The sequence below is a fragment of the Dipodomys ordii genome, unplaced genomic scaffold (assembly GCF_000151885.1).
Source record: "Dipodomys ordii isolate 6190 unplaced genomic scaffold, Dord_2.0 Scaffold122, whole genome shotgun sequence".
Classification (NCBI taxonomy): domain Eukaryota; kingdom Metazoa; phylum Chordata; class Mammalia; order Rodentia; family Heteromyidae; genus Dipodomys; species Dipodomys ordii.
The window spans coordinates 3,624,740-3,696,828 of NW_012267338.1; the positions used below are offsets into that span (position 1 = coordinate 3,624,740).

General features: G+C 36.3%; 1 protein-coding gene across 1 annotated transcript; it reads left to right on the forward strand.

The window, feature by feature from the left end:
- Positions 1-2,138: 2,138 nt before the first annotated feature.
- Mmrn1 (multimerin 1) lies at positions 2,139-41,570 on the forward strand. Its single transcript, XM_013029706.1, has 8 exons — positions 2,139-2,769; positions 11,391-11,507; positions 14,099-14,205; positions 22,056-22,154; positions 24,801-24,974; positions 27,757-29,733; positions 38,308-38,460; positions 39,484-41,570. The coding sequence occupies exons 1-8, from the start codon at positions 2,174-2,176 to the stop codon at positions 39,903-39,905; spliced, it is 3,645 nt and encodes a 1,214-aa protein (XP_012885160.1). The 5' UTR covers positions 2,139-2,173; the 3' UTR covers positions 39,906-41,570.
- The last annotated feature ends 30,519 nt before the right edge of the window (positions 41,571-72,089 follow it).

Genomic DNA, 72,089 nt, shown 5'->3' on the forward strand with positions numbered 1-72,089 from the left:
CACTGGAACTCTAAACCTGCTTTCTATGCGAGAGCTTTTTCAGATTCCAGCTTCTCCTCCGCCATCTTGAAAATTCTCCAGGCTCTCTTCTTTAAATGTTGGCCATGGTGCTTGAACACAGGGCCTGGGTGTTGTCTCTGAGCTTTTCTGCTCAAGGCAAATGTTCCCTCCCACTTTGAGCCACAACTCTATTTCTTGGGCACTTCTTTTTACTCTGCATTAAGGTAGCATCATTGTATGTTTAGCTTAAATCACTCTGCATCATCTACTCTCTAATAGGTCAAGAACATATTCCTAGAAATGAATGGCAAGAGGTAGCGCTGCGGCTGAAATCAGTAGAGGGCTAGCCTTGAGTGAAAAAGCTCAGGGACAGTGCCCAGACCCTGAGTTCAAGCCTTATGACTGACAAAATAAATAAATAAATAAATAAGTAACATTAGAAAAAGAAGAAATGAATGGCAAAGATTGAGGGAGAAAAATGTAGTAAGATATACAAATGGCATTAGTAAATCATAGATAAACATGTTTCAAATCCTGACAATCTGAGTTCAGAATTAGGGATGAGAGGACTTTTCTACAGTAATATGTAATGAGACAGGTAGGAAGAAGGTTTGAGCCAAGTATCTGGCAGAGAAGCTGGCAGAAAAATTAATTACACATAGACTTTAACTTCAAATAACATGTAATAGACCATGCACAAATTGACATCTGAGAATATTCTTGATTTCCTTTAGAATCAGTGCCTAAGTGTGAATACTCCATACACCTGGGGATTTGAGTAATTACTGAAAGAATGAACACATGAATGAATGTAGCATACAATAAATTGATACGTATCTGTCCAAAATGTCTGGTAGGGAATTTTGCAAATTAAAGAGGTTAATTAAAGGTTAAAAATCAAAGATTTGCTGGGGCAGTGACACCAAATCATGCATCCTGTGAAGAATCTCCATCAGAAAAAACAACCCTAGAAAGTGAATTAATGAAATTTACTCTCAGTTACCTGCAATTAATAGGATGTTCTACTACAGTAAAGGTATAAAATATCATTTACAATCATTTTTATGTATTTTCATGTGACTTTCTCGTTTATTCATCTATTTGTTGGAGGAAAAATGACTAATATTCATCCATAGAAAATTTAGAGTTGAAAACTAGGGAAGGTGAAATTCTATTCTATTTGTTGGTATCACTGATGGAAGTTCTAAGGCAGATTTTTAAAATTTTAACTTTGGTTGTACCAAGGAGTTGTAATTCAACATGCCAGTTTATGAGTACAACGCATCTTGATCACTGTTATCCCTTCTACCATTCTCCTTTCATCTCTCCCCACCCCATCCACCCCTTCATGTTGCTTGGTGCCATCTTCATTTATGTATATTGAATATTATGTATTCACCCAACCTTCCTTTCTCCATCATTGCATACATTGAAGTGAGTTTCTTATATGTCTCCATAGTTTAATAAATTATCAATTTCTTGTTATTTCTTATCATCATTGAGGTCAATCTTAAGAAGAAATGACATAACTGAAACGTGCTTATACAAATAGTGGTAGAGGGTAGACAGAGGATATATAGGTAGATGGATAGATGATAGATAGAGATAACTCTATATATCGTGATCGATCAAATTTCTATTTATTCATTTGCACATGACTATACCTGTGATCAAAATACAGTTGTGAGGATGTGGTCCAATGCAAAAGAAGTCCAACAGATAGATGTTCCCCTGTCTTATTTAGTACACCTAAACGTTTGCATTCCTCTGTACAAATACAATTCCACACTCCTCGCTGTCAAAGGGAAGTGTCTCTTCAAAGTCTGTGAACCATGGCCTAGGAGCATACTTAGGAACGGAAAGTGTCTTCCTGGTTTTCTCCTGTTTTTTCCTGATGATAATTGTGTGTTTTCCCTTTCGCCCCTAGCTTGCTTCATCAGAGGCCCTTCACCACATCCACAGGTCCATCCTAGGTAAGGCCATAGGCCACAAAGAACTACAGAAACAGGAAACTGAACTTCCTGAGTCCATTAGCAAACACAGAAACCTGTTTCCTCTGCACATCTCAAATTGGCAAAGCTCTGTCTGCACATTCAGTATCTAAGTAGCTTTCCGACAGAGAGAACTTTGTCTTCCATTTCCCCATGAACAGTTTTTGCTTGCAACTACTGAGATGAAGGGAGCCAACTTATTTGTCCTGCTGTCTAGTTTATGGAGTGCAGGTATTGGACTTAATACCACTATGTATTCTTGGGCCACACCTGAAGATAAAAACTCTCAAGAGAATATGACCTCTGCTCCGGTTCCTCTAACTGAAATGCAGAGTCTCCAGATGCTTTCTACCCTTCAGAACGCCCTGGCTGAGGGAACCAAAGCTCCTGAGGCTCAGACTTCTGAACAGAGTATTCTACAATCAACACTGCTACAATCAGCACCGCCTCCCTCCGAGGCAAGCACTCCTGAGGACGTGAGAAATCCAGTGCTCACCCCCACCGAGAACACAGAAGGGGTAAAGTTGCAAAGCCTTGCTCTCCCTACCCAATCTGGAATCCAGCTCGGCCCAGGAGCAGAGAGCTTGGCCCTTTCCAATGCCACACTGAGATTTCTGCAGAGCTTTGCCAGAAAGCCAGATCCACCGGCCAGCTCTCCCAAATCAGAAGAAGGGGTGGGAAATCGGTCTCCAAGAGAAACGTACCTTAGCCGAGGTGACAGCAATGGCAACCAAAGACCCGGCCATCAAAAATCAAGTTTTGAAACGACTAGAGGAAAGTAAGGCGTGTTCTTATTCTTTTCTCTCTCTACTTTGAGGGCTTTCTTCCCTGTTTGTGTCTCTGAATAGCAAGGTCTTTTGGCTTCAGGTGACAATCATACCTGTAAACGACCTTCTCAGCCCGATTATCATTCTGATTCTTCTGTATTTACAGCAACGCAGACTCATTTCCATGAAGTAAAATGATGTAATTGCATATTGTTACAAATTTCCAGTGATAGCAGATTTGGGGGTTTGCATTAGGTTACAGAAAATATTGAATCAAATCAAGTGTCAAATATGGTGGTCAATATGTGAATAGAAAGAATGCTCCCTCCAAATATATCATTTCTCAATTGAAAAGTTTAGTTTTCAATTCCTCTTCTATTACTCCTTATAATAATTCTTAATAAACACAAGTCTATGATAGGCTCTTTGCTATAAGCTTTTTCTAGCATGATTTTTGTCTCATCTTGTATTTTCTACCATTTTTCTAGATCGGAAATAGTTAGTTACAACAAAATTGTGATTTCCTGTCTGCCAGAGTGAGTGTTCACCAACTATCAAGCCCCTTTACCAGACAAAATAGGTAGTTTAGTTAGATAGCTAGATGATAGATAGATGGTACAGATAGAAAGATAGAGAGATAGCTAGATAGCTAGAAAGAGAGATGGATAGATAGAGAGATGGATAGATAGATAGATAGATAGATAGATAGATAGATAGATAGATAGATAGATAGATAGATAGATAGATAGATTATTGATAGTCAAAGGTTCATGAGGAGGGCCTAAAAGGGAAATAAAAGTTGATTATGCTGACTATGACTATTACTTTCAGAATTTCATTTGTTATATTCTTTTGAAACTTATGTGCAAAGAAGTGTCTTCAATAATTTATGACTTCTGAGTTAATGTCATCCCCAGTTAAGTTCTAGTTATCTCTTATTAGGCTATTTTTTGAATTAAAAATTTAAATATTTCATTTAAAATTATAAAACCAAGTAATTATATTAATTCTTCTGTCAATCAAAATGTAATTTCTCTGTGTGAATATTGAGTAGGTTTTTGAGATAAAGAATCTGAATATATGCTGTTTTGAATTAAAATCATGCGCTGTTTGGAAGTTACTATTGGGCCTAATGACATTCAAAGTGAATTATTCTCACATGTCATAAAATCCCAAATAGAAACACGTGCTTTTGCAAATATATGCACCTATTCAATTATAGCCAGTGAGGACAAGAACTACACACGGATTTTCCATCTCTCAGTTTTTCCCTCATTAGTCATTTACTTTATTTCATTACTTTGCTATCTCTACTTATGGTCCTAACAGATAATACAGTATAATATGATATAAATGTGTGTACATAACACTTAATATAAATATATGTTATAAACACTCATATGTGTATGTATATTATATAATATACTTTATATATAAAATTATATTATTGCACCAGCATGTTGTATATATAATTATATAAATTGTATTTACATAATGTTGTATATATAATTATATAAATGTATACAAATAAATATAAAATATATCCAATCATATATAATTATAATAAAGCAATACAATATATAAATACAATAATATAAAGCATACTGTATATGTGTGTATATAATACAAATATGTTAAGTGATAGGATTTAATAAATGCTTACGCATCTCAGGTATTTGGTTCTCCTATACCTTTTACTGTTCCAATGATAAAATTTCTTTAAGGATGAAATGCTAAATGATCACAGAAACAAGTAAATGAAGGATAATACAAGCCTCCCACCCCAGCTGGCTTGCTTCATGATTTGCACAGTGGTAAAGCCTGACACCTACTGGTTTCAAAACAGTTTACAGTTTTCCAAATGTCAGCAGCCGACGTTGAATGGGGTGACACTGATGAAGACGCATTGTATTCATAAACTGCTTTGTCAAATAGCAACTCTTTTGTATAACTACTTAAAGATAGGCAATCAAATTAGGTAAAATACAAAATAAAATATGAAAAAAGGATATATAAAAGTTAGGCCTTAAAATCCTTATATATATATATAAACGTTATACATGTATATTATTGAATTCAGTGTTACCAGCTCTAAGAGGTACTCCCTTTGACTTTAAAAACTGGAAAATAGCTTGGGTCCAAAAATAAAGTCTGCAGGTATTGCATGAAGTGGAAATACCTCAGGCTCATTCTCTAGAACCTGATGCTGAGAATATTGTTTATGGACAAGAAGTTGTGACTCAAAGTACTATACAGGCATTGATGACTGAAAATTCAATTCTATGGTCCATACTTTGCTTACTCCAGAAAGAAAATTAATAGTGCTTACTAGGACACTAATTGTTAAAAAGGTAATATGTATAAGAACGTGTGTCTTGTGAAAGCCTAAGTTAACCATAAAATTGAAGTATCAAAAATTCTACATGATTTGAGTTTTTTATGTTATTCCTCTTTGAAAATTTGTTTAGATATCTATTCACTAACATGAACCTTTCAGAAAGCTAGTATTTTGCCTAAGACTGAATGCTTTAGAATTTAGGAATTAGTCAAATAATTTACCATTAGTGGATGAAAATACATTCAATGAAAATGAAATACCCAATAAATAATAATGATTATCATTACTATTATTACTCTAACAGACTCTCCATTCTCCATATGTCTCAGGCTAGCCTCATCTCTTCCTCCTCCTCCATAATGCTGATATTATAGGCATAAGCCTCTGTGCATAGAAAAACAGTATTTTTTTCCTCTGAATACTTACAGAAATAAGTATTTAAGGGGCTGGGAAGTTGGCTCAGTGGTAGAGCGCTTGCCTCCCATGCATGAGACCCTGGGTTCGATTCCTCAGCAACATAAACAGAGAAAAGCCAGAAGTGGCATCATGGTTCAAGTGGTAGGGCACTAGCCTTGAGCTGAAGAGCTGAGGGATATTGCCCAGGCCCAGAGTTCAGGTCCCACAACCAACAAAATGAAAAAATAAAGAATTAAGTATTTAAATGAACTTGTCTTTTGGATTGTTAGCAAAACTAAGTATAAAAAGTTTAGTGTTTTACTTAAATGTGATTTACATACCAAGAATCTTTTCTATTTGCTTATTTCCACTATTTTCATCCATATTGTGTATATTTCCCTTGTTTTACTAACTCATTTATGGTCTAGGGAACTACATGTAAATTTATAAAATCAAATTAATGACTATGAAGAACCTCTGTTCTAGTTTGATTAAAAATAAAATCCAAATAAAACATTCTGAAGCACTTTGGAAACTTCTTTTTCATAACTTCTTCAGTCTATAGAGACACTTTGAATATTATATTTCCCCTGAGAGCCAAGTTTCATTATCTGAACTGAACATAAATGATGATGATAGCCTTCTGTATTGATTTTCTGAAAATTATTATTGATTTAAAACATAAAAGCAATTATGGTTAAGAGGAATTTATCAGGTCATTACAGCAAAAAAAAAGGAGGTATGTCTGTTTGGATATGAGGCAAAAAGAATTAGATACATATGTGTACACATACACACATATACTTCCTACATAATAATCTCACAGCTCATTATTTCCAGCAGTATCAGTAAGTGTTTGACATAGATTAACTTATTTAGTCTCACGAACAACTTAGATAAATAATATCTTTGTATCAACTGAATGGATGAGGAAGCATAAGAGACAGCAAGGAAATAGCTTAGAGGTGGAGGAATCGAGATCTCAAAGCAGACAGCCCATGTCTAGTCTCCAGCTTTGTTGGAAGTCTCATGTCCACAGCTATGAAATGATTCTACTCAAGGAAAACGTTTTCCTCATTATTTGCTTTTTGCTTATGCAAATGATCCCACTCACTACCCCTCCTTCTGCTTTATTCTACGTCAGAAAAATCATCTGAGGAATGAGCTGTCTTCTGTATTTGCTTCCATGTGTGACATAAGAGCAGGACATCTTGTCCAGCAAAGAGTCCTGCATGATCAAATCATTAGGAAAAAGTACATATTTGTGACTGAATATTTTAACAGAAATGTCTCCTTCTCTAGCTCTTCCTTTCTCTTCTTTTTCCTATTGCAGCTCTTTTTATTTGTTGGTCCCTCTGTCCGCCCTTTCTTTCTTTTACTTTTTCTTCCTGGTTTTATTCTTCAGCATTCTCTGATTTTAACAAAAGTTATATTGAAATATTATTCCTGGTTTTTCATGACATTTTGGTCATTTGTATATGCATGTATGTATTTATTTTGTTGTGAAAGAATACAAATAACATAAAATCTATCATTGTAACTATCTTTAAGTGTGCAATTCTATTAATTCATCTTGTCTTCAGCCATCACCAACTTCAATTTCTATAACTCACATTTTTCAAACTCAAACTCTATACCATTAAATAATAACTGTACCTTTCTCTTGCCTCTCAGCCTCTGACAACCATAGTCTACTTCGTGTCTCTATGAATTTGACTATTCAAGGTATATATATAAGTGGAATGTATATAGCATTTGTATAGAATATTGATGTTTGTGTTGTTGTGTTGTTTTGTTTTTTGCTGATCCTGGAGCTTGAACTTAGGGGCTGGGTGCTGTGCCTGAATTCCTTTTTGCTCAAGACTAGTGCTCTACCACTTGAGCCACAGCACCACTGTGATTAGTTGGAAATAAGAGTCTCATAAACTTTGCTGCCCGGGTTGGCTTCAAACCATGATCCTTAGATCTCAGCCTCCCAAGTAGCTAGGATTGGAGTTGTGAGTCTGGCATCTAGAATATTTGTAACTAATTTATTATATTATGTATAGAATCTTCAAGATTCATTCATGTTGTAACGTATCAGAAGTTTTGTCCTTTATAAAGTTGAATAATATTTGATTTTTTGTGCATCTGTAATATAATGTTATATATTACATACTACAGGTAATACATATTGTCCATGTTTTTCGCTTACCTATCAATTTATATTTGATTCATTTCTGCCTTGGCTATTGTGATTCATGATACTCTTAAATTAGGTTAAGGTGCTAAGGAGAACATTTCCCCTGACTGGTATAGACTGCCTACAATCAGTTCTTTTTTGACTAACTTAAAGATCTATCTTCAGGGACTTAGTGGGAACTATTGAATCAAATGATGCTTTATTTTTAAGTGTTTTTTTCCTAATGATCGACATCAACAAAAATAGATGTATGACTATGAAATGACTTTCATTTTCATTCTCAAACTTCATTTTATTAATTTATACAAAAATAAAAGAGAGGGAATTTTGTTGTATATGTCAGGTTGTTAGGGACTTGAAAATGAAATAAGCAGGCTGAATTTGAACAAATAATAAACTAAAAATTGGACTACATTTTACATACTTAGGATTTGCTTATCCTAAATATCACCACGGAATTGGTGATTTATTACTATGTATGGACTTGAGGGTTTAAACGTACAGTGCTGTACAAAATTGTTATTTTATAATTTTGCTCTTAGAAAGTATTAGCGGACAAAATCAGCTCAAGTATTTGTATGTAATAATAACCTTATAATTAAGAAAAGAGGTTTTTCAATAAATAAATTAGTACTAGTATGAATGAGTTTTTCTCCTATGTATAGTTAATGTTTATCTTAGCAGTACTAAGAACTGAACTAAGTACTAAGTACTGAACTCAGGAACTCACAATTACTAGGCAGATACTCTATTACTTGAGCCACACTCCTACATTTGATTTTCATCTCTAAATCCTTATTTAATTTTTCCCTGAGGTATTGACAAGTTATGAATACATCTATATGTTTTTCCATTTGTAATTTACAGTCATCTTTAAGTACCAAGTAAACAAATGTTCATTTTATCTTACACTTTTCATGGGACAGAGCCATGGATGGATATTAGTAGGTGAATTTTAGTGGATGATATTAATGGGTACTTAGTAGTGGGAGGTGGTTATCCTATTCGTGTGATAAAACTGTTCCTTTGAGAGTGCTAATTTTCAGAAATAATTTTTTTCTTGCTCTCCTTAGAATTTGAGTTTATCTGAACTCTTATTAAGATGAATAAGGTAGAAATGGAAGATTTTAAGATTTATTCAATCTCCCCAAACATAAAACCTCCAACATCTGAGAGGCAATTGTATTACCGAGGCTTGGTTTATGGTAAAGACTTTTGGTGATGTCTCGTGATCAGTGAGAATCCTGAAGACTTGGCTCAGTTCTCCTAGTGTGTCAATTCAGGCCACAGGTTCTCAATATGAAAGCATAGTGAACATAGTTTATTAACCTGAGTTGTATGGACTAGTATAACGGAACAATGCTATGTTCCTCTTTATTAAGGAAAGCAGTGGGGACAGGTGTTATTTAAAGGTAGCCTGGTTGCTTTCATCCATTTTCACTCAGATCCAGAAAAGAATAAATAAATATGACTTGGACATGGTTTTGCCAATTAATGAAACATTTTCTTGATTTTCTTTTCCATGAGCAACCTAACCATTGAGTTTCTACAATGTCTGAAGTATAGTAGATCATTTACGATGCTTCTTCTTAGTCCATTCTATTCAAGCCTGAGAGTTTCATAAGGAAGGGTTAGAATCCTTTTTGACCTTCCGTTTTATATATTCAACAAGCTAGACTTTCACTTCCATCCGAAGATATCTGCTTTTTCCTAGACTAAACCTTTTATCTAGTGACTTGGAAAATCCAAAGAATCAATAAGAGCCTTTTTTGCAGTACATGTTGCTGCACAAAAGCAACAGAATTATTACCCTTAAAGCGAATTCCAAACGCAGTGGACTGGGAGGAGGGTTATGACCCCATGAAAAGCTAAACGCTTCAAAGTCACTGCTTCATCTAGCATCATCAGTTTGGGAAGGTACAAAGGATTTCTAGGTTGGAACAAAATGCTTGTCAAGGATTTGCCTTTTAACTGTCCGTCACCATTTTTCCATGCATAACTTTATATTGTTAATCCTACATTTCCAGATAATTTGGTTTTAAAATCTCATTGATGTTTTTCATGATGTCTCTTAGGTGTTCATTTCATCAGTAGCAACACTTAATTATGAGTCACACTAGGGGCTCTTTAGTTGTGGCTGTTTCTCTGAATTTGCATGGACTAAAGATCGTTGGGCCATGAGCTATCTATTCATCTCATACTTTGATTCCTCCATGATTTTGGCCATGAGATCCTTTTTACAGATTTAGGATTTTCAAAGGTCTGAGCAGGTGATGCTACCATTTCTTCTCACCAAGAAAATATATGTTGCTTTCTCAAATCCCCTAGACTATAAAGATGGGGATCGTACTACTTTTTTTTTCTGCCCGACCTTGTCCCCTCTACAATCACTTGGCAAGTGTTCATGTTCATGTGGCCACTAACATCTGGTGAAGTTAGTCATTTTCAGTGATTAGAACCATCACTGGATTTGCATAGAAACCTTGTCCCTTTTCCATAGACAGGGATATTTCATAGACTGCTATGTCACCAGGCACAGCTTTCTGAGGTTCACTAGTAAAAAATAAAATAACAGAATAAATTGGCTTAAAATACCAAGGTATGGGTGGCTTTTTAAGATACCTTAATTTGTAGATGAATGACATACTTACATTTGATTTTCCCATCACTTAGCACAGCTTGTTGGATTTTTCTCTTGTCTTGCAATAAAGCTTAATGTTTTATATATTAAAACTGATATTGCTTTCTGTTAGATGTTTTCTCAAATATATTATACTTGTTACCTTTTGCAATTGCAAATATTATCATTAATAAATTTTTTGACATATATAAATGTAATTGATAACAATCTTGTAGTCAATAAATTTAATTTTCTATCAATAATAAAGTAGTTCATGTTAACTTAAGTATATAGCTAAATTCTTACAATGATTTGCATCAAGAATAGTGTTGTTTTATTTATTTTCAATCATATTATCTGTTGTTGCTGTTGCAAAATGGAGTTTTTTCTCTATTTTGACCCTTATACTGTTATTATCATCATTTATTATTTATATTTTCTAATCATTTTTCAAATTGTACCTTATTGTACATTATCCAAAGTAATTCACATATAGTTGCATCTCTGATCTCAGCATTTTGTTAATGCTTACCATAAGAGCAACATTAGATTTTGACTTAAACAGCTAAATTTTGATGGATCTTCTGGATTACCTTTGATTTTTTAAAACTAACTATCTATCTGTCATCTATTCAGTGCCTGTACTAGGGCTTGAACTCAGGTCCTGTTGCTTAGTTTCTTCAGCTCACGGCTGATACTCTATCACTTGAGCCATACTTCCACTTTCAGCTTTCTGATGGTTAATTAGTGATAGGAGTCTCAGAGACTTTCCTGCTCAGGCTTGGGTTGAAACCTCAGATCTCAATGTCCTGAGTAACTAGTTATTGGCATGAGCCACCGGGGTCTGGTTAAATCTCTTTTAATTTTGTTCTTATGGTGTTTCTTTTCTTGTTCTGAGTATAGCAGCGAGTGTTGTTTGCTCTTGCTTTATATGTAGACCTTTAACGCTCGGCCTAAATCTTTCAGGGCATCTAATCTATGATATTGGCAGAAGTAGATATAGATTTAGATATAGATATAATCTCTGAAAATAATTTTGATGCAAAGAATACTGCTGACAGTTACCTTTTCCTCACAATAATGGTTTCTCCCCTAGGAACTGGTGTGCTTACGTACATACCAGGTTATCCCCCACAGTGATTCTGGACAACCAGGTGAATTACATTCCAAGTGGGAGAGAAGCCTGTGGCTGGATCAACGGCTGTCCTCAGAGGTATGTAATATTTATTGAAATAGCCACTTACAGGTGTACCCATTGCAACAATGAGATGTACAAGTCGTTATGTCGAAAACGAACTTTACAACTTTTGTGCGGGGGGGGGTGGAGGATTGGGTGGGGAGGTTGGGGGAGGATGGGAAGGAATGGGAAGGGGAAACAGAGGAGGAGGCTACAATGCTTGATAAGAAATGTACTCATTATCTTGCCCATGTAATTGTAACTCCTCTGTACAGTATTTTCACAATTAAGAAAAAGAAAGAAAATAGCCACTTTTTGCACTAGGATCATTTAGGTCTGAAAATACACAAAGTTGGCCATTCTAGACACATATGTATGGTAGGGTTGGGAAAGGGACCACACATTACACATACAGCCTTCAGGAAGGCAAAGTATAAATACTGATAATACTTGTTTCGCATCATTGTGTTTTAAGTAGCATGGAATAGTGCACTCATAGCTTGGTGTCTGGTGCATTAACTCGTGCTGTTACTTTTACTCTGTGTCCTGGCCACAGTGCTATCATTAAAATCCTTATGAAATACAATTTTAAAGATTTACTGATATTTTGCATTCCATGCTGGGCCAGAAAGGAGTCCATATGTAACTTGGTTTATAATATTCTAGATCTGTGAGGACTTTAATCGCAACGGTACTCAGCAATCAGCTAAATGGGCCTTTTCCTTTCATGTGGATTGTTTTAAGTCAGTATCCTTGTCCTAAAATGAAGCCTGAGCTCTTGATAAATCCTCTGAATTCATGTAGTCACAGTAGCTCTCAGCTGGTGATGTTTCTGAAGAGCCAGCAATAAAAACTAAAATTGCTCTTCGAGCCAAGACGGCCACTAATGTTATGCAAATTGTCATACGAATAACTCAGGGAATGAATCTGACACGCCAGCAATCTGGAACAATGCACAGTAAGGATACATAAAATCAAGGTGTTCTTAGTCCCTTGAGGGATAGCTCAAGTTCATGGTCCAGAGAACTAAGTACATCTTAGGGATTTAGGGAATCCCAGCTCCAGTTCTGTGTTCAGCAATTACACCCTTAGTGACAATTTTCATGTTGACAGATGGCAAAAATAACACACTGTTAATTCTTTAATAGTGAAACTGTTCCACAAAAGCCACTTTCATGCTGTCCTTGAGTTCAAGGTGAACTCTTCTTTATGTTCTTACTAAACAAGCCAGAAATATTGATCTTGAGTCTTTTGTTTTTTAAATATACTTTTGAATGGATCTCTCCCTTTATTCAGGGCTCAAACAATATTTGTCTTCTGTTTTTCTTATTACATCTGAGCTATGTATAATGGATATTCAGTTTGACAAAAACAGGTCCACTTACCCCAATAGTGATTCAAGTAAGTGTTGAAGCTGAACCCACAAACACTAAATAAAATTATTTTCTTGATTTTTCTATGAATTTTAACTATTGGACTTGAGAATTAAGTAGCTTAGCTTTTAGAAATGGAAAAGGTCTGAGAGTTCATGTGACCATTGAGGAATCACTTCTGAGGCACTATGAGTTAAGTCTCAGCAGAAAGTCATAAGAAAGTCTCTTGTGCTTCACTCTGTTATGCATTTCCTCCACAGATTCAAGCATGAACCAGGTAGATAAGTAAGCTCTAGGATTGTGAGACGCAACCACAAGACTGGTTAAAATTCTGGCTTTATTGCTTTTTGGGCATAGAGCTGTGAATATGCCATTTCATCTCTCTTTCCTTCAGCTTTTTTGTTGGCAAATTGGATAATAATCGTTTTGTTATAGAAAGAACACAAGATTAAGCAAGATAACACATGCTTGTTTCATAAACCCACTTGAGAAATGTCATTCAGAACTTGAAGCCATATTATAAAAATAGTTTGTACAAGTTGCTTTTAGAGCTTACATTTCTCTATACATAATTTTTACACCAGTCACTAATTATACTGATTATTATGTTTAGATGTTATAATTTATTTATCTCACATGATTTTTTTATCTTGTCTGATTTTATTTTCATTTATCTTGTATGATTTCATCTCAGAAACAGCTTTTTCTCACATTCTATCTTCTTTCTCTCTCTTGACACATTATTTAACAAAGAATATTATAGAGTATAACCTTAAAATTTTGGACATGAGTTGATTGTGGTTAGCCTAAGTTTAGCTAGATTACCAGTATTTATTTCAAGTTGTTCGCGATTGAGCTGGAGGAAATAAAGATGTTTTTAACTATAACTAGGAAATAGGAATTGAAATTATTAAATAATCCCACTGTAACTCTTTTAAAGTGGAATTAAAATAAGTTCTAACACTGGTTTAGCTATAGTATCTTTAGAAAATGTAAAAACAGGTATCCACTTACCTAGGGTCACTAGGTAATGCCAAATCAGTAATATTTTGAGTATGTACAAAGAAGTCTAGGTTTGGAAATTTTGAATATAATATTGATGATCAGCATTAAGATCATAATCATACCAGTAAACATTTACTAAATGCTCACTATATTTGAGGCATGATTCCAAATTCTTAACATGTATAATTGCAACTGATTACTTAATATAAAGCACATAATCCATTTTCTCCCATATGTTTTTCTCTCTAGATCTCAGAAGGTACTCAATCCTGTATACAGAATGCAACATAAAATTGTCACCTCATTAGAATGGAGGTGCTGTCCAGGATACAGTGGACCAAAATGTCAGTCAAAAGGTATGTTCAAAGCCTGAATTTGTAATAAAATTGACAGAGAAGCAACTGATTCTCCTTAAGAAAACAATTACATTTTCTCCTTTTGGTAAATTAACATATAGTTAAACTATTGTGACTGTTACTCTTTGTGTGTGTGTGTGTGTGTGTGTGTGTGTGTGTGTGTGTCTGTCTGTCTGTCTGTCTATGTCCTGGGACTGGGGTTGAATTCTGGGCCTGGGTACTGTCACCTGGCTTTTATAATCAAGGTTGGAGCTCTATCACTTGAACCACAACTCCACTTTCATCTTTTTGGTGGTTAATTGGAGATAAGAGTCTCATGGAGTTCCCTGCTCAGGATAGCTTCGAACTACAATACTTAGATCTCAGCCTTCTGAGTAGTTAGGATTACAGAGATGAGTCACTGGTACCCAGCAAGTCTGATACATTTTTAAAAACACTTCATATGTTAGATATCCACTCTAGCTCCCTAAAAATCTCATAAGTTGTCCTTTAACTTCTCTCCGGGTCCGGTCGTGGGGTCTGAACTCTGGGCCTGGGTGCTGTCCCTCAGTTCTTCAGCTCAAGGCTAGCGCTCTACCATTTGAGCCACAGCGCCATTTCTGGCTTTTTCCTTTTTGCTTATGTGGTACTGAGGAATCGAACCCAGGGCCTCATGCATGCAAGGCAAGCGCTCTACCAGTGAGCCACCTTCCCAGCCCCACTTCTCCCCCATTTTAAGGCTGATGTTGTATGATGAGTAAAAATAATCTTACCATCTTACTTGTACTTAACTAAATGCTACAGAGACCTGACTGATTAAAAGATCAGGAATACTAGTTTCCTCTTTCCATAAATCGCTATTAGAAGTGACCCTAGGTAAACATAAGAATGTCTTCTAGTTTTGTGCCAGCTAAATTATTTGAAAGAAATTCTATATTAAACAATATCTCAAGTAGGTCATGAGTAAGACTTTAAAAACCCTAAAGAAGATAATAACTGAAATTTTAAGGATTTTCTGGTGGCATTCTGATCAAACAGATGGCACCCTGCTGTGGCCTACCATCCATGTGGCTATTACTTTGCTTTGGGCTTTACACAAGTTTCCTTTGAAAAATAAGATATGGCATCAGCATACATATTTTAGGTGAATGAACATTATAGGGAAGGCCATTAGCAGTGTTGAAGAATTCAATCAAGAGAGTAAGAGACTGATTAAAAATTAATGTAAGTGTGGAGAAACCATTATCATTCTCATTAAGAAAAAGAAAATCATAATATGAAAGCTCTAACACTCTTGCGGTTTAGTTATGGATATTATACATGGTTTTGCTAGCCTGTGCGCTAAGCATCTGTAAGAAAATTTCTCTTGGTGGAATTTGTTCTGGGTCTGACTTGAATTTCAGAGGTGATATAAAAAAATGGAATGTACTTTCACAGTATAGCACAAATATATATTGCCCTAGGATAAGTTAAAATAAACCTTTAAAGAAAACATGATCCATACTGAAAATATTTGGAAATGAGGAATTATTACATGTTCTTCAAAAGATCCAAGATAGCCCTATTTGCAAAACACTTCTAATTATTATGCATCACATGAATGTAGTCACAGTGTTGAAACATATTTGTTCCTTGTCTATATATTACCTTTCTACAAGGTACTTTGCAAACAAATACTTGACTTCTGAAGAAAAAATAGTGGAATTAATATTCTCCAAATACTCTCCTTCATGCAATAAAAAAAAAAAAAGTAAGCCAGGTGCCGGTGGCTCGCTCATGCCTGTAATCCTAGCTACTCAGAAGAATGTGATCCGAGCACTGTGGTTCAAAGCCAGGCTAGGCAAAAAAGTCCCCAAGAGACTCTTTTTTTTTTGGGGGGGGGTCTGGTCATGGGGCCTGAACTCTGGGCCTGGGCGCTGTCCCTCAGCTCTTCAGCTCAAGGCTAGCGCTGTACCACTTGAGCCACAGCACCACTTCGGCTTTTATCTTTTTGCTTATGTGGTGCTGAGGAATCGAACACAGGGCCTCAGGCATGTAAGGCAAGTGCTCTACCACTGAACTACCTTCCCAGCCCCCCAAGAGACTCTTATCACCAATTAACCACTCAAAAACTGGAGGTGGAGCTTTGGCTCAAAGTAATAGAGTGCTAGCCTTGAGGAGAAAAGCTCAGGGACAGAGCTCAGGCCCTGAGTTCAAGCCCCACAATGGATAGAAATTTTTTTAAAAAGCTGTGGAGTTTAGAAATACAATTCCAAATAGCATCACTCTATCTATAAACTATAATATGTAAACTATATATTGTATATAATATAGAACATATTTTTAAGTAATGTTTAAAAATTATTTGTAACCAGCCCTTGTTTTAAGGAGTTCATCAGAAAACAGACTTTGTGTAGAAAGGGTTGAATATATATGTATGTATGTGCTTATCTATTTATAGATGTACTCATGTGCAGATAGATAGATAGATAGATAGATAGATAGATAGATAGATAGATAGATAGATAGATCAGGGAGTAGCATCTCTGGGTCAAAGATTGTCCTGGGCTCCAGCTGCTAAATCCTGCTGTGGCCTTTTTTATACTGGACAACCCATTTTTAGTCACTACAGTGGACTACATGTATGCATGATGAAGAAAAGCTGTAGAACTCCATCATCAAAAACATCACCAAAGACAAAATTGAGTTAGAACTGTATCGCATACAATCGTTCCCTTCCTAAAAATATTATCAAGTGTTTATTTACACTGATTTTGAGTGACTTATCCCTAGTGTTTGATGTTTTCTAATCAAAAGCAATCTATGGGTATCATGAATACTACTAGATTAAGGAATCACCATCTTGATTCACATTTATGAGCATGTCCCAGGACGGTTCAGATCATGAGCTTGGGTCCCAGTTGGACAAGGAGACATACTCCACACTGAAATAACTACCAATTACTCTGTTGGGAAAGCTCTCATTTCTATTGAAATCTACACTGGGAATGTGGCCATGGTGGTGGATGGAGCTTACTGTGTCATGTGATCACATAAACCAATCCTAAAACAGCTTTGATTCCTGAAGGAGGCCACAGCCCTCTCCATCATTCTCTCCCCCTTCCTCTTACTTTTATGCAGGTCCATAAGAACTGGTGAGTTTTGTATTGCTTTGTTCCTGGGTCATCTTCATTGTCTCTATCCTGGGTTTTTTTGTTGTTTTTACACACTCTCTCCTTCTGATATCTCTCCAAATACCTGTGAAGCCCTCTACTCTTGCTATCACACTTTATAAATTGCCACCAGTCTTTTTATTCTTATCTAGTAAATTGTCTCTTACAAGAATAAACAGCGTGTGACAACTCTGCAATGCTGTCTCCTATCACAGACTGCCCCAGAGATGGCAAGAATGATCTGGGGGGTGGGGGCTGATGGCACCATAAATGTCTACCATACTCCTAAAGGATTAAAGTAACCTGAAATACCATGTCAGTTATTTCAGGGCTAGTCCCTCAAATCGTTGGAGATTTCACTTACAGAAAACTTACAAAGTACCACATACGCTTCCCAATTGCCTTCATCCCCAATAAGATACTTCCTCACAAACAAAGCAGAATATAAAATGCTGACATCTTTTTAACTTACATTGCCTTATGGTAATCTGCTTAAATATTCAAGAAACAGTACATCATGGTAAAATGAAATGGCCAGCAATTGGACTCTCTCTCTCTCTTTTCTTTTTAAATGCATTTTTTTCATTTTTTTTCCTTTCTGTTTCTGCAGATCTATTTTCTAAGTGTGATGAAGGGACTTTTGGTCATTAAAATCCATAAGGTATCACTTTTTGGTGTTTTATTCTGCAGTAAACTGATAGACCATAGACACACTTTAGCTACGACTCAGGTAATTATAGAAGTTGGTGTCTATAGTGGTTAATTACCATACTAAAATATTTGTTATGTTATCAAAAGGACACCAATATTTTAAAATTCTATGTGAATAGAACTTTATTGAAAAAAAGTAAAGGAGCATGAAGTCCAAAATCAAAGTAGTAGTTCTGGCATATTGTACATTGTAATCTTTTTGAGAATCACAGTGCTTTTGCCCTCAGGAAGTGACTTTATTTTGTTATATGTTATTCTAAGCATTTTCTGAAATACCAGTAGTAGTATACTTTAAAAATCTATTTCTTAGAATTTGCAATCATGTGCCTTTCCAGCAGATGTCTCTAAAATATTCTGAAGTGGAACAGGAAAATGATGGCTTGCTGTCAGGTCACAAAGGAAAGAGAAATTAATATTCAACTAGTGTCAAATTAGAGAAGATGAAGAGAAATTTCTTGCCAATATGTTAAAAAATATAGTCTGCTTCATTCAAATTTTCTATACAAGTAAAATACAATATTACAAGTAAAATCTAATAAGAATATTTTGAAATATGTCACAGATATGACGAATACTGAAAAAGACATGAGCATACACAGATTTTGCACTAATCCCGCCGTATGTTATAAATATATGACACATTTCTCCCTGTTTTGAAAATGCTGTAAAATAATTCAAGCAACTATTCGAAGATTTTTAATATAAGCCCTCTGCAATGAGATTATTACAAAACAAATTCCAAACAAGAGGAGCAGAAAAATATAGTTTTTAAAAGGAAAAAAAGTGTATATTTCTTACATTTTTGAAAAGCTATCTTCCCAGTAGTGTCCAACGTTTTTAAATAAATTACTTTATTTTTTAAGTTTCAATTTTATTGTAAAGATGATGTATGGAGGGATCACAGTTACATAAATCAGGTAATGAGTACATTCCCCTTCAAACAGTGTTACCCTCTCCCTCACTCTCTCCCACTATTTCCCCTCCTAACTCCCCTCTCCCCCAGGTTGTAAAGTTCATTTAAATGCTTTTAAAAATAAGTTAAAGAGCATGTCTCCTGATGAGAATCTTGCTTGGTGAGACTAGGATGCATTTAATGAACGGACAGAGTCCTTCTATCTTTGTTCTGCATCAAACCTCAACAGAACTAGTAAATCGTGAAATGTATCCTGAGCATTCATCAAGCCAGTAAGTATTCACTGGATATTGCAAGATCAGCTGGAAATCTGTCTTGTCAAGCCACACAGGAAGGCTTTCTGGCAGCTGAGGGCAAGAGAGAGAAACATCCTCATTACTGAGCTGCCATTAATGACTTCCTCCATATGGCTCAAAGGCCTGGAAGGGTTTTGTGGACCGTGGGGGGTGGGGAGGAGACATACAAATAAAACCTGTCTAATTAAAGAAGGGGAAAAAAAGCACCTAATAAGGAAGTTGTTCCCATTACTGACTTCTTTGCCTTGCCCCTCTAGTTCTTGATCCATGAAAGTCAGAGTTTTCATTGCAGGAGGAGAAAAAAGAGAGCGAAACTAGTAGTTATGTTAGAAGGTAAGACAAAGGAGTCACACTTAAAAACTATTGCATTAAAAAATATCTGAAGGACACAAAGATCTTTAAAAGTTTGTTGATGTAAAGAAATGCTCCCCTTCTCTTTACTTATCACTTTATAGAAATAAACAGGAAAAGGGAGCAAAAATCTGTACCTTACGGAACAAAGCCTGGGTCCATGCTTGGAAGAAAGGAAGCTAGACCACTTGCAAACGGAGATAGTGTGTCAGTTCTTGGCGGTAGAGAACACATCTCGGGGACAGAAAGATTGCTAAAGGAAAAGAAAAATGAAACATTGATCAGCCAGGCTCTTTATCACAGAACGGTCACTGACTACCCTGTCAGAGATGCTATCAGCTCCCCCAGCCTCTGGTTAAACCCCAGGCAATAAATTGGGATGAATGCATGAACTGAACTCCAGATGACAAGCAGAGCTAAGAAAAGAGAACGTGAACTATTGAATTTGTAAAGATGGGCAATTCAAGTTTTAAACATCTTGGGCCGGGACACTTGATAACTTCGGGTAATATTTTTTATCCTCTTCAATTTTCTTTTTTTCCATTTTTTAAATTGAATTTGTTGTAAAGGTGATGTACAGAGGGATTATATTTGCATAAGTAAGGCAATGAGTATATTAGTTGTAGAACATTGTGACTCCCTCCCTCATTTTTCTCCCACTTTCTTCCCCCCCCCACTGCCCTGCCCCCTCCAAGTTATAGAGTTCATTTCTAAACTAGCATCTTGTGGGTATCACTGTTGCATTGGTTCAACCTTTGTCCATTGTTTTTTGTTTTTTTTTTTAACATTTTGTTTTTTACCTTCCCTTACCCAAATCAGGTAAATATATATACAAGATACAAGGTACCAGAATCAAACAGCTAGAACAGTCTTTATTGTACCATTTAAGGAGGAACTATGATAGAAAATTGCAATTATTTAATAGATTTATATGGATTCATTTGAATGTAAGCTATAAGAACCCTATAGCTAAGATTTAGTAAAAATATTCATACTTTTTCCTACCATCCCTAGCTCCCAAATGCTTGTTCATCTTCCCAATCTGTACATTGTGTTCTTCTACTACATAATTCAACAATTCAACAGAATGTTCTATAATACAATGGAGGAAAAGAAAGTAAAAAAGGGTCAAAAGAAAGCCATAGTCTGAATGGAAATTCATTAATGTAGCTCAATTCCTTGAAGAAAAGCAATGCAAAATTCAATCTAACAATAGAGACTAACACAAATTAGTGCCAAACCTATTATATATTTGAAGGGGTTTTGTTCTCACAATCACACGTGGCTCAGGAGCAGGGGGGCAGAGTTTCATTGGTATACATGGGAAGTAGCCTCACCAGACACCACGCACTAGTTTGTACATGTCTAATCTGCAGGCTTTAATAAACAAATTTGTTCACTCAAAGCCTGTCAATTACAGGCTTACAATACTTGACATGTTCCCTATCTTTAAGAAACCTTTCTTAAAATTGGTTTTCCCATAGAGACATGAAGGTATTACTAGATTTAGCTGGGAGCCAGGTGCTCACACCTGTAATCCAGTCAGGAAACTGAGACCTGAGGATTGAGATTTGAAGTCAATGGGATGTTTATCTCCAATTAATCAGCAAGTGAAGATGAGACTCAAATGGTAGAGCACCAATCTTGAGTGATAAAACTAAGGGACATCACATTGGCCTTGTGTTTGAGCCCCAGTACTGTCATACAAAATACACATGTACACACACACACACACACACACACATATATATATCTCACACATATATGGATATGTATGTGTGTGTTTAGAGTATTAGATTCATTGAGCTCCTGAAGAGTAGATTCAAGAATTCCATTTTTCTGAAATTTCACTGACTTTATGGTTTCATTTCCTAGAGAGGAACCTTTAGTCTAGGAACAGCCTATGTAAGTAACACTATTAATTAAATACCAGTTTTGTCTTCAAGGTGGAACATGGTGTTTTCCCCATACGTCCAGTAGACACCCAGTAGAAATTCCATTATTAAGCAAGCAGTGTGTATTCTCAGTTCCTCTATTGCCTTGAACACGGTGAATTTTAAAAGCCACTCAATTATGCAGGCAGTTTACATACACGGGTTACTCAGCCTGTTCCTCCCCTTATCCCTCCTCCTCCTCCAAGAAGAAAAAGAAAGAAAGAAAGGAAAACAACAATCCTACCATCCATTTTCACCTAAAGGAATTCTGAATAATTTAATTTTTTTCCAGGCAGAATTATAGTCCTGTATTTCCAAAGGCAGTGTGGTAGCCCCTTGCTCTCTGCTTGGGGGCGGGGCGCTCAGGGGCAATCATCCTACCATCACGCTTCAGTACACAGGAAAATGAATGTCAACCACATTATTGCTCAGGACTGGGGGAGAAAAATGATTCCAATGGTTCCAATGCTTACCACTCTCTCTCCCTCTTTTTTTCCCCCCTGCTTACCTCTAGCCCAGGAGCAGCAGCAACTGATACACAGCAGCCAGGCTGAAAGCCACACTGCTCTTGACAGAGGGAAAGCTGAGAAGCTAGAGCAGCTGCAAGACTGTGGTGAGCCATTGTAATTACTATCATCTCTAACCCAATTATTGTCAACACCGTGCGTTGTTAACTTCCAAATAAGCAATCTTTCTGCTGTCAAATGTGTGCTGGGGACACATTCATGTGTCAATCCTTTTCTATCAGTGCTGGTTATTGGGTAAAAACAAAACCAGCTACCAGGGTGTAAGAACCACATGTACTATGTGCAGTGTGAAAAAACAAGGAATATAAGTAAGTTGCCAAAATAAAAGCAAACTTCTGCCTTCTAAGCAGTGCAGTAGGAGAAGAATCATGTTAAGTGAGCTAAGTCCCTTTTTTATTGGCTGATAAAGATCCTCTTTTTTTTTTTGTTTTTTTTGTTTTTGTTTTTTTGTCAGTTGTGGGGCTTGAACTCTGGGCCTGGACACTGTCTCTAAGCTCTTCAGCTCAAGGCAAGCACTCCCTAAAAGGTGTTGATTATTGACTGAGGAAAATGACTATATCTAAGAGTCCACAGGTGAAGACCCTGATCAAGGATTGATTAGGAAATCCAGGTGCTGATGACTCCCACCTATAATTGTAGCTACTCAGGAGGCTGAGATACAAAGAGTGAGGTTCAAAGCCAGACTGGGCAGGAGAGTTTGTGAGATTCCTATCTCCAGTTAATCACCAGAAGGCTAAAAGCTATGACTCAAGTGTTAGAACAATCCACCTTGAACAAAATAGCTAAGAATCTGAGTTCAAGTTTGAATCCTAGGACAATGGGTGGATAGATAGGTAGATAGATAGTTGATAGGCATTAGATATAGATGATAGATAAATAGACTAGATGTTGTCACGTACTTTTTTTCACACCCTGCTAGTAACAATGATTTGTCATTTCTTTTAGACTTAACTTTAGCCTGTAGAAACATAAAGTAAGTTATTGCCAACATCTATTCACAGTGTTTGACATAGATCTAGGCAAGCAAGACAAGGCTCTCAAATTAAGAAAAGTCACTTAGTGGGAAATCTTTTAAAATGCAGGTGGCTACGCCTTAGAAATTCCCCTTTAATTCTTTATTTAAGGGATTGGGCCTTAGCATCTTTACTATCTTCAAATCTTGAATTATTAATGTGTTATGTTCAAGGAGACAGTGACATTGCTATATAAAATGATTCAATCTAAATTCTGTCTATTTAGTTCTCATTAAAGAAATTCCCCAGTAAACACTACACTCACCACACAGGAAAAACTATGTCCCTGTGTGCAGCAGCACCTACCGAAACCTGGCTCATTGGCTTTAGAAGCAGTTCCGCCATTAACTCTGTAGCTTCAGGCGAGTTAGGCTGGTTCTCCAATCTTCAGTGTTTCTATCTATCTATAATGTGACCATAACTCCCAGAGATTAAAAAAAAACAAAACTCACAGTGCTGGAGAAAGTTACAACATTTTAGAAGTCAAAGATATTATAATATTGTTTACAAATATCTGTCTTTATGTATTCAGTTTTTGTTTTTTTCCATTTGTGGGGCCTGAACTCTGGGCCTGGGCGCTGTCCCTCAGCTCTTCAGCCCAAGGCTAGCACTCTACCACTTGAGCCACAGCGCCACTTCTGTTTTTTTTTTCTGCTTATGTGGTGCTGAGGAATCGAACCCAGGGCCTCATGCATGCAAGGCAAGCACTTTACCACTGAGCCACCTTCCCAGCTCCACAAATATCTGTCTTTAAAAAGCCTTAATCATTGAGGTTGTCATTTAGTAAATTAATGCATCTATATTCTCAATTATATTAGTACAAATGTGGTTTATTTACATTTTCTTTAAATCTATCATATAAGTGAGTGTTTCTAAAGCCTATATCTCCTTCCTCTTTCTCTCCTTTCTTTCTTTCTTTCTTTCTTTCTTTCTTTCTTTCTTTCTTTCTTTCTTTCTTTCTTTCTTTCCTTCTTTCCTTTTCCTTTTTTTTTTCTCCTTTGCTTCCCTTTCCTTCTGTTCCTTCTTTTTGTTTTTGGCAATACTATGATTTGAACTTAGGGCTTTGTGCTTTCTAGACAGATATTCTATCAGTATTCTTTTTGCTCTTGTTATTTTTGAGAGAGTGATACATTTTTTTTTTTTGCCTAGGCTGTCCATAACCACAGTCATCCTATTTATTCTTCCTGCCATAGCTAGAATGTCAGGCTCACACCATCAAAATGAGCATTTTTATGGTAAAAAGGTTTTGCAAACCGTTTTCACTCCCAGACTGGGCTGATCTAAGCCTACCACATAGCTGAAATGAGAGATGCATATCACTGGGTCCCAGCTATTGGTTAAGATGGGAAGTCATGTCTGTAATCCTAGCTAACCAGAAAGCTGAGATCTGAGGACTAAGGTTTGAAGCCAGCCCAAACAGACAAATATGAGAAACTCTGATCTCCAATTAACCAGCAAAAATCCAGAAGTGGAGATGTGACTCAAATGTTAGAGTGCCAGCCTTGAGCAGAAAAGCCAAGCCAAGAGTGCAAGGCCCTGAATTCAAGCCCCAATGCTAGTGTGTTTGTGCAAGTGTGCACAGGTTCACACACACCGAGCCTCAAACATTGATCCTCCTAATTAATCACAGCCTCCCAAGTAGCTAGGATTACTGCATGAACCATTGGCAGTTGACTAGCATACATTTTAATGTTGCCAATCTTCTCTTTCTACATCCAGCTGTGATGCAAAAATTGACTGACCAGATGACCCAGGAGGCTATGAAACTGACTCTTCTACAGAAGAAAGTAGACAATATCTCTTTGACTATAGATGGTGTAAACCGCATGTACTCCTCCTTGGAAGAGAAAATCAGTGAAGATAAAGGGAAGGAATTTCAATCTTTTCTAAAAGGTAAGACTGAAACAAAATAAATTACTCATTTGTGTTGATTTTTTTATGCACAGGACTTGGTAGATCCATTTGAGATTGGCATCAATTCCAGGGATAATTTTTAGAAAAATAAATTATGAGAGAAAGATGAGATGTTAATGGAGCAAATGGGTTTTAGGTAAAGCCTGGCTGTTCAGGGGAGTTTGTTTTCTTACTAGGATTATCCTTATTCATTTGGCTTATTGCATGTTCCCAAGTCTCAGGATTGCTGGTTTCTTTAACATCACTTTATTTGTTTAAAAAAATGGCTCACGATCCTGTTGTACTTCTATCTACTAGTGATGTTTTCTCTTAGCATTATATGTTTCACAATTAAAATGATAGAGATTTGCCATAATATCTGCCAGTACAGAAACTTCTGTAGTTCAACAGAAGCCATTATTTTTTTAATCATCTAAATAATTAATGTTTGTCAACTACTAAAAGATCAAGCCTGTCCTCCATATCTGGTACAGCCACGTTTACCAATTACAAGTGATGGACAATTCTCCTCTGAAATAATAACATTAGAAAGAAGTTAAATAGAAGCAGCATATAACTGACTATGATCACCTGAGTGAAATTTGTTCATCAGTTTGGTTATCATGACCAAAGAGAAGTAGGGATGTAAACTGTATTTTATGACCTGCAAACCTACTAAAAATATCTGGCATTAACAAAGTAAAAAGCAGAATAAAGCAACACAAAAAAGAACCCAATAACAAACACAGTCACAACAGCAACCAAAACAATGAAACTTCCCTTTCAGTAGGAAGGATTAATTGTATCATAAGCACAATCATTAATTATGAGAACAAGAGGGCATGCAGTTAATAGATATTCCTAAAGGAAAATAATTAATTTAATAAGCCCATCCTAAAGATGTTGCTTTCCTTGGCTCACAAAACCACAGCTTCCTCCATGTTTACTTGCTTCCTCTATTAGAAGCCATTGTTAGAAATTCAGTGTTTCAGCTCCTCACAAGTCGTTTGAACATCGGTGACAGGGCCTATGCATACAACTGCATTATAAGCATGCAATTGTGTCTAATAGCAAATATGTCTAAGTTAACAAATGCAACATTATCTTTTTAGGAAAGCAGAGGTGTTGTAGTTTCCTGTAAAAGAATTAAGAAAAAAATTGCAACAATCTACACACACACAGATACTCCCAGAAGATATTTTGGCATATTTTTGCAGTCATATGCAAATGTAGTAGCAAATTGTATACATTCATACCAAAAGTTTTAGCTAATAAATGGTTTGATATCCTTTCAGACTCTGCTGTGATTTTGACCTTTCTCCATCTATAATTTTTACAAATACTTTAAAAGAATACAGCTGAAGTACCTATGTTTTTCATTTTCATTTTTTTCTAATTACCTGGATGAAGATTTGGTGCTGAATCTGATCTGTGCTGAAAGAAAAAAGACAGTGGCGTGTATATTCACTTTTTTGTCCTATATTTCTTTCTTTCTTTTTCTTTTCTTGTCAGTCGTGGGGCTTGAACTCTGGGCCTGGGCCCTGTCCCTCAGCTCTTCAGCTCAAGGCTAGAGCTCTACCACCTGAGCCACAGTGCCACTTCCTGTTCTCTGAATGGTTTATTGGATAATAAGAGTCTCACTGACTTTCTTACCTGGGCTGGCTTTGAACCTTGATCCTTAGATCTCAGCCTCCTGAGTAGCTAGGATTACAGGTGTGAGCCACCCGTGCCTGACTCTCTTATTTTTCTTGAATAGTTATATAATAGCCTTAACACATGTGGCAATACCTTATTCTACAAACCATCCTTTTGAAAATCCTTTCTATTGTGTTGTTGATAAGTTACATTATGGTCATTGGCTTTATAAAAGTTTAAAGTTACCTTTCACTTTTGATGATTCCTAATTACTAACAAATATGCTTTTCTTAGGTGCTATTATTTTGGTCTTGTTACTGTAAGGAACAATGTTTTTATTTTTATTTCTTTTTACATTTTTAAATATTGGTTTCTTAGTTAAATCATTGGCAATAATCCAGTACTGTTTTCCTCTTCTTTCTTTTTCTTTTAAAGTATGGAATCAGTCCATGTTTTCTTATGTTGAAAACACAAATAGGAGTTTCTCTCTGTTAAAATTAGTGCACATTAGTGTAATCAAGCATATTGTAAATTCCTATTCTAATTGAGATTGACTTGTTCTGTGATTCTCCAACTTCTTATTTCATTATTTATTATAAACTATTAGTTAAATATCATGAATATTTATATTTTTCTCCCACTCAAGAAGAAGTCTGTATATCAGCTTTTGTGAGCTTCAAGCAAAATTTTATGAGCTCTGAGCTTAATTACTAGAAATCTAATAAAATGGTCATGGGCCAACAATTGGTGTTATTTACTAAGGCAAAATGCTCAAAGTCATTTATTTTAATTGAATACAAGATCTAGAATTTTTGCATAGAAGGATCTAATTCTGAGGTCAGAATTCTTCCTGCCTTTTGTCCATAGAATATTAGATGTATAGTTTCAGTGTTTTCTTTTTTCTCATTGATTTCTCCACTCAGATATATCTGTTCAGAAGATGATTACCTTCTAGTAAGTATACCATCAATAAATACACTGGAAGATTATTTTTCTTAGTACATTACTAGTTGTTTAGTCTCTAGCTTTTTAAAAAATATTCTTAGAGATATCTAAGTTTTTTATACTTTAAAAATATTTTATTATACTTAATACATATTTTATACTTAAAACACATTGTATTAGTACTTATTATCTCTTTCTTTAGGTCTAAAATCCAAAAGCATCAATGATCTAATAAAGGACATAGTACGTGAACAGTTCAAAGTCTTTAAAAATGACATGCAAGAGACTGTTGCTCAGCTTTTTAAGACTGTATCAAGCCTTTCAGAGGATCTGGAAAACACCAGACACATCATTCAACAAGTGAATGAATCTGTGGTCTCACTGGCCCTCCAGCAAAAGTCGGTTTTAATGCAAGACAATAGGCCCACTTGGACTGACATAGTCGATCTAAAGAACCGCATGGTAGATGTAAGGCAAGAAATGACTTTTACATGTGAGAAGCCTATTAAAGAACTAGAAGCAAAGCAGACTCATTTAGAAGAGGCCTTGATGCAGGAACACTCCAGGAGCGTTCTGTATTATGAATCACTCAAAAAGACCCTTTCTAAAATGAAAGAAGCCCACGAGCACTCCTTAGAAGGCTCCGAACAGAAGAACGTGGCTGTGGCCCAATCTGTGAGCCATAATGTCACCGCACACATGACTGTTTTACATGAGAAGATAAACAAGCAAGCTTTGATGATGTTACAAATGTCTGATGATTTGCACATCCAAGAGAGCAAGATTAACAACCTCACCATCAGTTTAGAGCTGGAGAAAATCTCTATGAAGGGTGCCTGTGAAGAAATGTTGTCTACATGTAGAAATGATTTTAAGCTTCAACTCAGAGACACAGAAGAGAATTTGCAAGTGTTAAACCAAACGTTAGCTGAGATAGTCTTCCCAATGGACAGCAAGATGGAAGAAATGAATGAGCAGCTGCACGATTTGATGCATGACATGGAGATGCTGCAACCTTTGCTTGAGCAGGAAGCGTCACTCAGAGAGACAGCCACCCCTGAGCAACCAAAGGAAGCAGTGGCCACAAGGAAGAAGGTAGAATATCTGATTCAAGCTGTCAACAGTCTAAATTCTTTCCTCAAAGAGCTTACTAAAAGACACAACGTACTTCGAAGTGAAGTACAGACTCGTGGTGATTCCTTTGAAAGACGGCTGGGTGAGTTTGCCCTGGAGATGGAAGATGGCCTCAATAAGACGATGATGATTATCAATAATGCCGTTGATTCTGTTCAAGATAACTACGTGCGCAAAGAGTCTTTACGCACAGAGTATGATCTGCAAGTCCACCACATGTGTAACGAAAACATGGAAACCATTTTGACATGTATTTCTCAGTTCCAGCGCTTGAATGACTCTATCCAGATTTTGATCAATGATGATCAGAGGTACAGTGTTGTTCTACAAGTTGCTAAGGTCCTCGCAGATATTGCTAAAGACAAGGAACACAATCAGTCCAGCTTTCAAAAGATTTATCACATGTTCGATGAATTCATCTCCCAAGTGAAAAACTACCAGCAGAACATGACTCGTTTGGAAGAAAACATAATCTCAGCTACTAATAGTTCTAAAAAATGCGAAACTCGGCTGCAAAGCATGGAATCTAAAGTGACACAGACACTCGTACCTTATTACATTTCACTTAAAAAAAGTAGTAGTATGGCTACAAATGAGAGAGATCAAGCTCTTCAACTGCAGGTATTGAATTCCAGGTTTAAGGCACTAGAAGCTAAATCCATTCGTCTTTCAATGGGTTTCTCTTTGCTTAACAAAACTGTCCAGGAGTTTTTAACTGTGTGCCGTAATGCTTCTGTAGATGTATCTGAACTCAACGCTACCCTTCCTAAGTGGATCAAAGGCTTTGTGCCAGGGAGCCAGCTTTCTCAGAAAGGGCTCACAGAATTTGTGGATTCAATCATTGAAATAAAAACTCAAGCTGCCCTATCAAACTTAACTGGGTACATTGATCGATTGTTGTCGGAGGGTCTGGCAAATGTTGTCAAGTCTCAGAAGCAAGTAAAATTGCAGAAGAAACCTAATATGTTTAAGAAACCAACAGTGAATCTGACAACCATTGTAATAGGGCGGACTCAAAGAAATACAGACAGCCTCATATATCCTGGTAAGCTATGCCTGAATAATAGTGTTTAACCTCTCTTTTTTGTTTCAGGAACATTTAGCAATGAGAATGAAAGGTGTTTCTGACACCTAAATAGTAAAAAAAATGCATATTTCCCTGATATAGCATTGCAATCTGATTCTATGCAGTTTAGTCATCAGTATACAAAAAATACACTGTAATCTTATTGTACATATTTTTTTCACTATGTCTGACCAAATCATTAAAAATAATATTTTTTCCCTAAAGAGGATATTTCTCCATGGACACACAGTAGTAAAAAGTTCCTCTTTCACTGAAATGCAGTCTTACTTTATTCCTTTGATGTGATGGAATCGCAGGTGACTTGCTGAGGTATCTTCCTAAAAGAGACACCAGCTGCTCAGAGCCAGGTCACGTGACCCTGGAAGGAGAGGGAAAGTCAACTTCCGAATGTGGGCAGTTGGGGAGAGGACGGTGCTGCTTGCACAGATCTGTCAGCTCCCAGGGAGCAGCAGTGCACATCCTGGAGAAGGGAACATGGAGTGTGGTGCACATGAACAATTTCATTGTCTGTATGAAGGCTGAGGTTTTTTAAAAAATGTTTCTGCTGGGTGCTGGTGGCTCACACCTGTCATCCTAGCTACTCAGGGAGGCTGAGATCTCAGGATCACAGTTCAAAGCCAGTTCGGGCAGGAAAATCTGTGAAACTCTTATCTCCAATAAACCACCAAAAAACTGGAAGTGGCGCTGTAGCTCAAGTGGTAGAGCACTAGCTGAGGGACAGCACCCAGGCCCAGAGTTCAAGTACCATTACCAACCAAAACATAAAATGTTTCTCATATAAGTAATATCTAATGACCTCATACTGAACCTATCACTGCTTGCTCTTATTGTGTGTCTCTCCTATGACTCTGCTGGTAACTTAAGTTCCCATGTGGATGATTATTTTTTTAATTACATTTCCTTCTAGTTAGAAAAGGGTACTTATTGTCCTAACATAAAATGACTCATATTTAAACTCCAAATGTCTTCAAAATATTAAAATTACAGACTGATCCAAGGATGCATTCTCCTGACTGTTGAGTATATTTTTGTATCACTCCCACAAATTAATCTGATTTAGAAAGATTAATCCTTGCTCCCAGAAGAACATGGGCTGAACTCTTTAGACTAGTGTATTTGCCAGGGGATTGTAGTCTATTAGTACTTTAGTACAAAGTACTTTGTACTTTAGTGTTCTTTCAAGAAGAGTTTTAGGGAAAGTAATGAGTTTATATTTCCATGTTGCAATATGTACCAACCTGGTTCGTCTTTGTGTAATTTCTGTAATATTAACTTCCATAAAACTCTGTGGTACATATGGTCATATACCAGGCTGTACCATTTCTTTGGTTTAAAACCAAAACCAGTCTGTGTCCATGCAGTAAGTATAAAACTTATCTCAAAATTAATTGAAGTAAAAAAAATTCATACATCACCAGAACTTGCAAACTTTGAGAGTATATAAAATAAGTGTTAGGATTTCATATAAATTATGCTTGGATAAATAGTGATTGACATAGTATTAGATTTCATGGCTAATAGTAAATAAAATCAGTTTTGTTTCTCATTTTTCAATGAAGCCATGAAAAAATTGCTTCTTTTTCCATTATTCACTCGAGTAGATTTTTTTTTTTGATTGGTCATGGGGCTTGAACTCTGGGCCTGGGTGCTGTCCCTGAGCAATTCAGCTTAAGGCAAGCACTCTACCACTTGAGCCACAGTGCCACTTCCAGTCTTGTGGTGGTTAGTTGGAGATAAGAGTATTACAGACTTTCCTGTCTAGGCTGGCTTTGAACCTCGATCCTCAGATCTCACCCTTCTGAGTAGCTTGGATTACAGGTGTGAGCCACTGGTGCCTGGCTTGAGTAGAATTTTTATAGACTTGTAGGTCAAAATTAATTATGAATTAAAGTTTCTCTTGTTTATCTCAAAAAAGAGATGAGTAATGATGTCAGGACAATAAAGATGTATTGGCCTACTTCTATGTGCAAGGTTAAAATTTGCTTTGTACTGGACCAGCAGCTGACAGGCAGGCATGTAGGTTTGTGTACCTTTGAACTGGCCTGCTTCTATGGGCTGTCATCTAAGTCACATCACATTCTCTAGACAGCTGAGTAAGTACGGTCTGTGCAAGGTAATGAAACCAGACAGCCAAGCCTTAGTTCTTCTGTAAGAATAAAATGATTAAAAATATATTCTGCTGGGTGCCGGTGGGTAACTCATACCTGTAATCCTAGCTACTCAGGAAGCTGAGGATTGTGGTTCGGCACTAGTCCTGGCAGGGAAGCCCATGAGACTTTTACCTCTAATTAACCACCAGAAAAACCAGAAGTACAGCTGTGGCTCAAAGTGGTAGAGTGCTTCCCTTGAGCAAAAGAACTGAGGGACAGCACCCAGGCCCTGAGTTCATGACCCACGATTAAGGAAAATAAGGTATGTCCTTTGATGCCGTTTATACCAGAGATGAGATACACTGATACACTGGCTAAATTTGGCTATATCCATTGACCTTTATGGGAGACAGAGCAGAACCACATTGTCCCCCAAATTCATGACAACCAGAAGACAATTGATTATCATATGACTCTCATAATTATAGTCAGATTATAGCTATTATTATTAACCAAAAAATAGGAGGAATTGAGTGTGGCACATACAATCTTCATAGTGTCTCCACATGAAAAAGTAGTGTTCTTCAAATGTTTGTTGAATGAGCAATAGTAAATAACATTTTCATATTGAAAAGAGAACTTGCTGTCATTGTGATTTTTGCATATGAGTATACTTGTAACTTAGGTGCCCATTTGTATGATTTTAAAACTTTCATTACTTTCTAATTAGGAAATGGTGCTTATTCTCCTAACAGAAAATGACTCATATTTAAACTATGAATGTTTTAGTCATACTAAAAGTAAAGGCTAATACAGGGATATGTTCTCTTGACTATTGCCCATACTTTTTGTATGATTTTCACAAATTAATCTGACCTAGTGGGATTTATCCTTATTCCCAAAACAATATAGATTGGACTCTTTAGACTGGTGTATTTCCCAGAGAAATGCATCCTCTTAGTACCAGATGTTCTTATAATGGCAAGTTTAGAAAAAAGAAAGATGAGGTCCTGTTCCATATTACAATAGATATTATCCTTGGTTTTCATGTGCCCTCACCAACATTAACATTACTGTTTGCTTTTATTCAGTTACAATACACCACACACACACACACACACACACACACACACACTAATGAGTGCATTATTTCTTATGAGAGAGGCCCATAAAGATCTCATTTCCACCTGGCCATTCAGGTACCCTGCTTAGTATGATACAAAAATCTTCCAAACCTCTGATATTCAGTATGGATCCTATTTTTTGCATAGGGCCTGGGCCCAATGAATGGCTTTTAAAGTCAGGCGTGGACGGAAGTCAAGTTCTGATAAGCCAACCAAGGGCAAAACCTTGCAACATTGTTCTAAACAACAATGGTCCTTGGCCTGCTCTGTTGGCTTTTCTGAGCATGATCTCAAGGATATTCTTCGTGTTGGGGTGGATGAGAGGCCTGTCTACCAGGAATGGCTTCCCCAATTTGTGTCAATAAGACATATCTGTGTTGAAGAGAATATGAAATGAGCACTGCTTTTTTTTTCATGGTTTCCTGGGAGAAGAAAAGACTCTCTTATCTTTTTGGATGATTCTCTTCATATAGACAGATGATGACAGATGAAGAGAGTAAGCAGACAAGATTGACAAACCTTTTCTTCACCTTTCCTACAATGAGAATTGCCAGGGTATCTGAAGTGAATAGGCAGAAGCCTACACAGTAGATGTCTTCCCTTTGGGCTGCCATTAATCATGAAGTCAGATAAAATAGCAAGTTCCTTTACACAGGAACTGCCTCCAAGGTTTTCCCTTGAGAAGTTCTTTCAGCCAAGATTTAATGTCGATGTCAATGACTTGAAACAAAATTTGATGGTTAAGTACTCTAAATCCATCGAATAAATGTTTTCCTCTTGGTTGTTAATTATATCCACATTGCTGAATATATTTCTTTTTAGTACTGATTAATGGCCCATTGTATCCATATACCACAGTTTGCTTATCTGTTTACTAACTGGAGGATATTTTGGTTGTTTCTAGTTTGGTGTGATTATGGACAAAGCTGGCATAAGCATTCACATATAGGAATTTGTAAGAGCATGTCTTTTTATTTCTCTTGGCTTCATAAATAGGAGTAACATAACTTGCTTATAAGGTAAATCTAGCTCAGAGTTTACAAGGAAGAGCCAACAACTTGGCATTCCCATGAAAAATGAAGCAGAATTTGTTTAAGTGTTTATTGTCAATAGCTCTTATCGTACCATTTGAATCAATATGTAGTTGCATCTCATTGCAACTATTTTGCATTTTCTTAGTGCATAAATGTTTTGAGTGATACTTCATTGCATTTTCCTGACAGTGCTTTTCATTCTCCCTTTGATTGAGGATTATGACTCTGTAGGAAAGAGAAGGCAAAAACTGTTGATAGTATCAAATAAAAAATTTTTAATTTTCCAGTCCGTGGCTTAAGATAGCTAAATAATAATCTCATGGCAAAGGTCAGAGTCTGCCTTCTGGGAGAGGGCTAATATGTGTGGTAAAGATTGCTGAAGTGATTAAATGTGCTTCAACGTGGCATTTGAAGGGTTGAGAAGAAAAGGTCCTGGGAAATATTAACAAGAATGACAGATGTGACAGGAAAAGAACAAATAGAAAAAAAAACATTCCTTTTAAAGAAAAGCAATAAAGATGATCAGAGACAATATTTCCAGACATCCATTTAGATGCCAGTGGGCCAATATGAGAAATTAAAATGTAAAACTTGAATATTTTATATAAACATAAATATTGGCATGTCTGGGAGTGGCTTGGAAGCAGACGATGAAATATTTTGAGAGGAATGGAAGGTTAGACCTTAGTTGATAGAAATAATTGTGATAAATAGGGAGGCAGAAAAAGCATTGAAAGCTGAGACTATATCCATAAACATGAGAAGGCAAGTATTTTAGAGCACATGGGAATCAAGGTAAAATAGAAAGAAGAGTACAAATGTTACAGGAGTGTATTACATAGGAACTCAATTAAAATTTTCTTCTGTGTATTAAAAACTCACCCAGAACCAAAAAGACAAATCCCTTTCCTAATCTATTAGAAATCCATTATACCATAGGCAAGGTTCAGAGTTATCTGCCTTTTGCAATGGTATATCTCTTCTATTTTTAGATACTTAGTACATATTGATTGCTTTCTCAAAATAACATTGCAATGATATCTTTCAATGAAGGAAATAATAAAAATTAAAATACCAGCAAGATGATATTGTTAAAATATTGCCTACCAGAGTAGCCTATTGTGAAAGTAAAAATTACACACATCTTACATTACATTATATAAAAAATGAATTAAACTAAGAACAAAGTAGAAAACCACCACAGAGTGTTGGTTCATTTATTTGTGAAATTATTCCTGAGAAAGTTTTGGAAATGATGGAGTGGAAAGTCTGAATTCAACACAGCCACACCCCCATGGAGCTCTTAGTATAATAAAGGCAAATGTTAGCAAAGGAAGGGTGCTTTTGAAAACATAAGGAGCTCTCACCAGTTCAAATTTAACATGAACACTGATGGCATTTGATAGTAGGATTAAGAGAAATGTGTAACCGGCATACATATTAGGATCCAGAAAGCAAAAGCCAGAACTAATTGAGATTTATGAAATATTCCATGACAATGGAAAAAGGAATTTTAGTCATGCTGAGGGCAGGGAAATTAATATCAAAAGATTAGTCATGCTACTTGCACAAGATAGTAGAACATTGAGTTGGTAGAACTGTCCACCTAATTGCACAGATCTCTGTCAAAGAAAATTAATGGACTGTTATGGATTTAAGGGGTTATCGAAATCCAAGGTAGGGAAGAGATTGTGACAGGTTTGCTTCAAATAATCCCATGCCTTTAGAAACATATGCGGACCGTGTAGCTTCATATTCTGTGTAAAGTTTGAGAGACTCCAAAGAAGGGTCCAATTGAATAAGAATGTGCTTATCTATTCACAGAAACAATTAGCACTTTCTTTATACCACATACCTTGCCAGTCAGTAGTAATGTAAAGTATAAGAAATAAATGTGGAGTATGAGCTTCAACAAAGCCCACACTCTATAGAATGTTGGGAAGACACACACGCTAGTGCAATCTTGTGACTTATCAGCTCAATGACAGAACTTTTTTGGAGCATTTGGCAATAACCAAAGGAATTAAAGTAATTAACTCTAGCCTCCCAGATGAGGGAGGATGCCAAGTGGTAATGTTTTATTGGAGTTTGATATCTGTTATTAATTTAGGAACAAATAATGTATTGAGCACTGTTATGAGCAGATATTGATAAGATCAACGGATTGATTTTAATGTATGTAATTAATAAAATAAAAAAGTGAGTCAGGACATATATAAAAGCAGACTGATAACTGTATAACAAATTGTAACAACTTCAGTTGGCAAATTGATACCAACCAAGCTTTCTTGTCCAGTCTAAGGGTCTGTACTTGACAGCTACCTAAGAAGTATTTGTAGAAATAAATGACTTGGATGAAAACATGCAATGTAAACTTGGTCGTGCTATCAGAGCTGGAAGAGATGGCTAAAGGATTTCACAGAAAATAAAAGTGATGAAGGATTTCTATAGACAGACATGGCAACTCTGCTACAATGAGATGCATTTAATTATTATCAATACTATGCATAGATATGTTTTAATTGGGATACATTTAATTAGTGTCAACAATTTAGATATATGTCTTAATTAATTTGATTTAAATTGAATGCCATTAAGGTGGACTTTTGGAGTCCTTCAACATCAACATGTAGATGACTGTTCAAACAAAGTAGGATATAAACTCAAAACTAGAAAATGAGCACCTAGTATTTAGGTTACATTAGCAGATGGTATAAAATGTTACCTGCAACTGCTTCCCAAAACAGGAGGTTGACATAATATCCCCAGTACTGAGTGGCCTACATGATCAAAATGCAAAATTTTGATCACCAGAGATATTTGAATAGCAAGAAAGGCTCTTGTCTACAATTTTCTTACTTAGTAACAAAAATGAATATGTTTAAAAAAAATCTTCAGTGAGCTATTCTGTTTTTTGTTCAGTGAAGGGCCTATTTATACTTTTTTGTTTTTTGTGGTACTGGGATTTGAACTCAGGGTCTTCATACTTTTAGTTTATTTAAAATTCATATAAGGTTACACTACCTTTGCAGAGCTGAGCTCAGACTTAAAATCTTATCTCCAACTACAGTGTTGCTGGGATTATAGATATGTACTATCATACAGGACCATTTTCCTTTATGGATTTATCAGAGCTTAAAGATATTTTTTGTTTGGATATGTCCATTAAAACTGGTTTCTCTTCATTTGTTACTGAACTTTTGATTCGGCTGCTTTCATTTCAAATAAGGTTTGATTTTTGGCTGATCAAATGTGAATTTGTTTTTCTCTCACAGAATCTAATTTTGATTTGCTTTGCAAAATTTAAAGTTTTACAAAGGTTTTCCATTTTACTTGATTATAATACAAAGACTATTTTCAGTCCATATGGAGTTTATGTTTTTATATTTTATGGACATTAACACTAGATAGAGGTTGAAAGGACTTTTTTCATCACCTCTGATGATCATATATCAGTTCAAAATTACATGTTCCTGTCTTTGGATAATTACATTCCACTCTACAGTTGACCAAAATCTAACATATTCATATACATAAATGCTGTGGATCACCACAGAGTTATCTCACAGAATTGAGATTGCTCACAGGAGCAATGTTCAGAACTAAGATATTTATAAGAGGTCCCATGAATATATCCCTCAGCAGGGAACTTGAACCCATGAATTCATTCTCCTTTTTTTAAAAAAAGAAATTTCTATTTTAAATCTACACATGGCTATATAAAGGAATTACAATTTAACATGTTCATTTATGCATATGGTGCATCTTAATTAGAACCCCTGTCTCCATCTTTTCCCCTCTTTTTCTCACCAACCTCATCTCGCATCAATCACATAATCTCCCGCATCCTTTTTACACGTAGGTACATCGAGTATCATGACTCTCTTCATTCAGTGTTCCCTTTTCTTTTCATTGTCCCTTTCCCACTAGCCCCTTCTCATTCAGGTAATGACTCTGCTTCCAGGTACTCATTCTGTTAACCTCTGTTAATTATTCCAAAGTTTTACACATGACGTTCCACCCCTTCATGAATTATACTTTAGGCAAGGTGCTGGTCTATATATGTATGTGACATTGTGTATGCTTACTTGAGGGTTGGAAAACATGTCTTCATCTTTCTAGGTTTGATGACTTCACTCAGCATGGTATCTTGAATTCCATCCATTTTAGGGATCCATTGTTCTTACTTCACAGTCAGCGTCTTACCTATTCTGCTGCAAACAGTGGTTTGGGATGATCAGGAGAATGGGTCAGTTTAGCCTCTTTCTTGTGATTCTCTTGCAGTAGCACAAGAATCTTCGGGCTGTAGCAGGTTCCCGTGCCTCAATGGGGGCACCTGCATAAATGGGGTGTCGAGCTTCACCTGTGCCTGCCGACATCCGTTCACAGGAGACAACTGCACAGTCAAGCTGGAGGACAAAAACGCGCTAGCCCCAGGTAAAAGATGACGATGCTTGGGTTTGCTCAGTAGCCTCTACAGAACATTGTTCTGAAAATCCTTGTGTATGAACACTTAAGCCTCTTTAATCTGAACCCACATGATAATGAACTCATTTTAAATTCTGAAAGGTGTTGAAGAACAAACCTGATTTACAAGTGGAAATACTTTTTGGTCAAGGAAATTTATCATTGTGGGCACTTGTTGACAATATTTTCATGTGCATAGAGCAGTGAAAATTTATCGAAAGTCCCATCAACCCTCACATTTTACGCAAAGAAAATAGAGACTGGCAAGATATGGCATTTAAGTGAAAAAATTTTTAAATGCTTGATGATGTTATTTTAGTTAAACAAAGTCCTTAGAAGATGCTCAGATACATTGAGAAGAAAAGATACCTTTTCTCTCTCTGCCTTATGTCACGGTCATTGTTTTAAATTGCTTTGCATGTGCTTTATGAATGCGGTCTTCCTGAATTTTATATGAGAAAATAAGCACGGCATTTGAAACACATATCATTTTTGATGACAGCCCAAACCATAGTTCAAATCAGACTTAACCTCAATTTGCTGCATAGTGAGGAGAAAAGTATTTCAGTCTGTTTTAAAATCTCAGTTTTTAAATGTATTGGCATTAATTGTAGCTTCTGTTTCTTCAAAAGGGTTATAAAACAAGTTGGCACACTGTAATAACCATTCAGGGATTTACATTCCTTCATTTCTAGAAAGACCAAAACAACATGCAAATGCATCTCTGAGATATTCTGTGAGGGATTTATCAAGCCTTATTTCATTCTATCCTTATGGAAAGGGAGAAACAGAGACTTCAAGAGACTTCAGTGGTTTAGCAAATTTCAGCCAAGATGGCAGGCAGGGAGGTAGGCATCTAGACACACACAGTTTCAGAGGACATGTTAGCTTTTACCAAACATTGTTGCAATGGAGAAAGAAGGATAACAATGGGAAGAAAAACAAAACCAGATTCAAGACATGAAAATTAACTCAATATTTTTCTTTTAACAGATTTCTCCAAAGGATCTTATAGATATGCACCAATGGTGGCATTTTTTGCATCTCTTACATATGAGATAACCACACCTGGCCCTATCCTGTTTAATGAACTGGATGTCAACTATGGAGCTTCCTATAACCCAAGAACTGGGAAATTTACAATTCCTTTTCTTGGAGTGTATGTTTTCAAATATACAGTTGAGTCATCTAGTGCTCATATCTCTGGATTTTTAGTAGTTGATGGAGTAGACAAGCTCACATTTGAATCTAAAAATATTAACAGTGAGATATACTGTGATAGAGTTTTGACTGGGGATGCATTATTAGAATTAAATTATGGACAGGAAGTTTGGTTGCGTCTTGTAAAAGGAACAATTCCGGCCAAATTTCCCCCAGTTACTACATTTAGTGGTTATTTGTTGTATCGTACTTAGTGTTAAAGACAGACTACTACCTTTACCGAGAACTAGCCTGTCTTCATTTATTTTCGCATGCACAGGTGTTCTGTTTGAAGTTTTCTACACTAAATGAAAAACTAGCTTTCAAAAAGATCTGAATACAGCTTTATGCTTATTTCATAAAAATACTTGGGTAGGCTGTATATGAAAGTTGTTCCTAAAGAAAGCTACAGGCACAGAAAACCAACCATGTTTGTTAACATTAATATTCCTATCTTTATTCTTCATTTTTATCTCATTTCAGTAGACAGTAGTATTTTACAATTTCAGCCACATTATGTTGTTGGCCACAGTAGTCTTTCTAATGAAATATTTAACTTACGTTAAAATCTATAGTTATAAATGGATAGCAAATATTTCCTAGAATAACACACTCATTAAAACGTTAAAGACAAAATGGTAGTTTTTGTGCTTTTATTTTTACGGATGAGTTTTACGCAATACATTTTCATTTTTAATAAAAAATAAAAAGGTGAAGTAGAAATGTGAAATATGCATAAGTTATCCTCTTTTGTAATTAGAGGATGAAGTAACAGATGACATATAGTTTGATGTTTATTCCTAATTCTTCTAAGCTTACATATAGATAACCAGAATGTCAGCTGTGGAACTTCATATAACCCAAGGAATGGAGAATTTTTAATTTCATAGCTTGATGCATGTTTTCAAATATACCATTGGGTCATTTAGTGCTCTTGTGTACTTTAAAAAAATAAACCTATGTACAATAAGAATTCTATTTCAGTACATGCAAATCTACCCCTTTTCTTATAAAGGGTGACTAAGAATTATGGAGTATTGCTATTCCCTGGTTCCCTGTCAAACAACTTACACATCATATCTCATGGGCTCTTCACAGTAACTCATGTAACACGAGTTTCATTGTCATTAATTTTGTAATTGACAAAATAAAGGCATGGCCAAGTTAGGGAGCGGATGGATGTCCACAGTCCTTAAAGACTTAGGTCTTCTTTGAATCAGGCCTTGTCTTGTCCAAAACTGCCATCCATCCTTCTTCTCTATCTATTGCTTCCCACGGAAGGACCAAAATTTCTTTAGCAATCCCTTATTTTTCAACATGTAGACTGCTTCCAATTTTTATTATAAAATATCATTGTAGTAAATATTTTTATAAAAGTATTCCTTTCATTTTGACTAAGGGTTTCTGAAGTATAGATTAGTAGTAGGATTAATAGTAGAAATAGTAGTAGAAAAATAATAATAAATGAGATTTGGTACCATCAATGTTTTGCATGTATTAAATGACTTAATGCTCATGGTAGTCCTATGTTATATATTGACCTATGAAATACACTGTAAGGTGTATATTATTACCCTCTTTCTGTCTGCTCATGAGAAGTAGAGTCTAAGGCAATTTACCAATATTATAGCAAATGGAGAATATCTAGAACAAGATAAACATCATCTTCAATTTCAGTAAAATATTCTACCAACCTGTTCTCTGATTGACATGAAATTAAAAATATTAAAAATGTTTTCTCATTGACATGAAAAAGAATATTTTCTGTATCACACACATTCTTTACAAGAACTCTCCAATTCCCCAGAAAAGGTATTCTCCTTTTTTTCTTCTTTTCTTCCCCCCTCCCTTTCCTGAGACTTGAACTCAGGGCCTAGGTGGTAAAGTCTCTGAGCCTCTTTGTGTTCAAGGCTAGCCTGTTGCCACTTGAGTCACAGAGCCACTTCTGAGTAGTTTATTGGAGAGTAGCTTTTTTTTTCTGAGTAGTTTATTGAAGATAAGAGTCTCTCAGACTTTTCTGCTGCAGCTGGCTTCAAACTGTGATCTTCAGATCCTCAGATCCTGAGTAGCTAGGATTACAGGTGTCAGACATTGGCGTCAAGCTGCATTCCCCAGTTTTAAAGATGAAAATCATTATTTCTGTATTAACGAGACTTGGGGTTCTTTTTGTTCAAATTTACCATAGCATAAAAACAATATACCATGACTAGAAGTTGTACATGAATGTTTATAGTATTAGTTCATAGTGTTAGCCAAAATCTGGGAACCCTTACCAAGCCAACAACGAATAGGCAGTTAGCCACCTTGCATATCACCTACCAAATAGGAAAAAAGAATGACTGCACTACAGCACCTAAAGTCTCACAACAATTACGCAAGAAAACCCTAGCTAAATCTAGAGACAAGACATCCAATGATTTCCTCCTGCTACACCTTGTCATCTGTAAATGCATCATTTGCAAAATAAATGTAAAGCTTTGATGCGTTCTTCAGTACTTGCCTCAAAACTTACAATAATTAAAATGTTTTTCATGTCTTATTTCCTCACATAGTCATATATTAACACAGTATTTTTCTTTGCAGATATACCGTTTTTGTGTGTGTGTGTGTGTGTGTTTGGTGAGCTGCTTTACTTTAATAGGATCTGAAGGAAGTAAACAATAGCATTCATCATTGGCATGGCCAATATAATTCATTGACTTTAAAATTAGATAATTAGCATCTAGCGTTAAATGATGTTTCTGTGTTTGAGATTTTAATTATTAATATTACTTTTTATGTATTTATAGAACATATTATTAAATAGCAAAATAGCCAAGAGGCAATGTAGCGGCTTTAAGTTGCTATGAACTTGTGTGACTCTATTTTACAAATGGAAAAATATAATTTAAGATAATTTAGTAGTACATTGCTAGTTGTCATTATCCAACTTATTTGTGTGGAAGAAATACAGCGCTGGGCTATTTCTTGGTTTCTTCTATAATGATAGTTGACTGCTATCTTGGCCATTACTGTATAGATTGGGTTTCAGAGATCATCTTTCTCAGAAGACGGCCCGGCAAGCTCCTGAAGTGTGTCAAGAACCTATTACCTAACTACTGAAAACAATTTCTGTCAATTCATTAATTAGTAGATACTATTCCTGTAGTAAAGTGCACATGACATGTAATGTAAAGCTCCATCTCAAGTATGTCAGTTCAAACACATGTTGAAATTAAAGTGCATAATTTAACATGATAGTTCCACTATCTCAGGAAGTTTACTAGGGGATGAGATTTGCTTTTAACAGCTATCTTCTCTTTTTCTCTACCCTTCACCAAAATGTCAACATATTTTGTGTCATTCCAGGAGTTGAGCCTTTACTTTCTAAACCAATTTTTCCTAAATTTGTTTGTTCTTATATTATTTTGCCAGCCAAAACTCTTACGTTAAAAGAATGAACTAATTGTCTTTAGGCAATAAGAAATGTAAATCATTCTGTTTTTTGGTTGGTTTACCTGTTTTAGTCCTCTCAGAGAATATTGTATTGTTATTTACTTCAATATATAAATTACTAACCCGTTAGTCTAGTTTGCTGAAGTTCAGTTAAATTATCTATATCTATGTAGCTCCATATACACATAGATATATTTAATTATCATGGATGTTTATACAATGTATGAGGCATATTTACATATTATAAATATTTCAAACGCATAAGCTAGAAATAATCACCTATATGTTATTTGCCTGTTTATGAACTTTTTATATACATAAAAAGATTTTATCATACACTTTTCATTCAGTCTGAAGGAAAAAACAGACAAGTTGGGACCCTTTGGATAGTTGACTGGGATTATCTTTTCACATTGGAAAAATGAGTGAGTTGTGGTATTAGTCTTCATCAAAGGGCAATTTGAAAGGTAGCAAAATTGTCATCATTCATCAGAAGTATTTGCCATCATCTATTATTACTGGGTTCACCTGGGACACATGTAAGCCAAACACCAGCCTGGCCTTGCTGGTGTTGCTGTCCTCTTTTGCAGGCTGAGATGTTTGCTGCCCTAGTGCTCAAGGACCAGGCTTCTTCAGGCTGGGGACCCTTATTAAACAGGCTCCCTCGAGTGCCCTTGCCACAGCTCAGTGAGAATTCTCAGTGAGCTCCACCTCAAACTGTCTTACAGGAAAACAACAACAACAAAATTGTATTTCTCATCCTAATCGAACAATCCATAAAACTCTGGGAAAAGGTCCAGTTTTTGCAGTGTTTCTTACTGACGCATGAATTGCTTCCTGAACTGTCAAAACCTAATAGTCCAGTAGCCCAGGCTTGCCTTGTCTGCTAAATGCTAAGATTATAAGACTGGGCCATCAAACACCAGTCAGAAAGCCCAGGTGTGAACACAGACATTTTCCAGACACCAGTCCTCTTAGTTCAGGCCACCGTAATAAAATTATCGCTGATTGCATGACTCCCAACCAGAGACATGTTTTCCCCTTTGGAGAGATGTAAAGTTCAGGAGGAAGTTGCCAGCAGGTGTCGCAGCGGGAAGAGATTACTTCCTGGCTTGTGGAAAGCTTTGATAAGCGGAGGTGAAGGGCTCTTCCTCTTCTAAGTGATTACCAGCCCAGTATCTGGGCTCAGATCTCATCTAAACCTAGCCCTTACCCTAAGGCCTGACTTCCAAATCCCATCACATTAGGGGTTAGACAATTGGAAGTCTCAAGGGAACACACATTTGCACAAGTATTGCACACAGTGATACTTAGAATGATGTTTACAAATCTTATTTTCTTAAGTTTTAAAGTATTAGTCATATGCTCTGGGTGTAGTTTCCTATTAATTGGATTCATACTAATTCTTATATCCAGTTCACTAAGGCAAACACTGACAGTGCCACAGGAAATACTTTGGGAATTGGTGGTTGTTTAATGTGTTATTTGGAAGAGAGACAATCACAAAGCACTGCAAGATCCTGGCTCTTCTTTAGTGTCCCTTTGGTCTTGATGATGTAGAACTCACAGAGAAACAAGAAATTATTGCTGTCTATTCACTCCAGTTGCTATTTTTAAAATCAGTAAGCTTTTTTTTTCCTTGTAAAAAAGTTATCTATTGTCTTTTGGCCTTTGTGAAATTGTTATTCTCTGAGGAACTTTATAGTAGCATTTCAAGCCAGGGAAGATGCAAAAATGTTGTAGGTATTGAAAATAAATTCCAGATGCTTATGTATTCTCATTTTCTTCCTCTTCTTTCTTCAAATTTGGCCATTTTCCTAATAAGAGAAAAACTTAGTATCCCTATAAATACTCTTTTAATGGAAACCTAAGTTAATTTCCTAGAATAATGAGATGACTAGTGTGTTTGTTCAGCATACTTTGTTAAGCCACTTGAGACAACCCGCCTGAATGTTAAAAGAAAAAGCACAAATGGGTCAAGTGTTCTTGATTTTAATAAATGGAGCCCAAACCCCAGGAATGGAATTGCTGGCATAGCTATTAAATAACTGTTGGAAGTTTGCAAATGCACTTAAACCTTTTCTGTGTGTTCTGAGCACCTAAAGGTAAAATGAAAAGATGCTATGTGAATTTTTAAATATTTCTTAGAGTTGTGCTTTTAAAACAAAACTGCATTAAACTTAGTGTGTCCTGAATACAAAGCATGATTTTTATAACTATTGATCAGCAACTATTCTGCAGCAATGGGTGCTTTGCTCTCTTCTCCAAACCCAGCTCTTTAAAAGACAAGAGAATACCGATGTTCACCTACAGTGAAATGTATTGATTGCAGCCTACGTTTGTTTCACAAAATGCGAGAACACGCATAAGACAATATTTAAGTAGACAAATGTAAAGAGGGGAGGGGGAAGGGAGCTGCCAAAACCTCAGAGCAGATCCTAGAGACATACTCTTACCTTCCTTCTAATATCGTTCTTAATACTCTCCGGGCCAGGTTATAGTGATCATTTTTCATTTGGTGAACATTTAGTGAAAGCTTCTAATCACAGCACACACCTTCTTTTGCTTTCTAACTCCTCCAGTGGAAAAGGAAAAAAAGAAATAAAGGCATTTGTTTCTTCCTTGTTTCCATTTTTACTATCCTGTGTTCCTCGACAACTCCAGACATTTATTATTAATGCTTCTCAAATTGTTATCATGTATCTGACAAATGAGACAGTTCTAGGCCCAGTCAGGTGACCACTGCAGTACCTGAGAACCAGCCAAAACCTCACTGCCTCTCCTTGCCAGGCCCGTTGGCCAGAACTTGTACTCATTTCCTGTTGCATCCATGACTTTTCCACGAAGGCAAGCCCTAAAGCAGGTATCACCTTGTCATTACCCAGCAGCCCAGTGCTCTACATGATCCCTTCAATGTCAGCAGAAGACTGTTTCTGCACATGAAAAAGAAAAACTTTGGTCTTTACCTGAACAATCCTGTTTCTCTTTTTCTATCTCCCTCTTCTTTTCTCTTTCCCCTTCCCTTTTTTCCCCCTTTCTCTTCCTCCTTATCTTCTTCCTCATCTCCTTTTCTGTTTATTTTTTTGTTTTAGGTTTATCTCTGTGTTTTTCTTCCTTCACTTTCATACTCTTGGTTTTGCCCCCCTCTTTCTCTTTCCTGTTCTCCTTCCCTTACACATGATTTCATAAGTCATCAGCTACATAATCAATGTGCAGATTGTTTAAACTGGCTCTTCTTTCTCCTCTTTATGTTGGCTGTCCATCAGGCCTGATAATATTCCAAGATTCATTCTAGAAATTACTGTAGTAATTGTGAGATTTGTTTTAGTATAGCTCTGAATCATATTTTCTTTCTGAAAGTACTACTGTGAATGGGCTCTTTCCATAGAAATCTGTAGCCACAAAAACAATTAAATGGCCAATAAGGTAGCTTATTTCAGCTAAAAAAACACACCAGCATTTTAAAGTGTGGTTTTTGAATGAATTCTAGCAAAATATTTGTCCTTTGCCAAGAAAAGTGTAGTGACCAATACAGATGGAATCCATGCACAGATGACTACTTTTGTAACCAGGAAATGTGAAATCAAATTGCGTACAGTCATGTCCAAAGAAATCTATAGAATACATTAATGACTCTACCAAAAAAATGATTTGGTCAAAATAATTCCTTCCTAACTGTCAGAAGCCTTTTACATGTGTAGAATTCACTCTATTGAAAATCAGTCCATTTCAGCTGATGGAGATTAAGCATGATGAATTCGAGATTGTCTCAGAAGAAATCACGTGTGCTGACAGAACATCTGTTCCAGCCTCCCTCTTGTTATTTTATTGCAAATTTACAACCTATTGCAATTAAAATAACATGATTAAAATTATAGACATTTGAATAAAGAGTAATTTACAGACCTCCCTAAATAATCAACCTATTTTGCAAATGACTGAAATTTTGAAAAGCAAGATTTCTGAGTCCTATATATGGCTTTTCATTACAAGGAAATGAAAAGGAAATGTAACAATGAAAATGCAATATTACTACACTTAGGCATAGTGGCAACAGAAAAAGGACCTGAATCATATGTTATTCAGCAACCACAATGCGCACTTACAAGTGACAATTATTAGATGTATTCCACTAGACTTGACATTATTTTTTAATTTAATGTTACAGTTATTTACAAGTTCAACATAGACCTTTATTTGGTGTTTTTTAATATTGAATGCTTGACTGAAAAAGACAAATGTATAAATGAAATATGCATGTATATGTTTTAGATTTACACAACTATGTCATACTATCAGAAGAGGGGGGAAACTACTTAAATAAATATGCCATAAATTGCCAGATATATTGCTATCTATCTAAATAGTATTTATATACGATAGATAATTGCTTCAACCTAACACCCCTAATAAGATCAATGAAGATCTGTATTTGAATCTTCTCACAAAATGAGGGTTATTTTTCCAGAGCATTATACCAACCATTGGCTCAGGGACCCTGATAAAGTATGCTGTTTGCAATCACATTGTTAGAGCTGCTTATTGTATGTTGTATTTGACATGCTTGATCATAAGTCCTCATATTCTTAAAGAGCATATATTATTGTCTTAAGTAGGGTCTAGTGTTTTCTTGTAATACACACACACACATATATCATTTTACCATTCATAATATTGCTTAACACTTTTCCATTTGCTATAAAGACCCATTAGATTATTTAATTCTTGAATAGATGTGGCTGTGGAATTCTTAAATCAAATTTATGTTTTTTTTCCCTTTCCCAAGACTATCATTCAAAAGTAAAGTTTCAGTTGACTTTGTTATATTGGTGATATATGAGTTTATTTTTCATCTCTCAAAAAAGCAGTTTAAAAATTGATTAACTGAGTGTCATTTGTAAAATAAAATTATGAGCATCCATCCATCATTAGAATGGTGCTTTATAGCTCTTGCTTGCCTATGAATTATGTTTATTCCACAGCCATAGCGATACATTGATTCTTACATGTAGTTTTACAACAGGAGACTAACCTCACTGGAATTCATGTTGAAATAGTTTGGTGTTTTACTTCTTTTACTTACAAAAGTAACATCTAAGAATAGCATCTTCTTAAACTATTGCATACATATTGACAATCCGATAGGCATTATTACCCTTATTTACTGAGAGATATGAAGGTTAAATAATCAGCTCATTGAATTTAATGTCAGAGGAAGATTAGGCAGCATATATGATGTCAAAATCCACTCTGACCATATCACAGTAACATGTAACTCTCTAAAATCATTGTAATGGATTCTAATTCTGTGATTCATTATTATGAAGTTGATGTTATGTAGTAAATCAGATATTTTGAGTAGTTCTTCAGGTCAACGTGTGGACTTGATATAAGAGGATATCTAAATGAGAGTGAATGTTTACATGGGCCCACTGCATTGCCAAAGAAGTAGAATATGTAAGCACACTCGCAGAATTGCTAACAAGTATTGGCAAAATGTGGAAGAATGCAACTCACCATTTTGCTGAGGGCAGAAGAGAGAGAGCATCCCATAGTCACCGCTCACCTAGAAGATGTGATGGAGCTGACATCAGCAATCTTTTGAAATGATTCCTCAACACTGGCTCATATTTGTGAGTTCCAAACAGTATTAGCAACATCCTAATTACTTTCCAGTTATCTCAGTGTTGTCCTTCCTCTTTCTTCATGATAACATTGAGGGAGGAAAAGACACCAAGTTGGCCAGGCACTGGCTGGTGCCTCATGCCTGTAATCCCAGCTCCTCAGCAGGTTGAGATCTAAGGATTGTGGTTTGAAGCCAGCCGGTACAAAAAAGTTTGTGAGACTCTGATCTCCAAGAAAGTACTCAGAAAAAGTCAGAAGTGGTGCTGTGGCTCAAATAGTAGAGCATTAGCTTTGAGCACAAACAGGCTCAGGGACAATGCCTAGGCCCTGAGTTTAAGCCCCAGAACTGGCAAAAAAAAAAAAAAAGACATTGACCTGAATTTAAATTTTTTTGGGTCTTGTGTTTGTTTGTTGATTTATTTGTCATACCAATCCCTACTGTCGTTTGATTTGGTCACCTTACACAATGTTATTGGAGTTTTTTTTTTTTTTTTTGGTTGGTAGTATGTCTTGAACTCTGGGCCTGGGCACTGCCCCTCAGCTCTTCAGCTCAAGGCTCTATCACTTGAGCTACAGTGCCACTTCCGGTTTTCTGGTGGTTAATTGAAGATAAGAGTCTCACAGACTTTCCTGCCCAGGCTGGCTTTAAACTGCAATCCTCAGATCTCAGCCTCCTGAGTAGCTAGGATTACAGGTGTGAGTCACATGTGCCAGACTACTTTCCAATTTTTAAATATCACAGACAGGCATATAAACTTTTAAAAGATAAGTAAATGATTCTAGAATGCATATTTATGTACTTATTTCTTGATATTTCAGCCATTGGCAATACAGTATTCAGTTGCTACTATGAATGATGAGAACCATTTAAATTTCTGACCAAAGTCCCACCGACATGCTCTCTCCTCCCACAGCCAGGCAAACTTAGCCAGTGTAGCTAGATGATTTGTTTGATCAAATTAATACTTCATGTTTATATTACAATAATTATGCAAATGTTAATCACAGATGACTTTTCTCTGGAGTTAATAATCCTCTTGTTTTTGTTTGTTTGTTTTCTTCATTTCCTCTGTACTAACCACTAATTCAATCCCAAGTCCTTTGTTAATTGTCTAAATCTCCTAAATGATCAGACTCTTGAGTCATTCCATTCATTTCATTAAAAAAAAGTATCCCTCTTTAACTTGTCTGGCTCCAATCTACTTCTATTGCCCTTCAGGCTGGTACACTGCTGGGAGCCAGGAGCACTGTTTACTTTATGGTAGGGATTCCTCTCTGTCTTTCTGAAATAAATCTATGTTTTCCTCTGTCTTATGGTCCTAGTTATAATGAAGATATAATAATTCCTTGCTCTCTGCATTACTAAAAAAAAAATCTTAATTCCATTCCCATGCTCGAGTGGCTGGACTGATGTCAAATTCTCATTTCAAAGACCCATTGCAACAATGAGATATACAAGTCGTTATGTCGAAAAACGAACTTTACAACTTTGGTGGGGGGTGGGGGGAGGATCAGGTGTGTGTGGGGGATATGGAAAGGGATGGGAAGGAGAAACAAAGAGGAGGCAACAATGCTTGATAAGAAATGTACTCGTTATATTGCCCATGTAATTGTAACCCCTCTGTATGGTATTTTCACAATTAAAAAAAAAAGACATGCTGTGTATAGAAACATTAAATGGCAGTGATGGTGTATACCATGTATGAATGATAAAAATGCAATCTTTTAAAATTAAATCTCTGGCATATTGTAATTATAAAAAAAACAAAGTCATTTTCCTCCAGTAATCTTGGCACTCACTCATGACTTTGCTAACTTCCTGTGTGGCTATAAAGACATTCAAACTCATTTTGACCTTTTGCAGTTTATTAGCACCCCTCTCTTGCCCCTCTCTGTGGAAGCTTTTTTTTCCCCACCACATTTTGCCTTTTCACTGTATATCTAGAGATGCATTTCTTTTTATCCATTAATCTGGACATTCAATGAAAGACATGAGGGAGAAAGAAGAGAAGATGTATTTGAACTTGGAATGGCAACAAGGAGGTAATTTATTTTAGCTTTTTGTTTTCTAATTAAATAAAGCCTTCTATTAATGATTACAAAAACATTTGGAAAGTTACTAAGGTCTCTTGTGTTAGTGAGAAAAGAGTACCTATTGGGAAAGTTCATCCTTATTCATATGTGAGAAAGTACAACTGAGTCTTGAAATTAGTTGAGGGCTTCACAGTTCAGAATGGACAAACAAGTTGTAATGATGTTCATGTTTCATTAAAAAATGTGCTAGACATGGGTATACAGTGTGTAAATCTGTCAAATAGCATTTTTACATACTTAGTGCAATAGCTTCCTCTTTGTTATAGCCCCTGTGAGTTTTTAAGGTATGCAGATGGAAATGAGGATAAAGCATTTCTTGGAAAAAAAAAAGCTTCACAGGACAGGCCACACCCATATAAGGACCCCGACCCTGGAGCAAGAACATCTACTTCCTGGAACCAGATTGGGCTCTTCAGCTGATGAAGGCAATAACAAATGATCCTGATATCTTGTACAACCAGAACTGAGAAACTTTGACCAGCTCAGGTCTATACCCTAAAGATGAGCTGGAATGTTTACTTTGCTTCTTGTCAGGGTTTGCCAGTGCTGCATAGATAAATATTTCTCTGCCTTTCATTATTACTTAGCTCTTTTTCTCTGCAGAGAGAGCCAAGTGGCCTGAGCTGAAATACCAGGTTGATTTTCTGGCCTATCACTTCACTTCCATTGGGCTCCTGACCCCTACCTCTTGTTCTCTTTTTCTTTCTTGTGGCCATTTAATAATCAGCCTTCTCTGCCAAGCTTCTGGCATAACATTTTGTGCCTCTATAAGTCCAAGGCCAAGTGGCTGACTGTGGGCTGGAGCCTCTCAAATAGTGAACCACAATAAATCATTCCCTTTTCATTAACTCAGGTTATTTTATTACAGAGATGGAAACCTAACACACACACACACACATATACACACACACACACAGAATTGGCCCTGTAGAAATTTCATGATGCCCAGCCTTGCTCTGCTGTTTCCTCTTTTGAGGGTAGTTTCAATCCTCTGTCATAAAGATGTTATCGATTAGTCCTGCCCTTCCCAGAATACGAAGTGATCGCTAAAGAGAGAAACCTAGAGTGAAGGAGTGTGATGTCAGATGGAGGCCAAGATTTCAAGCTTCCAGTTGTATTTCCAGTTAACTGGTGGGTCTATGTAAAGATTCAGTATTTTTCAGCTTCTAAATTCCTCGCATACCAATATCCTCCTCAAGAGCACACTCCCAGTGACTGGACATCTTTCCACTTGACCCTGCCCCTCTTCTAAGGGCTTACCACCTCCCAGTAATGTTGCAGGCTGTCAGTGAAGTCTTCAGCATATGAGTCTGCGGGAGTCATTGAAAACCCAGATCCTAACACAATCTATTCATCTGTGAGAATTCAGCATCTTCTCTATGGGAGTTTTAGGATGTACCTTGGTCATTGTGCTATAGGGCTAAGGTAGAACAATCATGGGGATAAGGTGATGAGGAATATTGCATGAATACAAGCCGGATGTCAGAAGGTAAGTAGGCATAGCCTGGAGGAAAATGTGGATATATGTCTTCAAAAATTATTGTTCAAAGCAATATTCTATTTGCTGGGGTTGGGTGAGGAAGGAATAATGGGAAGGCAGACTGACTAACCGCTCTGAATGTATTCATTCTGTATTGAGAGATTTGATTTATGATGCAACCATAGCACAAATGGGTAGCAGCTAATGCCATTTGCATTTCCCTGGCCTCTACTAAGGTTTATAAAGGATACTGGTCCCTTGATGTATAGAAGATAAAATTCCTGGAAAGAAACCATCATTTAGTAACTCATGAATTCCTTATCAGTAAGCTTATAGCTGTCTTTGTATGACCCTTTAATATGTTAGCAACCAAGTTACTGAGCAGAGTTCAGTCCTTAGATTCCTTCAGCTTCAATAGAATGCACCCTGTTGGGGTGAATTCCCCTTGGTTTCTATAATTGAATCAGTAACTGGAATCCATGATGTAATTACTTGCGTATGGACTTGGGCTGTTTACCCCAAATGAGTTTTGAAGTCATAGGCACTTGGATGAAGGTACAGCTGGAGATGATTTATGAGGTTACTAGCAAAGCAGGCTGGAGAAATAGAGAGGGACCAAGAATGTAGTTCCTGATGTATCTTGTTGGGATTAAAACAACAAGAAAATACTTTAGAAACACCAAATGGTACAAAAATGACCAGAACTAGCAGAAAGAACTAAAGGAGACATCATTGGTTTTTTCTTTCTGAATTTCCTCTTTCAAGCCACCAAAGTCCAATTTCCTTCACTAGAAGCAATTTGCTAAATCTATTCTGAAGGAATCCCCAAATCTATGGATCACTGAAGATAAGCAATTTGCTTCTTGCTTGTAATGTCAGAACTAACAAATTATATAGAAATAGGAAAAATAAGAAATGTCATTAAGTAATTGAGCTGGCTAAATGGGTGTTTTTCAAACTATGTTTCAAGGTCAGGAGCCACTTGCAGAAGGTCAAAGTGGAGGTAGCCTCAAATAGATTAGTTCCAGTTGTATCTGTTTTGCATATTAAGCTTTTACACGAGGTTAAGATTCAAAAGAGTCTCTAAACAAATTAGAAAATCCCTAGTCTTCTAAGAATGCAAAAAATGGAACATTTTGAAAATACAATCTTGTTCAGATATATAACAATAAAATAAAAATTTTAATAGGCAATGCAATATAACATATGAAATTAGTAATTTTTAAATACAAAGGAAGGAATAAAAAAAGAGAAGAATTCCACTGGGGTTGGAATTTGGTTCCAACTTTGTTAGTTTTTAAGTAAATAATTTCTTGCCAATGTCCCTTTAAGTCTATGGTTACATGAACTAGATTTTAAATAATCAGAGCTTAATTATTCTTATTCAAAAGCTAGTAAAACATTGTTTTAAAAAGAAATATTTTAAGGTAGACTAAACACAGAAATTTTCAGCTTGAAATTCTAAATTTTCAAGTAGCAGCTAAATAGTACAAAGACTTTAAGAAAACAGGGCAGGCCCTCTGTGGTACTTGTTTAAATGAATAAATAATGAATATATTCTGGGGTGTATGAATACAATCTCATCCATTCTTTCAAAGAAGAAATGAAAAAAAAAACATAGGTTATACACTGACAAAAAATTGTTTACCTTTTTGTTTTTTCCCCTTGGGTGCCATTACTGGTGCTTGAACTCAGAGCCTGGGCACTGTCCTTTAGACTTTTCACTCCTGGCTGGCACTCAACTACTTGAGCCACAGCTCCACTTACGACTTTTGGTGGTGGTACTGGGAATTGAACTCCAGGACTCAGCTTGATAGGCAGGTTCTCTACCACTTAAGTCTCATAGATTTTTCTTCCCCAGGCTAACTTTGAACCAAGAATCTCAGATTCTTGAGCAGCTAGGATTCTTCTAAGTAGGTAGGATTACAAGTATGAGCCACCAACACTCTGCTGTGTCTTGTAGTTCTCAAAAAAAAGATTCTTTACTAGGGTTTCTATCCAATTGGTCAAATACTGGTTCTAAGAGCTTTATTTACACATATGCTATGCTACATAAAATTTGTTGATCTCAAGTTTATACTTATTTTAATAGAGAGAGTGACATGACCAAATTGCACTTAATGCATGTTTGGAAATGTCATCATAACAATCCCTCACTTTATACAGTTAGTGTATGCAAATCTTAAAAAGAATGCAAAAAATATTAGCCAAAGAAGATAATTACATCATTTATGCAATTACATACATGAAGTAGATCTAATGAAAGATGTCAACGAAAGTTACACAATTAAGGAAGATTTACATAGACATAACACCAGCAACATTCAACTGCACATTTACAACTCATGTCTAAAATCTTTTTTAGCTGCCTAAGTATATCATTCTGTAGAGTACTTGTTCTTGAGCCCAGTCATTCAGTCCTTCACATTTCCACCCCATCTCCATTCTTCCTTCACAGTAACTCAATTGAGTTGGTTTATTTTTATATAAAAACTTATATCATGGGGTCTTTAGCTCTTGTATCATATTGTGATCTTAGACATATAAGCAGTATTAATAAAACCTTCTTTGCATGGAGGCATATATCAACTAGTTTATTCTTCACGGTTGGCATAATGATGTACCCCCAAGATCCCCATTCACAATGGGTAGATTTCTTTCTCAGGTGATGACAGTGTTGCTATGTGTGCTCCAGGGTCAGCTTTCTTCCTATGAATCCATCTTTGAGCACACTTAAGCTCTGGCCTTCATTCAGGGCCTTAAAGATTGGTTGGGTCAATGCAGACCTCCTTGTGTGGTCAACTGAGAGAGCTGAAGGCTTTCTTGTAGCTTTTCCCTATGCTGAATCCAGTTTTACTTCTCTAGAGACGAAATTGTGTAACCCACAGAATTCTCACTCTCAGTGGCAGGGTTTCAGCAGATGGAGTTTTTGGTAGGTGAGCATCCTGCTCTGGAGAGCTCTTCTGCCATGTGTGGTCATGTCATGTGTGATAGATGTCATCTATGAAACAGAAGGCAAGCTCTCACCAAAATCTCACCAGGCTGACAGTGATTTTGAATTTCCAGCCTCTAGAATTGGGGGGGGGGATAAAATTTTATTATTTATTTTGCTATTTATAATCTACCCAGTCTATTCTGTTCCAGGAGGCTGGATGGAATCAAATACCACCTTTTCCTCTCAGTTATGAATCCAGAGACTGCTTCATAGTAAATTCCCCAATTTTCTTCTCAAAGCATGCTTTTCAAGCAACCCAACCTACCATAGCTCTTTTTTACTCAAGATAGGTAATAAGTTAACCTAAAGAAATAGTGTTTGAAAAGAATGGAGAAAATATCTACTATGCAGATACTTGGAAAACATTATGGTAGAAAAGTGTGGAAACAAGTGACAGTATTAGCATCCAAGAATGAAAATTTTATTTGGATCATATTGGTAACATCAGCCTGGAAATAGGAGATTGAGTAACAACCAATGAAGGAAGATGTCTTCACAGGGAAACTACAAATCTAGAGGCTTCATTACGCCACAGAAATATTTCTATTCAGAAACACAGTGGCATAGTAAAACTTAGGCCATAGAGTAAAATTCATGCCATTTGTGTTTACAGAAATTATCTATGTGTTTACAGCAGATAAACAATGAGGTAGACAATGTTATAATTTTATGAGACATAGGTTTTGGTTCAGTGATTAAAAAATCCAAAGATTCTATTTCTTATTCAACTACAGAACAGAATATAAATGCCTGATAATGAAAACGCAGAATAGCCTAACAACCTATTAGAAAATGATTCCCAAAAGACATTGGCTGTGAAAACCATTGAAACGTATTTCCTTGGTATTGGTCACGGCAGGTTCACATCTGGCATTTGGTCAATCATTCATTAAATATTAATTAGCATTGTTTATGTAATTTCAATGCTCTTTTACCCTTTAAATAAAAAAGACCACTGAAGCCAGAAGATCAAAGGGCAGGATCTTTCTTAGTGACCTGAAGATTGCTTAGTTAATTTGAATAAGTTTTCTTTTTTTTGGCCTTAATCCTAAAATCCAAGCAGCACTTTTAGTACAAAGGTTGTGTTTTCCTTCCAAATAAATTGTGGCATTAATTTCTAATGCTATACATAGCAACAACTGTTCTATTTAACATTTCCCATGTTAGTAATTTTTAAAAATACATATTTGCTGTCTTCTAGATTAAAGGCATTTGAGGATTTATTTCCAACCATGTTTGGTTAAGACTTTTAAAATTTCTTACCAGCATAAATTAGTTGTACAAAGAGGTTTCATTGTGATATTTATGAGTTGCACCTAACGCATTTTGCCTAATTTGCACTTTCTTAACTCTCCTTCTTGAATTATTTGATCATTTTCATCATGGTAATGATATATATACATACATACATATATATAGAGAGAGAGAGGGAGAGAGAGGAAGAAAAGAGGGAGAGAGTATATGTATGTATCTGTGTTTTTCACCCACTTATTTTCCTTTCTCCTACCTACTGCCCCCCCATAATCTCCCTTTTATGACAAGGCCATTATTATTATTGTTCTCTTAGATATATATTTCAAATATGTGTAACAGTATGTGATATTTGTCTTTCTGCTATTAGCCTATAATTCTAAAACGAAGGTGTTCCATAAACAGAAAGATGTATGTCTTAACTATACCTAAGTCACATTACATAAACATGGCTCTTAAATGTGCCAAAGGTGAGAATCTAATCCATGGTATGCAGAAATACTAAATATTTTTAGAACTTTAATGGGCTTCAGTGACATCATATTATTATTTTTTCATTAGATATGTAAAACTCTTCGCAATAGGGTTTCAAAGGATAACATGGTCTTCTGCTGCTTCTCAAAAGCTCACCTACCAGCAAGGTGACAGGTGATAAGAGACAATCATCATACAAAGAGGAAAGTATGGTACTCACTATACTCTCTAGAAAGTAGAGAAAAAGACGGACCTAATTCATCCTGAGGAATAGGGCAGGATCAAGAAGCACTGGCTAATGAAACCTAAAAGGATGAGTAAGGCATGCACAGGTTGGAGATGAAGAGAGAGAATAAGGTTGGGAGAGGGAAGAGAAAGAAGATGTGCACAGGGAGAAGATGAGGGAGGTTGGCACATGATAGGGTGGCAGGTAAGTCTATGTCATCATGGGACACGAAGGTACATGAGGCCCATGCATGCCCATGTTCATGACAGCTGCAGGAGAAGGAAAAGAGCTTTTTCTTCAACTCTGTCAAATTTTGTGGACTGATTGTCTGCAACAAAGGGCAGATCAACAAGAGCAAAGCAACAAAGCTTATTAATAGGTATGTATCACGTATATGTGTGAGCCATTGGGGGAATGAGCCATTCACTAAGAGCTGGGTTTAAATTTCAGTTTAGCATCTTCAGGAAAAACAGTGAAATTTTAAAGAGGTGAAAGACAAAGGGTTAGGACTTTGGATCAATAGGTGCTATATCACTTCAAGGAAAGAAGCAAATAACTGGCCAATAAGGCTATTTCATATAGTTTGGTAATGAAGATCCTCCTGGCATCATCTTTACATACAAAAGAGTAGAAAGAGATTTAGAATACTTAACTTTGGTCTCTTTGGCAGGAGATCTTCTGTATTTTGCCCTCCCACAGCAGCAGATGAGTACAGATATGTGCTTTATCAGTTCTTAACCAAGAATCTGGTATATCCATTATTTTTCCTGAAGTCCATGGTACCCAATGAAAGGTATTAACAGAAATCAGCTATTATAGAAACATAGCAGTTCAGACTATAAGAGATTATCTAAGGTCAATTTGTTGGATACTTCTTACTCTGGGTGGGTCTAGAGCTCCGGCCTATCAATTCTCCCTCATGCCTTGGGCATGTACAACACAGATGACCACTTCACCTTGGACAGCTCAAGCCAGAGATTCTTCATGTGAGCTCACCCAGTTATCTATTTTAAAAAAGATTCAGGGGCTGGGAAGGTGGCTCAGTGGTAGAGTGCTTGCCTTGCATGCTTGAGGCCCTGGGTTTGATTCCTCAGCACCACATAAGCAAAAAGAAAAAAGCCGGAAGTGGCGCTGTGGCTCAGTTGGTAGAGCGCTAGTCTTGAGCTGAAGAGCTGAGGGACAGCGCCCAGGCCCAGAGTTCAGGCCCCACAACTGGACCCCCCCAAAAAAATTTTTTTTCAGGTGAAATTGACTGGCAATGTAGAGGTAGGGCCTTTAACCATCAGTTATGGAAGTTAAATAGATATATATTTATTTATATATGAACATATTTATTTTATATATTATATATTTATATTATGTATACATATATGATAGAGCATATATTTATATTATATATTTATTCATACATTATGTATACTATATAATGTTATTAAATTTTCAAATGAAAAACTGAATTTTCATATTCAGATGTTTGAGATATGGGTTTCCTAGATCAGTCTAGATCTTATTGGATATTCAGGAAGGGTTATTATAAATAAGTGCATTATAATAGGTTTATGATCTAATGTAGAATAAAGAAAGCCTCTCATTTCCTCAGGATACAGCAAGCACACAGAGTCTCACAGACTTTCTTGTCCCAGCTGGCTTTGAACTGTGATCCTCAGATCTTAGCCTCCAGAGCAGCTGGGATTACAAGCATGAGCCACCGACTCTTGGCTTCACTTTGTGTATTTTAACATGTGTGTATCTTTGATATCCAGAATAATGGTTTTTACCTAATTGCATGGAAATGTCCTAATCAAGACTAGAGTGTTGTTTCCTTTTGCCAGCATCTCTCTTAACACTTGTTCTATGACTCTGGTTAAGCACTAGCCACACAACTTCCTGCATTGATGGCTGGACAGGAACTCCAACAGGACTAACTCATGTGGATCCTTCCCATGGGTCCTGACCACAGATATCTATTGAAGAGCATCCAGTGTGAAAAAGGGAAAGTTGCAAGTTCTATATTAAAAATGTTGCTGTGGGAAGGAGGGTGAGCACAGAGCACAGAGCAAGGGTTCAGAAAGACACCTTAAAAAGTATTTTGCTTGGCTGAGAGAATCAACAGAAAGAGGCACAGAAATATATATATATATATATATATGTATTATGTATTATATATATATATATATATATATATATATATATATATATATATATATATATGTCTATATAGCCAGCCCTGGGGCTTGAACTCAGGGCCTGGCACTGTCCCGAGCTTCTTATGCTCAAGGCTAGCACTCTACCACTTCTAGCTTTTTCTGTTTATGTGGTACTGAGGAATCAAACCCAGGGCTTCATGCATGCTAGGCAAGCACTTTACCACTAAGCTACCTTCCCATCCATGTTATATAATATTGATTGGAAGGAAACGACACGGGTCTCTCTGTGCTGCAGACTTGGACTGATTCTGGACTGCATGGGAAAGAATAGTGCCTTGAACTCATTTGCATAAAGGCTGTTGGAGATCTGGGTTAACTGGTCCTTGGGGAAATTCCCACAGCTATTTTGGAGCTAAACAATTATTTGGAATTCAGAATGACTCCGACATTGGTGTTCTCGATTTTGTAACATCTTCTTGCTCAGAAGCTTTTTATTTTTCTATTTGACTTGAGACTTGTAGATCAAGTGAGGGAAGAATCTACACATTTCTTTGGATAGAAATAACAAAGAATAAACAAATATTTAAACAAACTATGGATGATGCATTGTATCATTAACATGCCTAAAAACATGTTCACACTCAGTCTCTGATCATACCAATGGAAATAGAGCACATTATTTCACCCACTAATTTAAATAAGCTTGGATTGGGGTCACTTATTGCTAAAATTATAAATATTACCTCTATTCCTTTTTGAATATGTATTTGAGTCACACTGAAGAAGTAAGAATATTCCACCCCTTTTAGATATTAATATTGTCATAATTGAAGATTATTTATTTTTGGAATAATACAAAATAAAAATCAGAGTCCTGTCGTGTGCTAGAGATTAATAAATTACTAGTCTATCTCAATATTTTCTCAAAAGGGAGACTATAGTTCAGATGCTTGAGATTCAAAATACACAAACTATATAGGATATAATTAAACCTAAGTCTTCAGATTTCATTCTTTCCAAAGCCACTGTAAGAAAACTTATTATGTAAGGTCAAATAACACTGAATAAAGGGGCAGTGTTTTATTTTACTCCCCGTTCTTGTTTATCTTACTTGAAAATGAAGATGTCAGAAGCCACTATTGACATTATATGGAATAGGATGGCTTCTAACCCTTTTGAAATTCATGTTTTCCACGTTGAAAGGGGCTTTCTGATAAGGTTAATATGATCATGTCTGTAGAGTATTTTAAGCTCTTTTATTCTCAAGATAATAAGCAAATGTGGGGTTTTACTATCATTATTATTATCATTGGCTTCAAGGGGAATTTGGGTTTTGTAGCTCAGTATGGGTGAATAAAAGATAAGAACCTGGCCGGTGACGCTCAAATAAATGTCAGAGCTAAAATTTCAAGGAGAAACTGAAGAGAGAGAGGGTAGGAAAACCTTGTTTCATTGAGACTTCAGCCGTGAGAACCAGCTGGAGCAAGAGTGAATGCTAAATAATCTATCAGGGTAAGACCTGCATTCTGCTCCCCCATACACCCTTTCTCTCTCTCTCTCTCACTTTCTTTCTCTGCCTCTCATGTACACAGGCATGGCACATGTGCCCACCCCCACCACTAAGTCTTTCAAATGCATTCTTCTGTTACAGTTTAATATATTACTCAGTCCCCTGTGTTAAATTCAAAAGATAAGTAAAATCACTCTAATTGTATCTCTGACTGCTTTTCTTAATGGATGTGTTAATGGAAATTTCTCTACATGTTTAATGTTGCATATGTTAATGAAAAATATAACAGGCTTCTTCTGTTCCATTAGTCTGAAACACATCTAATTCAGTCCCAAGAAGCAACATCTGTAATATCCCAGTTTGAAGCCGGTGGTGACATTTCCAGGGAAATCTTGGAACATTTTATCACGGTTGTAGTCCTCTGGTGAAGTCAGAAGTGACAACATTTTTAACACAGCTTAAGATTTGCATCTACTTGAACTCGGCCACAAGCCAAAAAATAAAAATAAAATCCAAGTCCTGCTCATTGAAATGGAAATGGGCATGACAGGCAGTGACAGGCATAGAAGTCAATGGACAAGCAGCTGGAAAAATGAAAGTGCATCTTCTCTGCCCAGCCATTTGCCTTTCCCCTAGCACGTGTAAAACTCAAGTCACATACAATTAAATGGACCAGAGCTTTCCCAGTGACGTTTGAACTGCTCAAATGAGCAGAATCAATCCTTATAAAGCAAGCTATCAGTGACCTATGAAACAATGAAGTTCCATAATTTAAAAAGAAAATTCTACCGTGCTTGTGTCACTTGTGCCGTCTTTGACACTGAATTTCAACCACTGTTGGCTCATGCTTCCTGCCGGGGTTGGTGTAAAACTCCATCTGGCACTGGACATAGTAAATGTGAGGATACATGTGATTTCTTTTCTATTCTTCAATTTAGGCTGACATCTGGTGGACCAGGGGAAGGAAGTGCGATGCTTCTGAGTATAAACCAATTCAGTAACGCGGCACTTTTCAATTTTCCCTTTGTCTTCCTGAAGGGTTTGAAATTGCGACCAAACCAGTTAATTACATGGAATTCCACTTAGAATAACAATTTAAACAGCAGAACAATAAGGGTGGAAAGAGTGACCTTCACATGATGAATTATACAAGCCTAAGTGTATGGAACTCTGCAGTGACTAACAAAAAAAAAACAACCCAAACATCAATAGAAAGCACCATATATTGCCTAATTAGACCTACGCAGAAAGGGGACCATTTAATAACACCACATACTGGGATTATAATGGGAATGTAGTAGATGGAAGATTTGTTTTTTTCTCTTTTTCTTTTTCTCCTTGTCAGGTTAGTCGAAGGGAGGGAAATGGAGAGAATAGACAGGAAGGGTAGGGGACTACAGTGCAGAGTCAGAACTTGATGCTTAAATAGGCACAAGGGCATGTTCAAAAGCATATCTCATTTTTGTCTTTCCTCTCCAAAGAAGAGGACACTTCCAGCTATTAGCAGTAGTCCAGATGGCAAAACACACTGGGCTAGAGAAGAAACAATTCTATGCCTGAGAGTTCAAGTCGAAGATAAAAACAACCCTCCAGATCTCCCCAATGAAATTACTATGGTGTATTCCACTAGATACAAAATCATGCAGAGGATAGTATTCTGTCAGCCTTATGAATTTCATACAACTTGGACAAATTACATTCATTCCTTAAGAGAATAACTTGACTTTCATTTGTTCAGGCTAACAAATGATGATTTTCTTAAATCATTCTATTTACAGTAACTACTGTAAATGGCCCAGGAAATAAGTGCCATATTTGAATTCATTTTGAGCTACCTCTATATTTATGTATGGTGTTAGAAGGACAGAAATGTGGGCAAAAAATCCCTTTTATGATAAACAATGACAAGCAAAACAAAGAAACAAGAGTGAACAGACTTTAATTGAGTCTGAGAAAGAATTCTGAATGTCTGGTTGGGTCTCTATTTCCACTTGACCTTGTGACTTTGAAAAGGTTATTGGAAGGCATGCCAATTATGTGGGTGATGTGGAAATCCAGCCAGTCCTCTTGGAAGTAGCTTCCAGCTGCCAGTACCTCATCTCGTAAAGGTCACTGCAAAGTTCAAGGAAAATTGCTTTCAGCTATTCTAAAACTCCAGTCGCAATGGATAATCACAGGTAAACCTGCACTTACTATTCTTCTAAGTCTAAGAGTAAACTTTAGTTTTAATCAGTAGCTGGAATCTTTCTTTTTCCAGAGAGAAGAGTGTTGGCTGAGTGTAGACATGCAAACTCAGTTCTCAGGAAGCAGGAGGATAGCAAGTTCAAGATCCAGGGACACCCTATCTCTGACTTCCTCCCTCCCAAAAGTGTTTTATTTTAATGAACTTATAGATATTATATTATATAGCTTTCTAAAGGAGAAAATGAATCGCATGTTTTATGTTATGGTTTCTGCGTGTTGAAGATTTTTGTCACTAGCTTTAAGCACTACTTGGAAGTTGCAGAAGCTTTCAGAGGTGAAGCTAAGTTGTAAGAGTTAGGTCACTGGCAACAGGTCCTGGAAGGTGGGACTGGAATTCTTTCCCCTTACTCTCCTCCTCTGCTTTCCAGCTACCACTAAGGGAACTGCTTTGCTCTGGCATGAGCCACTCAGCATGATAATAGTTTGTATGCTGTGTGTGTTTCACTTGGATTTGAATTCGGAGCTTCATGCAAGTGCCTTGTCATTTGACCTATTCCTTTAGTCTGAAAGTAAATCTTAAAACCCTCCTCCTCCTCCTCCTCCTTTTCTCCTGTTCCTCCTCTATCTCCTCCTCTTCCACCTTCTCCCTTCTTTCTCCTTCTTCTTTCAGTGTATTTTTTATTATCTTTAAGTAGGTACACAAAGGCATTACCATTCAACAAAACAGTTCTTGATTGATAGGACCCCTTTCAATATTCTTACCCATCCCTCTCCTGCTTACCCCTACTTTGCTTGTCTTAATTTTGTAGGCTATACATTGAATTCTTGGCTGCATGCCACCTGCCCCCTCTTCTCTGTGTCTACTCCTCGCTCCTTGACCCCTCGCCACCCTTTCCAAGTACCTACTTCCTAGGGTTTGTTGACTTTCTTGTTTTGACTTTGCCTTTCTAAGGAATTACACTATTTGAGTTTTTCTTACTGCTAATCTTTAAGTTGTTGTACAAAAGGGTTTGGTTCATCATGTGAGTTTGTATGTACAATGCATCTTGGTCAGTATCACTTCTGTTGGTCATGTCTACCCATATTGAATATATAGCGCTGTGCTTTTTTTTCAGACAGTGTCAATATATATATATATATAATTTGTCCATGAGAATTTAGCAATGAATAATTTTAAGTTTTATGAGCAGGGCTGGGTCGTGTCTCAGTGGTAGCCTGCTTGTCGAGCATATGCCAGGTCCTGGTTGGATCTCCAGCATGGTACATGGAAATGCAGAGGTAAATGACTGACAAGAATACATGTGTAACCTATGTCTGGGAATTAATTTAATGTGAGGGGTCAATTCTCAATGTGATACGTCTATTTGTTTCTCCTATGGGGAATACATCAGAGAAACATTTCAATTATGTCGCCTTAAGACATTTTGCCAAATAATTAATTCCTTTAAGACTTCAGCTGGAAATTAAAAATGTTTCAATGTGTTCATTTTTAAGCACGAGCACAGTCCATTAAATGCGATTTTTGTCTTACTCCAGTATCCTTAAGGAGATCAGCAAAAAAGACCCCCTCATCTTTCCCATAATCCAGTGTACTGCTCCTGGTGTTGATAGGCAGAAAGAAGAGCTGACTTTGGAATGAAGGTCGATATAGTTGGGATGTTGTGGTGAGAAAACCTTACTTGATGCATTAAGTTTTTCTCATTCCACAGCCTCACCGTTTGGTGATGTTTGTTTTGTCTTACAATTAAAAATAACCTGTCCTAATTTGATATTTAATTTTGATTTCATCAATTCCATCCTACAGCAATACTGACAGTATTTGTATGTGTTGAGCAGGAATGCTTCTATCTAATCACTAATGAGCTTTCAGTGCATGAACTCACTACTGCTTGTCTGACAACTTCTTAGGGAGTGTCTTTGGCTTTAGTCTCTTGTTTAAAGTCTATCATTCTGCCTGTTTAATCTTCCTTTAGTTGTACTCCACTTTAGTCATCGTCCTTCTCAGAAAGCTTCAGACTTTCAACACTCCATCTCCAAATTAAAAAAGATAATTTCTTTAGCATAGTTATTTGTAACCTTTTGGGTTTCTATTTCAAATCTATTGAAGATGATGAAGGTTATTGACTTCCTCCTAATAAACTGAAGTTACATTTGCATTTTTGTCTAAGCCTCACAAAATGTCATTAATTTACAGACACTAAAATACAAAGAAATAAGATCCTGTATTTCTTTTTTATTCATTTGACAATTTGACAGGTGTTAGTGGTCTTTTGTGATATGAATCTAGGAATAGATACTCTAGGAATCCTTGGAGATTTAAACTATTTTTTGCTTGATATTTTGACTCGAAGTAATAGATTCTCTGAGTTATTTTAGGCCTTACAATATAGTTCTTTTAAAGGTATACCTCATGCACAGATTATTATTATTTTTTTTTTTTTGGCGGTCGTGGGGCTTGAACTCTGGGCCTGGGCGCTGTTCCTCAGCTCTTCAGCTCAAGGCTAGCGCTCTACCACTTGAGCTACAGCGCCACTTCCGGTTTTCTGGTGGTTTATTGGAGATAGGAGTCTCACTGTCTTTCCTGCCCAGGCTGGCTTTGAACCGCGATCCTCAGATCTCAGCCTCCTGAGTAGCTAGGATTACAGGTGTGAGCCACCAGCGCCCGGCTCATGCACAGATTATTATGAGTAAACTCATTTTTATTTATATTGAATATGTGTGGAAATTGTGACTTATTTTCAAAACAAAAAAGTTTAAAGATTCATTCCTTTTTTAACATAATGTATGAATACCTTCTATGCATCTAAATATAGGCCGCATTGTCCCATGTATTTTGAAAATTATAGGTTTTACTCATTTCACTAATTATTAGCATATTAATAAGTCTCAATTTGAAAGGAAATAACCACTTTTGTTTTAGTTCTCTAAGGGGATTTGTAATGTCTTTGGACGGTCTTCCCAGACAGTCATAGCAGAGGGTTGTTAACCACATCTGATTATTTCATGAATGTATTGTTTCTCATTTTTAGCATTTATTAGAGTCCTTGGTCAATGTGTAAATTGATGTTCCAATTACGCTTTGGGATTAGTTATAATAATTTTTTCATCTTACTTTAATGTAGTTCCTGCTGTTTATATTTCAACATTTTATTTAACATATTTTAAGTGTATTTTATTTTCATTGTTCCCTTAGAATATCAGGAGAAGTCAAAGAGTAGAGTTGTCTCATTTTTACGTCTGACTGTAACTACTAAAAAATGCATACTTATACTTGGAAGATTAATTTCAGCCATTGAAATTTTTTCTTGCTGCACTTATTACAGGTTAGTATGTCTTTAAAACAAGAATTTATATTCATCCCATTCAAAACAATTATGAGTACCTAGCTTGCATACTGATCTTGAGGGAAGAAATATTTTTTCCTCTTTTTTGGTCATGTTTTACATTTTATATTTTTTTTTGCTTTCAAAATTATTTTTCTTAGAATATATTAGTTGCTCCGAATTAGGGGTTTCATTGTGACATTTCCACATGTGCATATCATATAGTTTGATTATATTCATCTTGTCTGTTACTTTTTCTGATCCTCCTTTTCCTCACATTTTTCCTTTCCATTCTAGTAATCCCTTTTGCTATTTGATATATCCTTGAGATATATTTATTCTTTGCGATTTAGAGGAGTCTTTGATGACATCCAAGTCTTTTAACACAAAGAAGAGGTGATAAAATTCACAGTGAAGCAACTAGAAGATAATGAGGTTGGGAGCTGGGGGGAGGGAATGTTTTAAACCATCCCAGAGGCAAAGGGATAATAATGAACAGACTGATTCGAGTTTCTCAGACAGGAGCTGAAGGTACAGAAATTTTTGCAGACCATTTGAACGTTATTGCCCAATCCTGGTTAAAAACTAAAGAAGCCAAAATGCATGTTAGGGAATTGGTACAAACCAACTATGTGTGTCCTTGGTAACTATTTTAATCAAGCCAGTCCTGGGCACTTAATCTAAATATGTGAATCAGACTCCATTAGTCAAATGTCTCCAGCTATTAAATATTAAGAGGAAAGCCTTAAGAATAAATAAGCAAATATAATTTTTAACTGAGATCATGTGAACAGATGTAAAAGAACAGGTGGGTGAACTGTAAGGATAATTTCAGAACTCATGACATACCTGGTTCAAGTATTATGAGGAGAAGTAAAGTACCATACAGTCCTTTCTGTTATTGCTGAAGGGAGTGAAGGTTTGCGTGAATTGTTGAGTAAAAGAGCCTCCCAGTATTTGCTGGGAGTTTGGCCCAGCTCTGCAGTGCTGTTGCATTGTCTCTATTCTATTCTCTTAGCCAGAACTTTACATGTAAGTAGCCAAAGATTCAGCTTTGAGGAGGCAGGGTAGGGGATGTTTGGACCAAAACAAAGCTAGACTAGATGGAGAGTGTGCTGAAGTTGCTGAAAATGCAATCATTTAACTGTGGTGAAAGAATGTCCCTTAATTATGATGGAACTGACCCACGGGATAATTTTAGAAACATTCTCCTTTCTCAGGAACGCTGGACCAGGTATTATTGATCAAACTATACACAATAATATCTAAATTCTACACTTCTCCAATATTTTGAGCACTTTATATTCGAGTAGGAGCTACATGATAAAACTAAAGCTGCCCAAGTAGAAAGGAGCACAAATTTTTATTTTCGCACATACCTTCCTGATAAGGTTTAAAAACTTCATGTGGTTTCTGATGGTGTAATCTTATCTTATTTGAGTAATATAGTCTAATTTTTAAGAATTATGAAAATTACTCACAGTCAAAACTAGCAACTCTACACCAATGGATTCCATAGGGAAACTAAAGTAGTTCAGAGAATAGAAAATACTTTCAGATGCAAAAACATCGTATTTAATCCAAAATCTTAATCCTTATAAAACTTAATGATATCATCGAACTTCCAATTATATTCCTGGTGTGAATGTGAATAGCCCACTGTGATCCTCCTGGTAACGTCCCAGGTATTTAAAGCAAGATTAGAAACATAGCACATTGCTTGCACACAGCAATCTGCAAAGGTGCCATGGTACCGGCTGCTAGATGAATTTCCAGTGTTTTCTATTTCTGGAAGTACAAATGGGGTGGGAGGGGTAAATGTTCCCATTAAATCCCTTCTTACCCCCCCCACCATAACAAGTGAAGGACTATCTGTATTTAGAAAGTGAAGGTAAGAGTGATTACACACATTACATATATTCTGGAAGTTTTAGCCCTATGTAAGTAGAAGCGAAGGATGCCTTGATTTTTTGTTCCCATATAATAGCCATTAATTCCCTTCACTTCAGTGCTATTTGAAGTTTACTACAGATGGTGTAAAGCTCAACCTAAGTGGCACAAATGGCCTACACTTGTGATGATCTGAGTGATTTGGCACTCTCTGTCCGTTACTAGATTTACTACATTTGACTTCCAGTCTTTCCAACATCTTCACCAAAAAGTAGAAATTATTAGTTATCTCTGCACTTCATTTTCCTCTATGCATTTTTCACCTGGTACTAAATCATCCTGCTTACATATTCATTTCCTTCATTTGACAAATAGCTAGCTCTTATGTGGTCATAGCCATCACTGTTTAAACTTCTCCAAGGTCCTTTATCCAGATCCACCTGTGTCCCTTCCCTTACTGTATTTCCTCATCAAGATACGCTGGATGGATCTCACTTACAATGTCCTGAGGAGCACCTGCAACTGAAGATGCATGGAATACTCTCAACCTACTGAACATCATAGTTTAGCAATACAGCACACCTCCTTCGAGTGTCAGTGTTTTCCTACAGAAGTCCTGGTTGATTTAGAACTCTGCCTCATGACAGAAGAAATCAACTTACCCATCACTAGTTAGACAAGCATGTCAGGGACCATGTTCATTTAGAAAGCCAGTGCAAGAGTGATTAGGTCCTTGACCAAATTTACTAGTGGCAGCATAAGGACTATATTCCCGACTCTTATATTTATCTGTGTTTTATGTGTTTGTTGGTTGCAGACTGCATCCAGAGACATGAGCATGCAAGTGCTCTACCATTTGAGTCATGCCTCTAAGTCCTTTCGTTTGTATTTTGGTCTTGAGTCAGGGTCTCCCCACTACCACTGTGCAAGTTGGTCTTGTAAAGCTCATTCTTCCGCCTTCATAATAATTAAGCTTAAGGCATGCACATACCTAGCATTATCTGTGTCTATATTTTTTTGCTATATACATGCTTTGTTTTCTGAATTCCCTTCAAATGTGTGAATAGTTATTTAAGTGAAAGTGATAGGAAAGTTTAAGAAAGAAATACACTTTCAATAGATTCAAATCTCCTTCATTTCACTTGCAGATTTAAAGAATATGTTCTTTATTTGGTCATCTAGACACATGATGGGAAGACAGACCAGCACCAGCCCTGGTCACCTCTCATGTCTCCTGGGACCCATCTGTCACATTGTCCAGAGCTGACATTCATGCACTGACCATATCACTGTCTCTCATTTATATTTCTTTCTAAATGTTTTCAGTTTTCAGAACATTTATTGATGTTTTAGAGGATTTCTGGGGCTGATTAACTTCATGGTCTTTATTTTTTTTAAAAGTCGTGTTTCTTTCACATGGATGTGGGTATATAAACATATTTACGATAGTTTTTTTCTTGAGACTTAAAAAGGAGGAATGCTTAATTATCTCAGTTCAGTTATAAAGACCAGTATTTTAATAATGCTACAAAAGGTGAATTTATCTAATATTGAAAATTAAGAGAAGTAGAATTACTTTAAAAAATTATGAAGCTTATCAACATCGTAATGTAACCCAGCTTTATTTTGCCTTGTCAATTCTTCAAACCAGGGGCAAAAGCTTCATTGTTCTACAACAAATTGCTATAAAAATATGATTGATGAAATATAACACTGCTATTTCCCAATAACTTCATTTAGCTTTGCAATAATCCACAATGCTAAGCATACCTGTTCAGTCCTTTCAAGACATTTTCTTAATAAATTCAAATCTGTTTTGCACTTTCTCTGAAATGGCCGTAATATAATTTGCTGTGCTGTCTTCTGACTGTATTTCTATTGTCTCTAGAAAAGACTATGATCTTTACTTTGCCAGCAGAGGGCACATATGCATATGCTTCTTTGTTCCTGATCATCTACCAAAAGGAAAAAAAAATGTATTTTTAAAGCCACATTACAGGCACTCAAAGAGCTCACCTTATTTGAACTGAATAGAAATGAAAAAAGATCACCTCCTCAACCAAATTTTCTTTTAAAGCTCTAAAGTCAGAGTGACAGTCAAAAGACAATCAAGCTACTATTCATATTTATTTATTTAATAGTTATGTTTGTTGTGCAAAATTTGAGTGGGAATGTAGCTGTTTCTTGGTTTGGTTTTTCTTTCTTTTGTCTCTTAACCCTGGATCTAGATTTAGCAAAGGGCAGTTAGTTTATTTATTATATAGCCAAATAAAATTCGTAAATAAAATTGAATTGCTATTCTGTTTTAGTACAAAACACGCATAAACAACTCTGTAGATTTTCAAAGCTAATTGGAAAGATGTTTAAACTTTCTGAGTGAATATTTTTAAAGAAAATTTGGAGTGGAGCAATAAAAACTGATCCGTGGGAGCCTTCTGGTTAGGGACTTCAGAACACAGGTGAATGTTTTATCTCTAGCTCTTTCCAGTGGGCCAGATGAACCATGACGTCGGCTCAATGAGTCCAGAGGAACATCTGTAATTTTCTCATGCATATGCATCAGGTAATTATATGATGGCGGATATGTTGTGTCTGTACTCATCAGAAAGGAAAGTAATGCTTTAAAGCAAAAGTAAGAGAGACTCAAGTATCTCCAGCAGCATCAATTTTAAGTATTTTTTATAAGCCATGGAACAGCCTGACTTGTACAAATATCAATACAAAAGACCCACAAGTGGAGGTTCATAGGCTACATCAGCTTTTAAACAGTTCAAAAGGAACTAGGGAAAGACACTTGATCATTTTTGTGGATTATTCCAAATTTTCACATATGTAAAAAAAAGCCGCTATATTTTATTACTGTGCTATATAAATCAAGACACTCTTGACTTAATTTTTTAAATAATTTGAAGTTTAAACACAAATAAACATTAATAAGAATAAAATACAAAGTTTAAGATGTAGATTCTGTTATTTTTAAAATATCCAAGCAAAATATAGTGACATATGGTTAAAGTAAATGAAGAGATAGTTTCCAGACCTATGACTCCAGTTCCTCTTATTTTTTTCCTAATGTCCTACTTGGAATTCCAATTTGATTATCTCTAACATTATTGAGAAAAGGCCTCTAGTTGACCATTAATGACACCAAAAATTTTGCTTAAAAATTGGCTGAAATATTAAGCAATGAAAAAATGTTATGTTTTGAAATTTAGATAGCTAGCTAGCTTTAGCGAACTTCTAAGTATATGAGTAATAACAATACAATTTTTAAAAGAAATAATTCCCTGAGGGAAAGGGTAACAAATTAGACAAGAAATGTAATCACTACCTTACTTATGTAACTGTAATCCCTCTCTACATCACCTTGACAATAAAATTAAAATAAAAAAGAGTTCCCATGTTGTTTTTCTTTTAAAAGGATTCCCTCTGTTTTTATGAAGTATAGAATATAAACAGGTTTAATACTCTGAGTCTGTCTGATACCCAGGAACTACACTAGGAGAAAAAAAAGAAAGAAATTGGAGGAAAGGTATAATCAGGAAAGCTGGGTATCTCACAGTACAAAAGAACAGATCTAGACGTACCTATGTCTGCCATGATTTCCTACTTAGCTGAAAAATATCAGGCTGAATTCAAGCAGCTGTTGTGGGACCACAGCTTGGTCTCTCTGCCTCCATCTTTCCCTTCTTTCTGTCTCCATAGCCTAACCTGGGTTGTCGCCTTACAGCTTGTTAAATGTACAGCTTACCCTTCAGATATATT

What these genes read in the sequence shown, in the direction of transcription:
- Mmrn1 (XM_013029706.1), top strand. Translation starts at nt 2,174, where the DNA reads ATGAAGGGAGCCAACTTATTTGTCCTGCTGTCTAGTTTATGGAGTGCA. An exon ending in ACCAAAATGTCAGTCAAAAG is followed by an intron (nt 14,206 to 22,055) that starts GTATGTTCAAAG and finishes GCTTACCTCTAG; the next exon opens with CCCAGGAGCAGCAGCAACTG. An exon ending in ATTTCAATCTTTTCTAAAAG is followed by an intron (nt 24,975 to 27,756) that starts GTAAGACTGAAA and finishes CTCTTTCTTTAG; the next exon opens with GTCTAAAATCCAAAAGCATC.